The sequence below is a fragment of the Coregonus lavaretus genome (assembly GCF_964263955.1).
Source record: "Coregonus lavaretus genome assembly, contig: HAP1_SCAFFOLD_2134, whole genome shotgun sequence".
NCBI lineage: Eukaryota > Metazoa > Chordata > Actinopteri > Salmoniformes > Salmonidae > Coregonus > Coregonus lavaretus.
In genome coordinates this window covers 1-60,000 of record NW_028156168.1, presented here as the reverse complement: position 1 = coordinate 60,000, position 60,000 = coordinate 1, and the positions used below count along the sequence as shown (strand labels likewise).

Sequence of the window (60,000 nt, the reverse complement as noted above, 5' to 3'; positions counted from 1 at the left end):
TAGTGTGTTGGACATCCTATCTGCTGTAGTGTGTTGGACAGCCTATCTGCTGTAGTGTGTTGGACATCCTGCTGTAGTGTGTTGGACATCCTATCTGTTGTAGTGTGTTGGACATCCTATCTGTTGTAGTGTGTTGGACATCCTATCTGCTGTAGTGTGTTGGACATCCTATCTGCTGTAGTGTGTTGGACATCCTATCTGTTGTAGTGTGTTGGACATCCTATCTGTTGTAGTGTGTTGGACATCCTATCTGCTGTAGTGTGTTGGACAGCCTATCTGCTGTAGTGTGTTGGACAGCCTATCTGCTGTAGTGTGTTGGACATCCTGCTGTAGTGTGTTGGACATCCTATCTGCTGTAGTGTGTTGGACATCCTATCTGTTGTAGTGTGTTGGACATCCTATCTGCTGTAGTGTGTTGGACATCCTATCTGCTGTAGTGTGTTGGACATCCTATCTGTTGTAGTGTGTTGGACATCCTATCTGCTGTAGTGTGTTGGACATCCTATCTGCTGTAGTGTGTTGGACATCCTATCTGCTGTAGTGTGTTGGACATCCTATCTGCTGTAGCGTGTTGGACATCCTATCTGCTGTAGTGTGTTGGACATCCTATCTGCTGTAGTGTGTTGGACATCCTGCTGTAGTGTGTTGGACATCCTATCTGCTGTAGTGTGTTGGACATCCTATCTGCTGTAGTGTGTTGGACATCCTGTCTGCTGTAGTGTGTTGGACATCCTATCTGCTGTAGTGTGTTGGACATTCCTATCTGCTGTAGTGTGTTGGACATCCTGTCTGCTGTAGTGTGTTGGACATCCTATCTGCTGTAGTGTGTTGGACATCCTATCTGCTGTAGTGTGTTGGACATCCTATCTGCTGTAGTGTGTTGGACATCCTATCTGCTGTAGTGTGTTGGACATCCTATCTGCTGTAGTGTGTTGGACATCCTATCTGCTGTAGTGTGTTGGACATCCTATCTGCTGTAGTGTGTTGGACATCCTATCTGCTGTAGTGTGTTGGACATCCTATCTGCTGTAGTGTGCTGGACATCCTGTCTGCTGTAGTGTGCTGGACATCCTATCTGCTGTAGTGTGTTGGACATCCTATCTGCTGTAGTGTGTTGGACATCCTGTCTGCTGTAGTGTGTTGGACATCCTATCTGCTGTAGTGTGTTGGACCTCCTATCTGCTGTAGTGTGTTGGACATCCTATCTGCTGTAGTGTGTTGGACATCCTATCTGCTGTAGTGTGTTGGACCTCCTATCTGCTGTAGTGTGTTGGACATCCTATCTGCTGTAGTGTGTTGGACATCCTATCTGCTGTAGTGTGTTGGACATCCTATCTGCTGTAGTGTGTTGGACATCCTATCTGCTGTAGTGTGTTGGACATCCTATCTGCTGTAGTGTGTTGGACATCCTATCTGCTGTAGTGTGTTGGACATCCTGTCTGCTGTAGTGTGTTGGACATCCTGTCTGCTGTAGTGTGTTGGACATCCTGTCTGCTGTAGTGTGTTGGACATCCTGTCTGCTGTAGTGTGTTGGACATCCTATCTGCTGTAGTGTGTTGGACATCCTATCTGCTGTAGTGTGTTGGACATCCTATCTGCTGTAGTGTGTTGGTCATCCTATCTGCTGTAGTGTGTTGGCCATCCTATCTGCTGTAGTGTGTTGGACATCCTATCTGCTGTAGTGTGTTGGACATCCTATCTGCTGTAGTGTGCTGGACATCCTATCTGCTGTAGTGTGTTGGACATCCTATCTGCTGTAGTGTGTTGGACATCCTATCTGCTGTAGTGTGCTGGACATCCTATCTGCTGTAGTGTGTTGGACATCCTATCTGCTGTAGTGTGTTGGACATCCTATCTGTTGTAGTGTGTTGGACATCCTATCTGCTGTAGTGTGTTGGACATCCTATCTGCTGTAGTGTGTTGGACATCCTATCTGCTGTAGTGTGTTGGACATCCTATCTGCTGTAGTGTGTTGGACATCCTATCTGCTGTAGTGTGTTGGACATCCTATCTGTTGTAGTGTGTTGGACATCCTATCTGCTGTAGTGTGTTGGACATCCTATCTGCTGTAGCGTGTTGGACATCCTGTCTGCTGTAGCGTGTTGGACATCCTATCTGCTGTAGTGTGTTGGACATCCTATCTGCTGTAGTGTGTTGGACATCCTATCTGCTGTAGTGTGTTGGACATCCTATCTGCTGTAGTGTGCTGGACAGCCTATCTGCTGTAGTGTGTTGGACATCCTATCTGCTGTAGTGTGTTGGACATCCTATCTGCTGTAGTGTGTTGGACATCCTATCTGCTGTAGTGTGTTGGACATCCTATCTGCTGTAGTGTGTTGGACAGCCTATCTGCTGTAGTGTGTTGGACATCCTGTCTGCTGTAGTGTGTTGGACATCCTGTCTGCTGTAGTGTGTTGGACATCCTATCTGCTGTAGTGTGTTGGCCATCCTATCTGCTGTAGTGTGTTGGACATCCTATCTGCTGTAGTGTATTGGACATCCTATCTGCTGTAGTGTGTTGGACATCCTATCTGCTGTAGTGTGTTGGACATCCTATCTGTTGTAGTGTGTTGGACATCCTATCTGCTGTAGTGTGTTGGACATCCTATCTGCTGTAGTGTGTTGGACATCTTATCTGCTGTAGTGTGCTGGACATCCTATCTGCTGTAGTGTGTTGGACATCCTATCTGCTGTAGTGTATTGGACATCCTATCTGCTGTAGTGTGTTGGACATCCTATCTGCTGTAGTGTGTTGGACATCCTATCTGTTGTAGTGTGTTGGACATCCTATCTGCTGTAGTGTGTTGGACATCCTATCTGCTGTAGTGTGTTGGACATCTTATCTGCTGTAGTGTGTTGGACAGCCTATCTGCTGTAGTGTGTTGGACATCCTATCTGCTGTAGTGTGTTGGACATCCTATCTGCTGTAGTGTGTTGGACATCCTATCTGCTGTAGTGTGTTGGACATCCTATCTGCTGTAGTGTGTTGGACATCCTATCTGCTGTAGTGTGCTTGGCCATGCAGTCATGGGTAGGGCAGCAGGTAGCTTAGTGGTTAAGAGCGTTGTGCCAGTAACCGAAAGGTCGCTGGTTCTAATCCCCGAGCCGACTAGTTGAAAAATCTGTCGATGTGCCCTTGAGCAAGGCACTTAACCCTAATTGCTCCTGTAAGTCGCTCTGGATAAGAGCGTCTGCTAAATGACCAAAAAAAAATATATATATATATTTAAAAAAATTAAAAAAAATAAAAAAAAAATAATGGGTGAACAGGGAGTACAGGAGGGGGCTGAGCACGCACCCTTGAGGGGCCCCAGTGTTGAGGATCAGCGAAGTGGAGGCGTTGTTTCCTACCTTCACCACCTGGGGGCGGCCCATCAGGAAGTCCAGGACCCAGTTGCACAGGGCAGGGTTCAGACTCAGGGTCTCGAACTTAATGATACGCTTGGAGGGTACTATGGTGTTGAATGCTGAGCTATAGTCAATGAACAGCATTCTTACATAGGTATTCCTCTTGTCCAGATGGGATAGGGCAGTGTGATGGCGATTGCATCATCTGTGGATCTATTGGGGCGGTAAGCAAATTGAAGTGGGTCCAGGGTGACAGGTAAGGTAGAGGTGATATGACTATATTGACTAGTCTCTCAAAGCACTTCGTGATGACAGAGGTGAGTGCCATAGGGCGATAGTCATTTAGTTCAGTTACCTTTGCTTTCTTGGGTACAGGAACAATGGTGGCCATCTTGAAGCATGTGGGGACAGCAGACTGGGATAGGGAGAGATTGAATATGTCCGTAAACACACCAGCCAGCTGGTCTGCGCATGCTCTGAGGACGGGGCTAGGGATGCTGTCTGGGCCGGCAGCCTTGCAGGGGTTAACATGCTTAAATGTCTTACTCACATCGGCTACTGAGAAGGAGAGGCCACAGTCCTTGGTAGTGGGCCGCGTCGGTGGCACTGTGTTATCCTCAAAGCTGACGAAGAAGATGTTTAGCTTGTCTGGAAGCGAGACGTCGGTGTCGGCGACGTGGCTGGTTTTCTTTTTGTAGTCTGTGATTGTCTGTAGACCCTGCCACATACATCTCATGTCTGAGCCATTGAATTGCGACTCCACTTTGTCTCTATACTGATGTTTTGCCAGTTTAATTGCCTTGCGGAGTGAGTAGCTACACTGTTTGTATTCTGCCATATTCCCAGTCACCTTGCCATGGTTAAATACGGTGGTTCGCGCTTTCAGTTCTGCGCGAATGCTGCCATCTATCCACGGTTTCGGGTTGGGGTAGGTTTTAATAGTCACAGTGGAGACAACATTTTCTATACACTTCCGGATAAACTCAGTCACCGTTTCAGTGTATTCGTCTAAATTATTTTCGCAAGCTACCCAGAACATATCCCAGTCCGCGTGATCAAAACAATCTTGAAGCGTGGATTCCGATTGGTCTGACCAGCGTTGAATAGTCCTTAGCACGAGTACTTCCTGTTTGAGTTTCTGCCTATAGGAAGGGAGGAGCAAAATGGAGTCTTGTCAGATTTGCCGAAAGGAAGGCGGGGAGGGCCTTATAACCATCCCGGAAGTTCGAATAGCAATGGTCGAGAATTTTAGCAGCCCAAGTACAACAGTCGATATGTTGATAGAACTTCGGCAGCCTAGTCCTCAAATTTGCTTTGTTAAAATCCCCGGCAACAATAAATGCAGCATCAGGATATGTGGTTTCCAGTTTGCATAAGGTCCAGTGTAGTTCTTTGAGGGCCGTCGTGGTATCGGCTTGAGGGGGGATATACACGGCCGTGACTATAACCAAAGAGAATTCTCTTGGGAGATAATACGGTCGGCATTTGATTGTGAGGTATTCTAGGTCGGGTGAACAGAAGGACTCGAGTTCCTCTATGTTACTACAATTACACCAAGAGTCGTTAATCATGAAACACACACCTCCGCCCTTCTGCTTCCCGGAGAGATATTTATTCCTGTCTGCGCGATGAACTGAGAACCCATCTGGCTGGACCGATTTCGACATAAATATCCAGAGAGAGCCATGTTTCCGTGAAACAAAGTACGTTACAGGCCCTGATGTCTCTCTGGAAAGAAATCCTTGCCCTGAGCTCGTCGACCCTGTTATCTAAAGACTGAACATTAGCGAGTAATATATTTGGAAGCGGTGGGGGGTGTCGCGCCTCCTAAGTCGAACCAGCAGGCCGCTCCGAGTGCCTCTCCTCCGCCGGCGATGTTTTGGGTCAGCCGCTGGAATCAGTTCAATTGCCCTGGGGAGAGCAAACAAAGGATCTGCTTCGGGAAAGTCGTATTCCTGGTCGTAATGCTGGTAAGTTAACGCCGCTCTGATATCCAATAGTTTTTCCTGTCTGTATGTAATGATATAAAACACTTCGAGCTAATAATGTAAAAAATACATTTAAAAAAACATAATACCGCAAAGTTTCCTAAGAGCTAGTCACGAGGCCGCCATCTTCGTCGGCACCAGTTGTTTCTTCCCTATCTAGTGCACTATGCATTGGCACCCTATTCCATATATAGTGCACTACTTTTGAGGAGGGTCATTTGGGAATAGGGTGCCATTTGGGCCACAGTACAGAGAGGAGGGCAGACAGACAGGCCAAGGAGGAGGACGACCCAGGTCGTCTTGACGCTACGAGATTTACTGCACCAATTGGAGAGTAGAGTTGGGTGGTGAATATAACACATTTAGCTAAAGAGAGAAGGGAGACAACCCCTCTTATTACCACAAGACTTCCTGCTGATTACAGTCATTTACCAATCAACCAATCAGGATTACCAGGATAAGAGTTGGCTGAACTGAAGCAGTGTTTCACCAGGATAACATTAGGCTAGCCTAGCGCTGACTGACAAAAAGCGTTGCTTCATTCTGCCAGATAAACACGACACATAGTGGTGATTGAACACATAGGGCATTTTGACTAGCTAATAGCCTAACCACCAATCAAGCAACATTATGGACTAAATGTTCAAATCCTGTTGCTGCAGGATTATTTTGCTGCAACAATACAGGTCAAATTAAGATCCAACATCTGTAGGTAGATAGGTGGGTGGGGTAGAGTGTGATGGCGAAGGTAGGTAGGTGGGTGGGGTAGAGTGATGGTGGAGGTAGGTGGGTGGGGTAGAGTGTGATGGTGGAGGTAGGTGGGTAGGTGGGTGGGGTAGAGTGTGATGGTGAAGGTAGGTGGGTAGGTGGGTGGGGTAGAGTGTGATGGTGAAGGTAGGTGGGTAGGTGGGTGGGGTAGAGTGTGATGGTGAAGGTAGGTGGGTGAGGTAGAGTGTGATGGTGGAATAAGCTGGGTAGGTGGGTGGGGTAGAGTGTGATGGTGAAGGTAGGTGGGTGGGGTAGAGTGTGATGGTGGAGGTAGGTGGGTAGGTGGGTGGGGTAGAGTGTGATGGTGGAGGTAGGTGGGTGAGGTAGAGTGTGATGGTGGAGGTAGGTAGGTGGGGTAGAGTGTGATGGTGGAGGTAGGTGGGTGGGGTAGAGTGTGATGGTGGAGGTAGGTGGGTGGGGTAAAGTGGAGTGGAGTCATTGTGATTTAAGACAGCGAGCAACAGACAGCCTATTAATCAGAATGCAGGGCGGTCTGAGGCTGAGACCTGCCCTGTTTACACCATCTACTGCCTGCCTCCCTCCCTGCCTCCCCTCCCTCCCATTACAACCATAACATGACATTGACCTTAGCAGAGAGCTTCTAGACCAGGGAATTTACAACAGGTCGCTCAGAGCCATGCAGAGTAAACAGTTTCCCGGCCAAGTCTTTACACTGCAAGCCCCGCCATGCATGAAAACGACCTGAGAGTATTTCTGTGATGAAACATTCCCAGCTCCGCCAGCGCACAGACAGAACCCTTCAGAAGACAGAGGAGTTGGAAGGCCAGAACAGCCCAAAACGGACAACAGCTTCCGACAAGGGCAAACACATTCACTGTTCACAACATGGAGAATCTGGACTTGAGTGAATAGAGTTCAGTGGCCAGCTAACATGGGAAGAAGTCCTACTATTTAGCCATGTGATTGGTTATCTTTGAACATGGAGAGATGCAAAAGATTTAGCAGCAGAAGGGGTGGAGGAGAGAAAAGTACAAATGTTCCACACGAGGCTGCTGCTGGGGAACAAAGACGGCCTCTGTTAGAGAACACACATGCTCCCCGCCAGGCAGGGCCTGTATTAGGTTAGTGTTGCTTTAACCACACGTTTGGCTTTCAAGCCGGTCTGAAGACAGATGATCCCCTGACAGGAGAGGTTCATTATGGAATAGAACAGGCTGGTACAAGTGGAGGGAGTGGCAGCCCTCAACGCCTGTCTGTCTGTCTGCCTGCCTGCCTGCCTGTCTGCCTCCCCACCTGCCAGTCTCCCCGCCCAGCCAGTCTCCCCGTCCGCGTGCCGTCTCCCCGCCCAGCCAGTCTCCCCGTCCGCGTGCCCGTCTCCCCGCCCAGCCAGTTTCCCCGCCCAGCCAGTCTACCCCTGCAGCCGCAACCAGCAACATGAAAACTAAACCACATGTGAAAAAGCTCCAGGCTTTGAGAACTCAAAACACCATCCATCCTCCAACGTCCTGGGAAAGTAGGTTTCAGTGTTGCCTTATTGAAACCCAACCCCCGGGTAGCCTCAGCCTGCCTAGTGAGTACAGCCAGTTTCCAGCCTGCCGTTCAGGTGGTGTTCATTACTCTGAAATTCATAAGATTAACTTCCTTCCGAGACAGGATCTCCCATTCCACAGCACATGACACTATGTCTCTATACTGAAGCTGACTATCACCATGTCACTCCTACTGAAGCTGACTATCACCATGTCACTCCTACTGAAGCTGACTATCACCATGTCACTCCTACTGAAGCTGACTATCACCATGTCACTCCTACTGAAGCTGACTTTCACCATGTCACTCCTACTGAAGCTGACTATCGCCATGTCACTCCTACTGAAGCTGACTATCGCCATGTCACTCCTACTGAAGCTGACTATCACCATGTCACTCCTACTGAAGCTGACTATCACCATGTCTCTATACTGAAGCTGACTATCACCATGTCACTCCTACTGAAGCTGACTATCACCATGTCACTCCTACTGAAGCTGACTATCACCATGTCACTCCTACTGAAGCTGACTATCACCATGTCACTCCTACTGAAGCTGACTATCACCATGTCTCTATACTGAAGCTGACTATCACCATGTCACTCCTACTGAAGCTGACTATCCCCATGTCACTCCTACTGAAGCTGACTATCCCCATGTCACTCCTACTGAAGCTGACTATCACCATGTCACTCCTGGCACCACACGGCCAGGTCACTGACCTATAGGCTGTCTTGTCGTTGTCGGTGATCAGACCTACCACTGTTGTGTCGTCGGCAAACTTAATGATGGTGTTGAAGTCGTGCCTGGCCATGCAGTCATGGGTGAACAGGGAGTACAGGAGGGGACTGAGCACGCACCCCTGGGGGGCCCCCGTGTTGAGGATCAACATGGCAGATGTGTGGTTACCTACCCTTACCACCTTGGGGCGGCCCGTCAGGAAGTCCAGGATCCAGTTGCAGAGGGGGTGTTTAGTCTCAGGGTCCTTAGCTTAGTGATGAGCTTTGAGGGCACTATAGTGTTGAACGCTGAGCTGTAGTCAATGAATAGCATTGTGGGGGCGGTGCATCCTGTATAAACACAAATCTACCATGTTTGTTTGGTTACGGTCATTTCTGTTAATGCATTCAATATAGTATTATTCGTTCTCATTGTTGGAGTGGACATGTTGTTTGCAGAGCTCCTGTCTAGTAGTATCTGATGTCCATACTGTAGCTCCTGTCTAGTAGTATCTGATGTCCATACTGTAGCTCCTGTCTAGTAGTATCTGATGTCCATACTGTAGATCCTGTCTAGTAGTATCTGATGTCCATACTGTAGCTCCTGTCTAGTAGTATCTGATGTCCATACTGTAGCTCCTGTCTAGTAGTATCTGATGTCCATACTGTAGCTCCTGTCTAGTAGTATCTGATGTCCATACTGTAGCTCCTGTCTAGTAGTGTGATGTCCATACTGTAGCTCCTGTCTAGTAGTATCTGATGTCCATACTGTAGCTCCTGTCTAGTAGTATCTGATGTCCATACTGTAGCTCCTGTCTAGTAGTATCTGATGTCCATACTGTAGCTCCTGTCTAGTAGTATCTGATGTCCATACTGTAGCTCCTGTCTAGTAGTATCTGATGTCCATACTGTAGCTCCTGTCTAGTAGTATCTGATGTCCATACTGTAGCTCCTGTCTAGTAGTATCTGATGTCCATACTGTAGCTCCTGTCTAGTAGTATCTGATGTCCATACTGTAGCTCCTGTCTAGTAGTATCTGATGTCCATACTGTAGCTCCTGTCTAGTAGTATCTGATGTCCATACTGTAGCTCCTGTCTAGTAGTATCTGATGTCCATACTGTAGCTCCTGTCTAGTAGTATCTGATGTCCATACTGTAGCTCCTGTCTAGTAGTATCTGATGTCCATACTGTAGCTCCTGTCTAGTAGTATCTGATGTCCATACTGTAGCTCCTGTCTAGTAGTATCTGATGTCCATACTGTAGCTCCTGTCTAGTAGTATCTGATGTCCATACTGTAGCTCCTGTCTAGTAGTATCTGATGTCCATACTGTAGCTCCTGTCTAGTAGTATCTGATGTCCATACTGTAGCTCCTGTCTAGTAGTATCTGATGTCCATACTGTAGCTCCTGTCTAGTAGTATCTGATGTCCATACTGTAGCTCCTGTCTAGTAGTATCTGATGTCCATGTAGCTCCTGTCTAGTAGTATCTGAAGTCCACAGCACCACCACCTTTTTAGCCGTATTCACGTTTTTCCGATTCAAGACCAGAAGACATGATATTCTGTGTCCTTTACTTGGACCGTATGGTGGAGTGCCGTGCGTTAGCCTTTACTTGGACCGTATGGTGGAGTGCCGTGCGTTAGCGTTTCCCTTTTCTCTGAACCCCAGCTCCACTCATGGAGGGGTGGACTGAGTTAATGTCTTTCAGTTGCAGAGGAAAATGTGAACGCCTTGCCTGTCCTTATCACGCAATTCTCTCCTTAAACTCAGACTCAGTCGGTCTCACTCGCCTGGACAACGTGGCAGTGCTTTTAATCCTGTCCTGGATTTGCGAAGACTCAGTCTATGTTTAGTCAGAATAATGGAGACCACACACTTGTCAAACACTAGATAGCTATTCCATTGTTCAGGGGATAAGACAAGGTACTCAGACATGCAGCATACTCACCCAGCAAGCCAGGTAAATCTTGATGCAGGAAATTAGATTTCGGAAACAGGAACACACCCTGTAGATGTATTTTGGTTCACTTTAGGGTCAGTGTTACGTGTGACATGTTTTTCTTTCTCCCAATTGTCCTTTGTAGTGTGTGTGTGGTTCAGAGTGGTTGTTCTGTTGGTGTGTTCTGGTTATTTCAGGTGTTCTGAGTTGCGGCTGACGATGGTGGGGGGGGGGGGTGGTTATTGGTTGTTTTGATTTATCTTTGTTTGTGTTCCAGCCGGTCCTCCTGATGTATTCCACCCTACCTGGGTCCTGGAGAAGGGAAAGGTAGTTCTGCCCATGGGTGTACATTCCCACGTAGATAACCCACTGTTTTACACACTAGGTTAGCCGGGGGGGTGTCACCCCTGTATTTGTGGTAACAGGTAGGAAAGCGGGTTAAGGATTAGAGTGTGTTAGGAAGGATTAGGTGTGTAGAAGCGGAGGGACCTTTTGTTTATTTTCATTACTTGGACCCCGTTCCCAAACATTCCCTTCTCTTCCCTTCCCTGGTTTGGTTGATTGGTCGTTGTTGTATTACTGTTAAATGGGTGCTGTATATTCATGTTGTTTAGTACCTTACTAAACGTCCCCGAGGGCTAACATTGAGTTCTGGTTGTTGTCTGGTTATTTTAGCTCGTTACACCCCACATTTCTTCCCCATCCATCTAGTTTACACTGTGTGCCCAGGCACAGGCATTTACATCTCCTCCTCAGACGAGCTACACCCGAGGGGAGAACGGAACGGTCAGTGACTGCCTGACATCGTGGAAAACAGCCTTTTATGATTCAGGATCATTAGTGGCATTGGCTGAGGTACTATGACAAGGTCAAACAATGAAACATTCAGTAACACTTTGGTAGCGGTGAATAGTGTTCTTGATGCTGTCGCACGGAGTTGCTTCATACTTCACTACAAGCCATTTTGAGGATGGTGTGACAGAGTACAAATAAGAAAAACATAAATTCACACAAAATCTTGTTCAGCTACATTGGTTGTAGCATCTTGATGGATTGAACTTTCTTAAATCATTAAACTCATGTTAAATATAAGTTAATTGCATGTGTGTTTACAGCATAGGAACCTCAAACTATTTTGGTACACCAAATATGAGAACGTTTTATACAATTACAGGTCATGGGTTCTTCTTCTTCAAAGATAAATTTTAGGCTTTATCATAAATCTTAGCAGATGCATTTAAAGTTGGCATCCATGGTCTTTATGCTAAATGTGTGGGCCTAGTTTGTCAGTGAAAGTAAGCAGTGACTCAACATGATACTATGTGAAGGATAAACAAACAGTCTGTGTAAAGACTCGATGAGTGAAACAACGTTTTTGCCATGTCAGGAAAATCTCCCCTGACCCGCAGTAACCCTGTAGAGAATACCCGTTTGTTATCTAAAGCAGTCCCTAATAACTTTGTCAATTGCTAGCAGACATGTTACTCAATAAACAAGCCAACAGCAAGCCAAGATATTTGAGGAACTTCTAAGATATAAGCGTGTCTGGATGCCAAGACAAAAACACAGCAGGGGTTTTCAGGCTTGTTTTGTTTAGTTTCCAGCCGGGTTACACCAAACACAGAACTGCAGAACCAGGATGGAGGCTTCATTTGCATCCCAAATGGCACCCTATTCCTTATATGGCACTACTTTTGACCAGCGCCCATAGGGTAGTGCACTACATTTGACCAGTGTCCATAGGGTAGTGCACTACATTTGACCAGTGTCCATAGGGTAGTGCACTACATTTGACCAGTGTCCATAGGGTAGTGCACTACATTTGACCAGTGTCCATAGGGTAGTGCACTACATTTGACCAGTGTCCATAGGGTAGTGCACTACATTTGACCAGTGTCCATAGGGTAGTGCACTACATTTGACCAGTGTCCATAGGGTAGTGCACTACATTTGACCAGTGTCCATAGGGTAGTGCACTACATTTGACCAGTGTCCATAGGGTAGTGCACTACATTTGACCAGTGCCCATAGGGTAGTGCACTACATTTGACCAGTGTCCATAGGGTAGTGCACTACATTTGACCAGTGTCCATAGGGTAGTGCACTACATTTGACCAGTGTCCATAGGGTAGTGCACTACATTTGACCAGTGCTCATAGGGTAGTGCACTACATTTGACCAGTGTCCATAGGGTAGTGCACTACATTTGACCAGTGTCCATAGGGTAGTGCACTACATTTGACCAGTGTCCATAGGGTAGTGCACTACATTTGACCAGTGTCCATAGGGTAGTGCACTACATTTGACCAGTGTCCATAGGGTAGTGCACTACATTTGACCAGTGTCCATAGGGTAGTGCACTATTTAGGGAATAGTGTGCCATTTGGGACTCATTATTAATTTTTACTTCTCTGAGACAAACAAACAAAAGCCGATCAAGTGACATAAGATTCCCCCTAGAGACGTCTGCTGCCCAACAGATTCCCCCTAGAGACGCCTGCCCCCCAACAGATTCCCCCTAGAGACGTCTGCTGCCCAACAGATTCCCCCTAGAGACGCCTGCCGCCCAACAGATTCCCCCTAGAGACGTCTGCTGCCCAACAGATTCCCCCTAGAGACGCCTGCCCCCCAACAGATTCCCCCTAGAGACGTCTGCTGCCCAACAGATTCCCCCTAGAGACGCCTGCTGCCCAACAGATTCCCCCTAGAGACGCCTGCTGCCCAACAGATTCCCCCTAGAGACGTCTGCTGCCCAACAGATTCCCCCTAGAGACGCCTGCTGCCCAACAGATTCCCCCTAGAGACGCCTGCTGCCCAACAGATTCCCCCTAGAGACGCCTGCTGTCCAACAGATTCCCCCTAGAGACGCCTGCCGCCCAACAGATTCCCCCTAGAGACGCCTGCCCCCCAACAGATTCCCCCTAGAGACGCCTGCCCCCCAACAGATTCCCCCTAGAGACGCCTGCTGCCCAACAGATTCCCCCTAGAGACGCCTGCTGCCCAACAGATTCCCCCTAGAGACGTCTGCTGCCCAACAGATTCCCCCTAGAGACGCCTGCTGCCCAACAGATTCCCCCTAGAGACGCCTGCTGCCCAACAGATTCCCCCTAGAGACGCCTGCTGTCCAACAGATTCCCCCTAGAGACGCCTGCCGCCCAACAGATTCCCCCTAGAGACGCCTGCCCCCCAACAGATTCCCCCTAGAGACGCCTGCCCCCCAACAGATTCCCCCTAGAGACGCCTGCTGCCCAACAGATTCCCCCTAGAGACGTCTGCCGCCCAACAGATTCCCCCTAGAGACGCCTGCCCCCCAACAGATTCCCCCTAGAGACGCCTGCTGCCCAACAGATTCCCCCTAGAGACGTCTGCTGCCCAACAGATTCCCCCTAGAGATGCCTGCCCCCCAACAGATTCCCCCTAGAGACGCCTGCTGTCCAACAGATTCCCCCTAGAGACGCCTGCTGCCCAACAGATTCCCCCTAGAGACGTCTGCTGCCCAACAGATTCCCCCTAGAGACGCCTGCCGCCCAACAGATTCCCCCTAGAGACGCCTGCCCCCCAACAGATTCCCCCTAGAGACGCCTGCCCCCCAACAGATTCCCCCTAGAGACGCCTGCCCCCCAACAGATTCCCCCTAGAGACGCCTGCTGCCCAACAGATTCCCCCTAGAGACGCCTGCTGCCCAACAGATTCCCCCTAGAGACGTCTGCTGCCCAACAGATTCCCCCTAGAGACGCCTGCTGCCCAACAGATTCCCCCTAGAGATGCCTGCCCCCCAACAGATTCCCCCTAGAGACGCCTGCTGTCCAACAGATTCCCCCTAGAGACGCCTGCTGCCCAACAGATTCCCCCTAGAGACGTCTGCTGCCCAACAGATTCCCCCTAGAGACGCCTGCTGCCCAACAGATTCCCCCTAGAGACGTCTGCTGCCCAACAGATTCCCCCTAGAGACGCCTGCTGCCCAACAGATTCCCCCTAGAGACGCCTGCTGCCCAACAGATTCCCCCTAGAGACGTCTGCTGCCCAACAGATTCCCCCTAGAGACGCCTGCTGCCCAACAGATTCCCCCTAGAGACGCCTGCTGCCCAACAGATTCCCCCTAGAGACGCCTGCTGCCCAACAGATTCCCCCTAGAGACGTCTGCTGCCCAACAGATTCCCCCTAGAGACGTCTGCTGCCAGACTGTCTGAAATGGCACCCTATTCCCTATATAGTGCACTACTTTAGACCAGAGCCCTATGACACCCTATTCCCTATATAGTGCACTACTTTAGACCAGAGCCCTATAGGCCCTGGCCCAAAGTAGTGCACGATACAGGGGATAGGGTGCAATTTGGGACACAACCACAGACTTCTACAACCAAGACACTCACATACTGTACCTAACCCATTTTGAAGAGTACTGTGGTTTGTTTCCATCAAGCTATCTAGGCTAGAAGCTAACTCAGCTCATACAGCAGGATAGTTGGAGGTCATCTCCTACTGCACGTGTTTGCTTCATGTCATGGCCCGCTTGCTGTAGGGTGTGGACTTGAATTCTTATGGTTTCGAATTGCATGTTTCCTATCGCAGCGAGTTCACGTCTCCTCTTCTGCAGAAGATAATCCACTCAGCATTATATATTATATCTAAGCAAACAAGACACTACTTGTAAGCAAATACCTGTAAAATAGGAAACAAGTGGTGAATGAAAACCCCTACAGCCTGATGATGCAGTCCGGCAGGATGAGGGTCTAGCCTGATGATGCAGTCCTGCAGGATGAGGGTCTAGCCTGATGATGCAGTCCTGCAGGATGAGGGTCCTCTGATGTACGTATATTAGGCTGCTTCTCAAATGGCACCCTATTCCCTATATAGTACACTAACCGTATGGGCCCTGGGCAAAAGAAGTGCACTTTAAAAGGGAATGGGGTGCCATTTGGGACGCATCCCATTAGACATCATCTAGAGGTCAAACCACTCTGGGGAGTAGCAGAGAGAGACCAGTCCTGGCCTGGGTTTCTAGGGTAAACAATAGCCTGCAGTAATAAGCCCACAACCACAGCTCCAATGCCAATACTGTCTGCACCGTATAGGGGAAATGGAAGAGAGTGGGAGTAGGGATTCACTAAAACTGATTAGAGTTATGATCTGAATAGTGGTCAGTTCATCTCAGGACATTCACATTATTCAGTCAACTGTGAAACAGCAGAACCCTCTTATTCTCTCTGCAGTAGGGTTGAAACAGCAGAACCCTCTTATTCTCTCTGCAGCAGGGTTGAAACAGCAGAACCCTCTTATTCTCTCTGCAGCAGGGTTGAAACAGCAGAACCCTCTTATTCTCTCTGCAGTAGGGTTGAAACAGCAGAACCCTCTTATTCTCTCTGCAGCAGGGTTGAAACAGCAGAACCCTCTTATTCTCTCTGCAGCAGGGTTGAAACAGCAGAACCCTCTTATTCTCTCTGCAGTAGGGTTGAAACAGCAGAACCCTCTTATTCTCTCTGCAGCAGGGTTGAAACAGCAGAACCCTCTTATTCTCTCTGCAGCAGGGTTGAAACAGCAGAACCCTCTTATTCTCTCTGCAGCAGGGTTGAAACAGCAGAACCCTCTTATTCTCTCTGCAGCAGGGTTGAAACAGCAGAACCCTCTTATTCTCTCTGCAGCAGGGTTGAAACAGCAGAACCCTCTTATTCTCTCTGCAGCAGGGTTGAAACAGCAGAACCCTCTTATTCTCTCTGCAGCAGGGTTGAAACAGCAGAACCCTCTTATTCTCTCTGCAGCAATTCAATATTTCATTCAGGCCTTGAGGAGCTCTACAGGATAATTAGGAACAAAATGAAACAGAAATCCCATACTAAATGTACAATGGGGCAGGTTCCACCACAGCAGTGGATTACTCTTGCAGCCTGACCTATGAGAGTTCAGCAGGTCAGACTCAAAGGGAGGGAAAGAATTACACTCAGGAAGCTCTAAACACAGACCCCACAGTCACATTCTAGAGGAGGGGGGAGTGGGAGGGAGAGAGAGAGAGAAAGAAAGAACGATGGGAGAGAGAGAGAGAGGAAGAGACAGTCATTGACATTTTAGAGGAGGAGGACGGTGGGAGAAAGAAGAGGAGGAGGAGGAGGGAGAGACAGGAAAACATCCCTCATCCAGCCAGGAGAGCTAGATGAGAGGTGGGAAGAGAGTGGGTGGGTTGAAGAGGAGGCCCCTGGGAGCGGTGCTGAGCTTCAACCGGGCTGAGGCGGAGGCAACAGGGGCCCCATGCTGCTCACTGTGTGAACCCCACTACCTCCCTGCTCCCCTCCTCCCATCGCCCTCCCTCCTCCCATCGCCCTCCCTGCTCCCCTCCTCCCATCGCCCTCCCTCCTCCCACTACCTCCCTGCTCCCCTCCTCCCATCGCCCTCCCTCCTCCCACTACCTCCCTGCTCCCATCGCCCTCCCTCCTCCCACTACCTCCCTGCTCCCCTCCTCCCATCGCCCTCCCTCCTCCTACCTCTCCCCTCCTCCCATCGCCCTCCCTCCTCCCACTCCCTCCCTGCTCCCCTCCTCCCATCGCCCTCCCTCCTCCCACTACCTCCCTGCTCCCCTCCTCCCATCGCCCTCCCTCCTCCTACCTCTCCCCTCCTCCCATCGCCCTCCCTCCTTCCACTACCTCCCTGCTCCCCTCCTCCCATCGCCCTCCCTCCTTCCACTACCTCTCCCTGCTCAGCGAGCCTAAATTACAACCAGCCACTGGTCGGTCCCACGCATCCACACAAACAAACAAAAAACGACAAAACCCCACGGTTCCTTTTCCCAGAGTAATTGGGGTAGGGCCTCTAGTTCCAGTCTAGCTGGCTGTGGCTGGCTAGGCTACAGAGCTTCCTGAATACTGGTAGTGGTAGTGGTAGTGGTTCTCTGCTGCTAGCAACAGCAATATGGCTAATGAGAACAGCAGGACACTAGCTCCACAGCGTCCCAGAACCAGACCGCAACCTTTCAGTTGGTCACCCACGCACTGACACATGCCGCTCTGGCCAGGCCCCTGCTCCAGGCCCCTGCTCCAGGCCCCTGCTCCAGCCCCCTGCTCCAGGCCCCTGCTCCAGCCCCCTGCTCCAGCCCCCTGCTCCAGGCCCCTGGGAGAGAGGGAAGGAGGACTGGCTATTGCAAAAGCAAACCGAGTTCCAGATGAGCCTCTGAGAGGACGTGAGGCTGAGCCGGCAGAAATCCCCTTTCCCACTGCTGCTGCACCAGAAATAGCTGAGGGAAATACACTAACATTCATTAGTAGAATCTAATGCCGAAACATCTTCACCCACCACTACTTCAAAGGGATTAGTGTACAGTAGGAGTTTTTTTCTAGGGCAATGATGCAACCCCTGGGTTAGAGATTAAAGGAGAAAAGGGAGCTGATCATTCATGCTCGGATTGGGCTATAAATATGAGAAGGGCTGAATAATCTCTGATCCCAGGCCTATCCCATGTTCAACTGGAGGGAAACTAAAAGTGGGCCTAAACCATTTCTGTTCACACAAACAAACAGTGGGACTTGTCTCTTATATTCCCAGCAGAATACTAGTCATGTTGATAGCTACTACTGTCTGTCATGGTAGTGGACTATAGTACCCTACAGACAGCCCAGCCAAAACCTCCCAGCAGGGAGGGAGAATCTAAATGCATCCAGAGTCCAGAGTATTTCCCCGACCACTGACGCACGCACACAGCCCGGTCCCTTTCCTGCAGCCTCTCTCCCTCTCTCCCCCGAGCTGAGCTGAGCCCAGAGAACACAGGGCCCTCTCTGTTCCCTCCCAGGTCCCGCTCTCTTCACAGCAGCCATGACTGCTCTATTCTCCGTCCCATTAAGCCAGCCTTCAGGGACCTCCATACACATCCATTTTGACATCCTGCGCGGTCTGTTCCGCGATAACTCACAGCCTCAGCTGCCTGCCAGGCCTCCAAATATCATGTCATAACCAAGTCTGTTTGATTTCCTTGGTTCTTCTGCAAACAATCCTCCTACTAGATGCAGATGAAGTGTGGTGTAAAAGCAGGAGGGAATCTCAGCCTCCACTGAAGGTGGTATGTAGTCACGTGACGCTGAATAAACAGTGTGTCCTGTGAAGCTGGGATGTTATTACCATATGACTGTGGGACAGATCCAACCTTACCATGTGTTGATCAACACAATAGATATGGTACCTAAACGCTGTCAGTGAGTCAGGCAGCCCAGGAAATCATTCAGACGTCACTAAACTGTAAAGCTCTTTCCTGTTAACCAATAAGCTAGCCAGTAGCCATGCAAAGTCCAAGGACAATATGCAAAATAAGAAAATCACGACATTCTCTTTCAACAATTCCCTTGTGTGTCTCAGGACCACAGACATGGTGTAGTGAAGTCCATCTTCAGTTTGTGGAAGGTCAGATTTATTCAAAAATATAGAAAGACAACTGTTAGCCAAATCCCTTGGATTGTGTGATGCTAGGCATATCTGCTTATTCAGACATGGCCATAATACAGGCTACCATGTTGGAGGGAAATAATAATACAATAATAATATGCCATTTAGCAGACGCTTTTATCCAAAGCGACTTACAGTCATGCGTGCATAATTATTTTTTGTGTATGGGTGGTCCCGGGGATCGAACCCACTACCCTGGAGTTACAAGTGCCGTGCTCTACCAGCTGAGCTACAGAGGACCACCAATGAAGAGAAAACTGTTCAGTGTTTTACATGGTGGTTCTAGTTCCTTGTTCTAGAATGCAGCACCCTTTACTAGCACAAAAAACAGGGTCCTCCTCCATGGTAAATCTGCCTACAACGTGTGACATTCTACAGAGCAGTGTAACTATATGTTCAGTTGTTCTCTGACGTAGCTAGGATGATCTTACTGGTCACACAGCTCTGTGCTTCAGCCTCTAGTCATTCTCTTCTAAGAAACATATTATTATTCTGCTCATCTATAGCTTTCATTATGCTTCTATAGGATCTAGGCTTATAGCTTTTCCAATTATGACAATTCATGGTTTATTATTTCAGAGACGTAGAAATCTGGAAGTTATATAACGCTAGTCACACTCATCATTGAAATCTTTTGACAATAACAGAGCCGTATCTTTTGCTGTGTTGAAACAATAACAGAGCCGTATCTTTTGCTGTGTTGAAACAATAACAGAGCTGTATCTTTTGCTGTGTTGAAACAATAACAGAGCCGTATCTTTTGCTGTGTTGAAACAATAACAGAGCCGTATCTTTTGCTGTGTTGAAACAATAACAGAGCTGTATCTTTTGCTGTGTTGAAACAATAACAGAGCCGTATCTTTTGATGTGTTGAAACAATAAGAGAGCCGTATCTTTTGCTGTGTTGAAACAATAACAGAGCCGTATCTTTTGATATGTTGAAACAATAAGAGAGCCGTATATTTTGCTGTGTTGAAACAATAACAGAGCCGTATCTTTTGAAACAATAACAGAGCTGTATCTTTTGATGTGTTGAAACAATAACAGAGCTGTATCTTTTGATGTGTTGAAACAATAACAGACCCGTATCTTTTGATGTGTTGAAACAATAACAGACCCGTATCTTTTGATGTGTTGAAACAATAACAGACCCGTATCTTTTGATGTGTTGAAACAATAACAGAGCTGTATCTTTTGATGTGTTGAAACAATAACAGACCCGTATCTTTTGATGTGTTGAAACAATAACAGACCCGTATATTTTGCTGTGTTGAAACAATAACAGAGCTGTATCTTTTGATGTGTTGAAACAATAACAGAGCCGTATCTTTTGATGTGTTGAAACAATAACAGAGCTGTATCTTTTGATGTGTTGAAACAATAACAGACCCGTATATTTTGCTGTGTTGAAACAATAACAGACCCGTATCTTTTGATGTGTTGAAACAATAACAGAGCTGTATCTTTTGATGTGTTGAAACAATAACAGAGCTGTATCTTTTGATGTGTTGAAACAATAACAGACCCGTATATTTTGATGTGTTGAAACAATAACAGACCCGTATATTTTGCTGTGTTGAAACAATAACAGAGCTGTATCTTTTGATGTGTTGAAACAATAACAGACCCGTATATTTTGCTGTGTTGAAACAATAACAGAGCCGTATCTTTTGCTGTGTTGAAACAATAACAGAGCCGTATCTTTTGCTGTGTTGAAACAATAACAGAGCCGTATCTTTTGCTGTGTTGAAACAATAACAGAGCCGTATCTTTTGCTGTGTTGAAACAATAACAGAGCCGTATCTTTTGATGTGTTGAAACAATAACAGACCCGTATCTTTTGCTGTGTTGAAACAATAACAGAGCCGTATCTTTTGCTGTGTTGAAACAATAACAGAGCCGTATCTTTTGCTGTGTTGAAACAATAACAGAGCCGTATCTTTTGCTGTGTTGAAACAATAACAGAGCCGTATCTTTTCCCAGCAGAAACAAGCCTTTAATCACGTGCTGTGTTTGTTACGTCCTTCAATAGAGACCAGAAGCATCCCGTGGTCCTCTGTAGCTCAGCTGGTAGAGCACGGCGCTTGTAACGCTAAGGTAGTGGGTTCGATCCCCGGGACCACCCATACACAAAAAAATAAAAATAAAAAATGTATGTATGTATGCACGCATGACTAAGTCGCTTTGGATAAAAGCGTCTGCTAAATGGCATATTATTTATCTCCCTGGGACACGAGGCGGGCATCTCCTTTAATGAAGGAACCTTTCCTCCACACACACCATCAACTGCAAGCAGTACATTGTCAGGCAAACCCCACTGTAAGGGGATATTTGCAGGAGAATATCTGGGATGTGTTTCAGTAATAACCGTGTTTTTTTATATGGTGTTCCACCCCTCTGTTACAAGATGATTAAGCCCTATGCTCATTTGAATAGTCAATGATAAAACATTTAGCTGGGTCTTGTTTGGAGATATGATGTTAACTCACTGAGGAGACGAGCGTACGGATCGCCTCCCAAATGGCCCACTACTGCCTCTATAGTGCTCTACCGTTGACCAGGTTCCATAGGCCCACTATTGGGAATAGGGCTCTTCTCCTCAGTGAGTGATTGGCCATGACAAGGAGAAAGCTGTATGTTCCTGAGGTTGCAGATCACACTGCAGCTCCTTGGCTCAAACATCTGTTCACGGTCAACTTTCCTTCCACTGGTATGGAACCAATCAATGGAGCCCATAGAACACTCACAGCGTTGCAGAGTTCCAAACAAAGAATTCTGTTTCGCACCAGAGAAGAAAAAAAACCTTGCCCTAAATGTAAAAGACACTTGTGTTGCAGATCTATAGTCCAGGACCCCCAGGCTAGATAACCTTCAGGACACCACAGTAAATGTGTCTACAGATAGAAAATACAATAAATCCATTTTACTTTTCTAATTCTAATGATCTGTGTCTGAACTTTAACCTCGGCTTTGGCTGCACTCAGTATATACACCATACATCGGGTAATTTGGAAATAGCCACAGGATGGTTTTTCAATACCATCAAAACTATTTATTTAATTTTTTCAAGAAATGTTTATTTTTGTAGCTACTTTTTAAGTAAATACCTGCATTCAACTTGTGCAATACGTTAGGAGATAAAGCAGAACGCATTCTTCATTTCACCAGTCACGTTATCACCCAAACCTACTTTAAAGATCAGGAATGATTTATGTAGGCCTGTAAGACATTCATTTCATAAAGCAATAGGCCTTTATGGCAGTACATTGTACTACTGGTATTAGGTGAAATAACCAAGTGGTAGGTTTCCTTTAAGAATCCAACCTCACTGGCCTAAATCTATTGTAGAATGGCTGATGCAATGTCAACAACTACTTTGTACTAAACGCATCAATTGTTAATCCACAGCAAACTGTAGACGTCCCACAGCAGAGGCTGGGTAACCCCCAACTAATCCCCTAACTCAATATTTAGACACAGAGTTCCAAATAAAAACCCAGTGTGTTGGACCAACCCTAGTAGATTCACCGTTTGTTTTGACCTGAAAATACCTTTCTGCAAGTAGAAACAGGTACCTTGTCATCCAAGTGTTTGATGTGTCAGACCTGTAGTAAACCATACTACCGGCACAATCTCTCATAGTTAAAAGAGGAACCACCCCATTGGAAACAGATGGCTCCATCCACTACTGGATGCATGAATTCCTGTCTGCTTCTCTTTAACATGTGAAATCACAGCATGTAAATGTCCCTGCGTGCTTTTCAGTAAGCAGCGAGGTCATTGCACCACATGGCATGTGAAGGCCCTCCAGTCAGTGAAAGGAAGGTGTGCAGCTTTACTTTGTAGAAAATAGTGATGGGGGGGAGGGAGGTGGGGAATCGATACAGTTACATATCGTGATATAATTGACGATATTTTGTAATGACAATTTCACAATATTATTTTTGCGCTAGTTTGCTGTACCAGCACCAGAACAAGCGTATTTTTCCTTCATAGCTTGTTCTCCATCTTCTTTTTAAAATAGGGAGCCAATTTGTTTTCAGCACTTTTATTTCCATGCCCGATCAAAAAGTATTTTCTCATGGCTCTCTCTTGTCCCTCTGCAGCAGAGCAACATGTTTGGAATATCGAATCACAATACATATAGAATTATGAGAATCGCAATACATATGGTATCGGCACCTAACTACCGTGATATTATGGTATGGCGAGGTCCCTGGCAACACCCAGCCCAGTAGAAACCAGTTAGAGCCCCCAGGTATGTACACACCTCCCGTTTGTTAGTTGGGTTGGTCCCCCTCTATCAAAGTCTCTGAGACTATGGGCCCTGGTCTAAAGTAGTGCACTACACAGAGAATAGGGTGCCATTTGGGAGGCAGGAAGGGAAGCAGTGTACAGGACAGAGGCAGGACCCATCACATCACCTGGTCTGGTGGATCCTCAGGCTAGCTCATATTTCCAAACGGACAGATTGAGCAATACACAAGTGGGAGCAATAAAACAGGAAGGCAATTATTTTCAGTTCTGCTACAGCTAGATAATATTGCAGAACAATATGATATTGGTCATGCAGAAGGATGTCCTAGATTTACTGTGAAAACAAGGCCAAGTACATTTATAAAGTAACAAGAGTTAAATTGTTTAGGTCCTGGTTTATTTACTGGTGCATTTTAGCTCGTCAAATACCACAGAGAAAACGGCTCAAACACGCATAATGTGTTTCATACCAGCTGCCAAAACATTTTGAGTGGAGCCCTTAGACTAACATTCCATTTATTTGATTTGTGAAAGTATGCACTGAAAAACGAATATACAGTTGTCTAAACCAAAGCCATCTGGCCATATTGAACAAGAGCAGAGCAGAGAGAACAGGATCAGTACAGAGATGGGGTTGGAAGGTCTGAGCGGACTGGGCCGTCTCAGAGAGAACAGGATCAGTACAGAGATGGGGTTGGAAGGTCTGAGCGGACTGGGCCGTCTCAGAGAGAACAGGATCAGTACAGAGATGGGGTTGGAAGGTCTCAGCAGACTGGGCCGTCTCAGAGAGAACAGGATCAGTACAGAGATGGGGTTGGAAGGTCTGAGCGGACTGGGCCGTCTCAGAGAGAACAGGATCAGTACAGAGATGGGGTTGGAAGGTCTGAGCGGACTGGGCCGTCTCAGAGAGAACAGGATCAGTACAGAGATGGGGTTGGAAGGTCTGAGCGGACTGGGCCGTCTCAGAGAGAACAGGATCAGTACAGAGATGGGGTTGGAAGGTCTGAGCAGACTGGGCCGTCTCAGAGAGAACAGGATCAGTACAGAGATGGGGTTGGAAGGTCTGAGCGGACTGGGCCGTCTCAGAGAGAACAGGATCAGTACAGAGATGGGGTTGGAAGGTCTGAGCAGACTGGGCCGTCTCAGAGAGAACAGGATCAGTACAGAGATGGGGTTGGAAGGTCTGAGCGGACTGGGCCGTCTCAGAGAGAACAGGATCAGTACAGAGATGGGGTTGGAAGGTCTGAGCGGACTGGGCCGTCTCAGAGAGAACAGGATCAGTACAGAGATGGGGTTGGAAGGTCTGAGCAGACTGGGCCGTCTCAGAGAGAACAGGATCAGTACAGAGGAAAACATAGCCTACTATTTGGGCATAATGACGACAGGGTGATAAGCATGTATTTTCTGAGGAAAGGGAGGGAAAGCGACTGAAAAACAGAACTGTAAATGATGAAGGTTGGGCTTACATGATGTAGCCTGTCCTTTACATAATTCACCAGACAGACATGATATATTAATTGCTGGCATGTAGGCTAGCCTATATGGTCAAATGTACTGTCAATACTCTAGCTTGATGCTATACCTAACACTTGCCTTGTCCTTCCCATTCTGTTGTGCAGAACAGACAGAGACAGTCATGTATCCTGTGTTAAATAGGATCTGATTCTGATCTTGTCCTGATCTGGAGCCGAAAATGTTAAGCAGCGTGGAGATAACTAGAGCTGGTGAACTCAGAGGAACTGTCACTCACGTGGCTAAGCTGCTGTTGTTATGGGATACAGTCCAGCCATTGGTGAAAGAGAGTCTCTCTCTCTGGCCTGGTAAACCCACCCCTGCTGAGAGCTCTGCTCTGCTGTCTGAAATACCAAAGGACCAAGCCAGTGACAGGCTGCTACTGTAGAAACAAGGCCAATCGGCAGGCAGATTAATACACGTACAGGACAGTACAATGTCTATGGCAGTTTACCATTATGTCAATGAATACTGTGTGTTATTGTAATTGTACCAACAGTAAATAAGAAAATAGCAACATTCTAGAAAGCACTACCAGACAGCTGAAACAAGCAGTAGTGGTGTAAATAAGGCTGTATAGTCCTACCACATCAAAGGCATGTTTCCAGTTACTGTCCAACTCAACAGGACCAATGATCCCCAGATGTATCTGACTGGAAACCGGACGTGGGTCACCCCAGGTTACTGGGGCCAGATTCTGGGAAGACCGCCTGGCCTGTAGCCTACCAAGGACGTGGGTCACCCCAGGTTACTGGGGCCAGATTCTGGGAAGACCGCCTGGCCTGTAGCCTACCAAGGACGTGGGTCACCCCAGGTTACTGTGGCCAGATTCTGGGAAGACCGCCTGGCCTGTAGCCTACCAAGGACGTGGGTCACCCCAGGTTACTGTGGCCAGATTCTGGGAAGACCGCCTGGCCTGTCGCCTACCAAGGACGTGGGTCACCCCAGGTTACTGTGGCCAGATTCTGGGAAGACCGCCTGGCCTGTCGCCTACCAAGGACGTGGGTCACCCCAGGTTACTGTGGCCAGATTCTGGGAAGACCGCCTGGCCTGTAGCCTACCAAGGACGTGGGTCACTCCAGGTTACTGTGGCCAGATTCTGGGAAGACCGCCTGGCCTGTAGCCTACCAAGGACGTGGGTCACCCCAGGTTACTGTGGCCAGATTCTGGGAAGACCGCCTGGCCTGTCGCCTACCAAGGTAACTAAACAGGTTCTTTAGGAGGCAGTGTTAAAAAAGGTATTTATGGATTTACACAGAGTTAGGCCAGCTCACACAGTTATTGTTTACCCAAACAATCAATTCCTTCCCACTGTTCCACTAATTAAAATATTTACTGCAGAGGGTGGGGTTATGCAGACATTTGAAGATCCTATATTGTGCCAGACGTCTTGATGTTTATACTATACTTTGTTTTCAGTTCTCTATTTCTTTCTGTCTTTCAACTGTCTGAAACAATGTTACAATCTGGTGAAGAGAGACAGAGCCTTAATTATTGACTACCAGGGCTGTACTGGCGGTAATAGGAATCACGTCAACATATTTTCCCAACCCTATATTTACAATAATATTATTGACATGCCCTATCCTATTTTGGAAATTACAGATTCAATCTAGGAGAACTATGAGACCTACATTGGAAAGTAATTGTCTGGTAATCACCTGCTGTGGAAATGTAGTGCTAGCCTAACATTCTGAGATACAATACTACTTATGGAGTAGAAAACAAACACTACCGACCACATTGCCTCATAACAGGAGTCAGAAACTCTCTCTGCCTCATAAACAGGAGTCAGAAACTGTCTCTGCCTCATAACAGGAGTCAGAAACTGTCTCTGCCTCATAAACAGGAGTCAGAAACTGTCTCTGCCTCATAAACAGGAGTCAGAAACTGTCTCTGCCTCATAAACAGGAGTCAGAAACTGTCTCTGCCTCATAAACAGGAGTCAGAAACTGTCTCTGCCTCATAAACAGGAGTCAGAAACTGTCTCTGCCTCATAAACAGGAGTCAGAAACGGTCTCTGCCTCATAAACAGGAGTCAGAAACGGTCTCTGCCTCATAAACAGGAGTCAGAAACTGTCTCTGCCTCATAAACAGGAGTCAGAAACTGTCTCTGCCTCATAAACAGGAGTCAGAAACTGTCTCTGCCTCATAAACAGGAGTCAGAAACGGTCTCTGCCTCATAAACAGGAGTCAGAAACGGTCTCTGCCTCATAAACAGGAGTCAGAAACGGTCTCTGCCTCATAAACAGGAGTCAGAAACTGTCTCTGCCTCATAAACAGGAGTCAGAAACTGTCTCTGCCTCATAAACAGGAGTCCGAAACTGTCTCTGCCTCATAAACAGGAGTCCGAAACGGTCTCTGCCTCGTAAACAGGAGTCCGAAATGGTCTCTGCCTCGTAAACAGGAGTCAGAAACTGTCTCTGCCTCATAAACAGGAGTCAGAAACTGTCTCTGCCTCATAAACAGGAGTCAGAAACTCTCTCTGCCTCATAAACAGGAGTCAGAAACTGTCTTTGCACTCTGGAAACCAGAGACAGAGCCGACTGTCTTAGAATACAGACATGGCTGCCTTATGTTGTGGTAGTGGTGTGGTGGGGGAGGGGTGCTGCTGGCCAGCACCAGTCTCATGTTACATTCTGTCTCCTAGGACAACAAAATAACATGTTCATTTCAAGTAGCGTTATTATCAGAGTAAAATAATGTTGTTTTGTGTATTCTCTCTGAAACAGAAGTCATTGAAAGAACTAGCTGGCCTACATACAGTATTGTTTTAATGGTAATAAGAATGAATGAGTGTAGCCTAACATGTTTGGCTTTGGGTTCAGATCCTACTACTAAAAACATACTGTATGGCATGTTTATTCTCCCTCCACACACACAGTACTCTGAACCAAAGACCTATAGGTGCTATTGTTTGCACAACAGTGTGTCACAGCCTAGCTAGCTACACCTTTACAGATTCCCAACTCAGCAACACACAGCCAGGCAGGCCTCTCCTAACGGTGGAAAATTCTTCCCCAGCCCGGTCAGTTTGTGCTGATTAGCAGCCCTCTCTGCCTGCTCCAGTTGGTGACCTCAGGTCACATCCCTGAAAACAAACTAACATCATACTGTACAGTACACACTGAGAAATACAATGGGCTGCCTGCACCACGGCCCTACTCCATTCATCTCAATGGCCTGCCTGCACCACGGCCCTACCATTCATCTCAATGGCCTGCCTGCACCACGGCCCTACTCCATTCATCTCAATGGGCTGCCTGCACCACAGCCCTACTCCATTCATCTCAATGGCCTGCCTGCACCACTGCCCTACTCCATTCATCTCAATGGCCTGCCTGCACCACAGCCCTACTCCATTCATCTCAATGGCCTGCCTGCACCACTGCCCTACTCCATTCATCTCAATGGGCTGCCTGCACCACAGCCCTACTCCATTCATCTCAATGGCCTGCCTGCACCACGGCCCTACTCCATTCATCTCAATGGCCTGCCTGCACCACGGCCCTACTCCATTCATCTCAATGGCCTGCCTGCATCACGGCCCTACTCCATTCATCTCAATGGCCTGCCTGCACCACGGCCCTACACCATTCATCTCAATGGCCTGCCTGCACCACAGCCCTACTCCATTCATCTCAATGGCCTGCCTGCACCCCGGCCCTACTCCATTCATCTCAATGGGCTGCCTGCACCACAGCCCTACTCCATTCATCTCAATGGCCTGCCTGCACCACAGCCCTACTCCATTCATCTCAATGGGCTGCCTGCACCACAGCCCTACTCCATTCATCCCAATGGCCTGCCTGCACCACGGCCCTACTCCATTCATCTCAATGGGCTGCCTGCACCACAGCCCTACTCCATTCATCTCAATGGGCTGCCTGCACCATGGCCCTACTCCATTCATCTCAATGGCCTGCCTGCACCATGGCCCTACTCCATTCATCTCAATGGGCTGCCTGCACCATGGCCCTACTCCATTCATCTCAATGGCCTGCCTGCACCATGGCCCTACTCCATTCATCTCAATGGGCTGCCTGCACCATGGCCCTACTCCATTCAAATGAGGGCTGCATTGTTGATGCATGTAGAGAGAGCTATGCTGCCGCTGGGCTTTTAACTCCTAGCCTGCACTTCTATAGACACTGACTGACAACTACAATGCAGGACACTGGAATTTATTTCACTTAATGTATTCATGCTTGCCTTGCATATTAAAATTGAGCTCAATAATATGATTTAGCTCATTATTGATAGTCATCTTGGTGCCATAGTCAAATTATTTCTAAATGCTAGTGCATTTTTAGGTCATCCCAAATCAAATACAGATTATAGTCAGCGTGTCAACAATGTAGAGACCAGTAAAGGCAGTCAATTGTCACAGAAAATAGTGCATTTTGCCTACCTACATAAATTACATCATCAGCAGGCAAGCTTTTGTTGTGTAATTGTGTTGCTTTTCTAGCTACTGACACTAGTACAATGGCTGTTGTGTTTGACATGATGATCTAATCTTAAATCCTTGTGTTCACTCAGCTGTTCATTCCTGGCTAATAAAACAGGGCCATTGTAAATGCAACTATTCATTTAGCTGGCTAACTGTCAGACTGTATTCATGTAGGTTACATTAGCAACACCAGCTGTGCACTTACCATTAGTAATCTGGAGAGAAAAAACATGTAGATGTAGTGTTTTTTCCATGGGCATTGTGACTTTGGACAAATATGGAATAATTTACCTATTTAGCCAGCACATTCAAAATGTTTGTCCTGTATACAACTGGTGGGCATACCAGTAGTTAATATGCACTTTAGGTTCTAGCTAATTTAATTATTTAAGTCATGGAATTTCAGCCTTGATGTCTAAATCGTTGAAAGGGTAGGTAGAGCTGTGTCTGTAGCGGTCGACTCTTCGTTGGCTAGCTAGCTCATTTCCTCGCAGGTCAATGGTTCTAACGATTCATTGAGCGTTAAAATGATTTCGGGAAACCGGCCCCAGCTATGTTTGATAACTGGCTCGAGCTGATTTGTTCTTAGAATTCTGCCATAGCTGGCAAGCCCGCTCGCGACGCTACCCCCTACTAACGGCCAGAAAACGTTAACTTATAACTACCTCAGTTAGCTAGCTAGCTATAAAGATACAGAACTCATTTACCTCATACAAGATACATTAGCTATGTATCTGTTATAGCTATATGCCAATAGCGACTGAAAACCAGCTAGCTAACAATTAAACGTATTTAGCTAACGACGGTAAGCAGCTAACTTCAGTTTTGCGGAGCCAAAAACAACACCAAATGCCTCGTCGGTTTACCGTCGGGCAAACCATTAAAAATTATATAATTCCTTACCGTCAACTCTGAATTGTTGTTGTCTCGGTGAGTAACGGCTCGGATGACACCAGCTCGCCAGCCCCAGCGCCCGATATCCCCGAGATCCTGCGGCTCGTCTCCACTGACACACAGGAACCGCTTCCCAACCAGCTCCGGTCGCGCTTCCACCGCCATGGCCATTCACTGAGAGTGAAAAAACCCTAGAAAACTTTAACACCGACGCCCTATCGATCTGACATGTACTACATGAAACCTCACTAAATAATCCACTAAAGAAAAAAATAAAATAAAAATACTGTTATTTCGTTTTTAAAGTGTCGATCACAACCCGGGGGATTTAAATTTCTTGCAGTCTACACCCGCAAATAGTCAATCTTCAGCTCAGTGGAAATGAACACTGGAGCACATCGCTGCCATGGTAGAAAATGGTATCCCTCCGCTCCCCGAGGCAAACAACCGAGAAAAACCGCAGCAGCAGACTTCTCCATCCGCCAGACACAAATCCATTCCCTACCACTATTATAAAATTGTGCTCTACAAAAAATATTAGGAAAGGGAATATATACATGTGTCTAAAAAAATCTAATGATGTATTATTATATTGAATATTAGTGGTGTACGGCTATATTTTGATAATAACTTGACAGATATCAAATACAATGCATAAGACAATAGATCTTTCAAATGTCCTACCAATGTAGGAAATTATGTGGATGTTTTTTTTTTTTTTTTTTTTCATCTAAGCTTTATTTTCTCTTGTTGATGCAGCTCTACCACAGTTTGGGAAAAAATATATGATATGTTTTATGCTATTGTGTTTCTTCGTTTATCCCTTTCCAGCTCTCCCCCCTGAGGCTTGCCTTATGGCTGTGCTGTACTGCCTGTAATAGAAAGGAGAGGGTGCCTCGCTGTATGTAAAGCCTTTCCACTGGAGCCAATCAGCCTTGTGTTACCTTCAGGTCAGGGCAGTAGATGGAGAATATATATAGATCCCGCTGCTGATAGAATGACATATCACTGGGCTCCTGAGACGGCTGTTAAGCTGTGCTGCTTCGCCAAACGGCACCCTATTCCCTACATAGTGCACTACTCTATGGGCCATGGTCAAAAGTTGTGCACTATATAGGGAATAGGGTGCCTTTTGGGACTCAGATACACTCTCCTCCTGAAAACAGAGGAGTCCAACCAGCCGAGATGTACAGAAGCAGAGCAGGCAATTCCACCAGTGTAATTTTCAGCCACTTGAACACCAATGATTGCAGTCAGAAATGGCGTCGGACCCTTCAGTGGCATCATGCGTTCAGTCAGAAGCGATCACTAAAGTATTCCTGCAATTGCTTCTTCATGCATTAATCAAATCTTCACATGCACCTTATAGAGACAATGCATTTGTCTGACTTAGAGGAATTTCATTTAAGGCATAAATGTTTTTTTGTTTTTTTTCTAAAGATTCCACATTTTTAATGGCCTTGCAATGTTGAAATTGTGCAGCAACACCATCACTGGCAGTTCATGGAGAGTTTTAGCCTTTTCTCTTCAATGCACAAACGTAGTTGATCTGTGTTGAGTTTCGCTTCTGACAGTGAGACCAGGGATCCCGTGGGGAATCTCTCTAGCCTACTGCATGTTCATGAATAACATTCAAGATTATCTATGGATGGAGCTATGGATGGAGTCCACAGTTCAATTCACAGATTCTATCAGTTGCCAGATACATTATACATTATACATTATATGACATGAAGAAATAGTCAATTTACTGTGATGAACACCATGCCACTGAAAATCAGAGTTTAGTCTCCTGTCCTGCTAATGTTGCTATATCATCGTGGGCCATTAGACTGCCTACATTCTTGGACATAACCATTTACTAAATAGAAATACATCTATCTATAATTTAGGACAATGGGTTATCACTATATAAGTTAGCAGTCTACTACTGTATATTAGCAGTAAGGTATTGTGAGCTAATGTATAGCTCACTAAAGCCCTTGGAAGAAAACCCATTTGGGTTAATACAACGGTCTCTTATTGCATTGGTCCTCTGCAGTGCATTTGGAGAACATCCCCTGTAGCTGGGGTTGATTGGATTAGGTAATGTGCTGAGGTTTAATTCAATGTGGAGTGGAGTGGACATTTCTATTTTAATCTCTTTAAAATAGTAGAAATACACTGCAGGGCTTTCCCCTGTTCACAGACAAAATCGACTGCAACTGAATGGAAAGGGAGGCTACCGGTGTTGATGCACTACTTTACCTCTGATCCCCCATCTGTAGGCTACTGACCAGAACAGAATAGTATGGTTAATCATAAACCAGACACCTGTTTTTGTGATTGTAATAATCAACATTCACCATGTTAAATATTTATTCTTGATCTACTCTACTGCGTATATCATAATATTTTCAGAACCCTATGATACGGCTCAATACCTTGATTTTTTTTGGGGTTGTTGGACATTATACAGTGTTTTATAAGATAGAATACTGCATGGTACAACATGTACACGGCATGAAATGAATCGATATATACATATAATGTTTTCCCATAATTACAGATATAGGTTTCTGTCTGTGTTATGGGTCTTTATGTGCTCTCTCTGCAAATGAAAACTCAGTGATGTGCATTGATCCATCATAATTTGTCTATTTTTAAATCAATGCCTGCCAACCAATAAGGTCGTTATTTTACTGTACGTCCTTGCAACAACAGCGCATTGTAAAGCAACAAGACTATTCTCAACGTTTTGCACTATGATTGGTTTATACTCCCCACGCTTCGAATCTACACCAATCAGAGTTGAAAAAGCTGGGTATGATATTTAATCGCTGTCATTGGATTTAAAAGTCACATGGACCATCTTCACTAGCCAATAGTTATGCGGCATTGGTGTAATCAGGCAGTTCTGTCCAGTTAGATAAAGCAGGAGGAAGGTCTATTTTCTCTTACGTCAGCGCTGTTCTCCGTGCCAAGCACAGATATAGGAGAGGTGAAGGAGGTGGAATTGGGGAAGCTTTAATAAAGTCATTAAAACATAGCTAGCTAAGTCGGAACCTCTCGCTTTAGCCGATGGCTGCTTTACTTAGATTGTGAAACAGCACGTTTAATTTTTTTTCAAAGTCACGGACATGGTTGAGATGATAGCTCGTAGTTAACTTGTTAAATAGTCCCTGAAGTGTTTACGGTGGCGACCACCCCGGTGTAGTCGTTACCTCTCCAGCCCCTACCCTGGGCCCTCTCTCTTCCTCTCAGCAAAACTCCATCTGGAAAGATGGTGTCGTGGATGATCTCCAGAACCGTTGTGTAAGTTAGGGCGATTTTTATATTGTATCTTGCTGACATTATTATCAGATACCTTAAAAAAAAAAAAAAAAAAAAAACTTTTCGATAGCTAGCTGGATAGATAGCCAACGTTCCTACTTTAGCTAGCTAACCAATTAGCTAACGTTATCTAACACTAATTTTAGCGGAACACTTTAAATTACTTTTAGGCAAAGCAATTTCTCTTATTGTATGGTATTCATTTCGAAGTTGTATTTGAAAAAGTTATGTTAAAATATAAACTCATAATATTGTCAACATTGAGAACTATTACCTAACACCTAACGTTAGCTAGCACCGCGTTAGCTAGCAAGCTACCTAACGTTACCTAGCACCGCGTTAGCTAGCAAGCTACCTAACGTTACCTAGCACCGCGTTAGCTAGCAAGCTACCTAACGTTACCTAGCACCGCGTTAGCTAGCAAGCTACCTAACGTTACCTAGCACCGCGTTAGCTAGCAAGCTACCTAACGTTACCTAGCACCGCGTTAGCTAGCAAGCTACCTAACGTTAGCTTATTGTTGTTTACGTTTTTGGCCCTGTGAGAGTTGTACCAAAGGATGTAGTTAGCCAACTTTAGCCACGTCTTAACTAGCTAGAGGCAGGTCAGTAAGTCAAGTTATGCTATCTGGAAACTATTTAGCTAGTTATCTTTGGAACACAACATCGGGAGTCTCAGACTGTGTATGGGTTGGACTCCAAGTTGTGCATCGTTCTGGTGGCTAGCGACGGGAAATAACCCTACCACAATATAGAGAGAAATACAGGACTAATGGTCCAACTCCGCCATGGTTCGTTGGACAAAGCCTGTGGGGAAAATTAATGTTGTTTTTGGATAAACGAAAATAAGGTCTGTGGTAAACACAGGCTTGGGAGATCATATACGTTTTGTTCAATGAGATCAGCTAGCATCACTTATTGTGAATTTAAGGATTTATTTAATCAGAAAAAGCACTTGAATGCTTCATAATTCATAAAGGTCATGGTAACTGACTGATATTATCTCATAGAACAAAACGTATGAGATTTCCTAAGCCTGTGTTAACCTCAGACCTTGTTTTTGGTGTTTATCCCCAAACCCTATTCTTTCATTTACATTTACATTTTAGTCATTTAGCAGATGCTCTTATCCAGAGCGATTTACAGGAGCAATTAGGGTTAAGTGCCTTGCTCAAGGGCACATCAACAGATTTTTCACCTAGTCGGCTCGGGGATTAGAACCAGCGACCTTTCGGTTACTGGCACAACGCTCTTAACCACTAAGCTACCCTTTTTGCACAAACTTTTTTTGACGCATCACATACGCTGCTGCTATTGTTTACTATCTGTCACTTTATTCCTAGTTTTATGTACAGATCTACCTCAATAATCCCGTACCCCTGCACATCAGCTCGATACTGGTACCCTGTGTATGTAGCCATGTTATTACCTGGTACCCTGTGTATATAGCCATGTTATTACCTGGTACCCTGTGTATATAGCCATGTTATCGTTACACATTGTGTATCTATTATTACATGTTTTACTTTTCTAATATTTTTCTATTTTCTTTCTCTCTGTGTTGTTGGGAAGGGCCCCGTAAATCAGCATTTCACTGTTAGTCTACACCTGTTGTTTACAAAGCATGTGACGAATACAATTTTATTTGACGTTGAATAGCAATAAAGTTGGAGTATTCTGAACAGTTCAGATAGTGTTGTTGTTCCGCATAGGAATAGCTGAACGAACCAGAGGTAACTAATTTCCGGGTTTTAGGACTACAAGCTGGCGAACTCTATAGCTGGCTTCACCAAAAAATAAAAAAACCGGATCCAGTCAACAAAGGCATATCTATCTATCTCTAGGAACTCTACTTCCCAGATGTAAAGTGAGATTTGCCCCTGCTATCAAATAAACGTCTGTCCAAACTGCACTACATTCCTGCTGCGTGCACCGTGGTAGATTTCGTGGTAGGAAGTCTCTCGTGAAGTTTGTAGTCTAGTGGCATCCAGGAATATGGTGCGGTTCGGCCAAAAGTTGGATTCAGATGTTTATTTGATAGCGAAGGACACATTTCACTTTACGTCTTGTAAGTAGAGTTCCTAGCGAGCCTTTGTTGACAGGAAACTTATTTATTTTGTGTAAAGCCGGCTATATTGTGGTAGGGTTATTTTCCGTCGCCGTCCACCAGAATAATGTACCACTCGGGTAGCCTAACCAATAGACTCCCAATGTTTTGTCCCAAAACTACTAGTTAGCTTGCTGACCACAAGTATGTGAGGACAGAGGATGGATGAGTTTGTACATTTTAGAGAAAGAAAACGTCCCGAGTTCCCCTCACAACTCACAATCCAGTACAATTCCATAACAGAACTGTAGGCTACAGTCCATGGAAGGGGGAGACTGTGCTTCAGGTTGGATTGGGAGTAGAGACCGCACAGTATTTACAGTCTACTGTAGGCTACAGTCCATGGAAGGGGGAGACTGTGCTTCAGGTTGGATTGGGAGTAGAGATGGCACAGTATTTACAGTCTACTGTAGGGTACAGTCCATGGAAGGGGGAGACTGTGCTTCAGGTTGGATTGGGAGTAGAGACGGCACAGTATTTACAGTCTACTCGGTGTGCTTCAACTGTAGCCTACACTGGCCATGAGCCACTGGTAAAGGCATCCTGTCAATGCTTCAAAACAATCAGACAATTCATTTAAAAGTAATACGTCCCGTGTAGCTCAGTTGGTAGAGCATGGCGTTTGCAACGCCAGGGTTGTGGGTTCGATTCCCATGGGGGGCCAGTGTGATTTTATTTATTTATTATGCACTCACTAACTGTAAGTCGCTCTGGATAAGAGCGTCTGCTAAATGACTAAAATGTAAGTAAAAGCATTAGACAACACATGTTCTAGTCTACAGGGCTAGCTAGCAATATGCATTAGACAACACGTTCTAGACTACAGGGCTAGCTAACCGTTGTTGTTTTTAGCTGATGGGAGTGGAACCTGGTTTGTCGTCTGCTGCAAAAGCCTATCCGTGACAAGGACCGCTGAGTTGTGTGTGTTCCTGTGATGCCGTTCTGCACACCGCTGTTCTACTGCGCCGTTATGTTCCTGTTTGTGGCCCGCCTGTTAGCTTGCACCATTCTTGACCCGGACCCGTCTCTTCCTCTGGTTTCACCGAATCAAATTAACCTGCCCATGTGGCTGATCACATTATTTAATTCACCGACGATGACAAATAACTTTTCAAAGTACTGGGGCATGTATTGTACAGCCTTGTTTAAGTGGTTATTAGTTATTTAATCATGTTATGGTTTTAGTTGATGATCTTGCCTGCCAAGTCACAAGGTTCCATTCCTGACCTTAAGCATGTGTCAAACCAGTTTTTCCAGACGGCTGGGTGTTGGCTGGGTCCTTTTCAGACCTTTCCGTACGTATGTCGTTATAAGGTGTGTTCATGATTGATTTGTTTTGAGGCATCATGGAATAGGAATGCATAATGAGTCATGTGATATACAGTGGATTCTACTCTCTGTTTATGGATGATTACATTTGCTTACATCAACGGAAATGTTGGTGGGTCATTTTTTGTTTGTTTTTCTAACTACACTGATCAAAAATATAAACGCAACATGCAACAATTTCAAAGATTTTACTGCGTTACAGTTCATATAAGGAAATCAGTCAATTGAAATAAATTAATTAGGCCCTAATCTATGGATTTCACATGACTGGGAATACCGATTATGCATCTGGTCACAGATAGTGCCTTCGGAAAGTATTCAGACCCCTTGACTTTTTCAACATTTTGTTTCGTTACAGCCTTATTCTAAAATGGGTAATTGTTTTTTCCCCCTCAATCTACACACAATACCACATAATGACAAAGCAAAAACTGGGTGTAAGAAATGTTTGCTTATTATATATATATATATATATATATATATATATATATATATATATATATATATATATATATATATATATACAATTAAATGCAAATTAATTATTTAAAAATCATACAATGTGATTTTCTGGATTTTTGTTTTAGATTCCATCTCTCACAGTTGAAGTGTACCTATGATAAAAATTACAGACCTCTACATGCTTTGTAAGTAGGAAAACCTGCAAAATATGCAGTGCATCAAATACTTGTTATCCCCACTGTACTTACATACATACATACATACTATAACATTTACATAAGTATTCAGACCCTTTACTCAGTACTTTGTTGAAGCACCTTTGGCAGTGATTACAGCCTCGAGTCTTCTTTGGTATGACGCTACAAGCTTGGCACACCTGTATTTGGGGAGTTTCTCCCATTCTTCTCTGCAGATCCTCTCACGCTCTGTCAGGTTGGATGGGGAGCATCGCTGCACAGCTATTTTCAGGAGATGGTAGATCGGGTTCAAGTCCGGCCTCTGGCTGGGCCACTCAAGGACATTCAGAGACTTGTCCCAAAGCCACTCCTGTTTTTTATTGGCTGTGTGCTTTGGGTTGTTGTCCTGTTGGAAGGTGAACCTTCACCCCAGTCTGAGGTCATGAGCTCTCTGGAGCAGGTTTTCATAAAGGATCTCTCTGTACTTTGCTCCGTTCATCTTTCCTTCGATCCTGACTAGTCTCCCAGTCCCTGCCGCTGAAAAACATTCCCACAGCATGATGCTTCCACCACCATGCTACACTGTAGGGATGGTGCCAGGTTTCCTCCAGACGTGACGCTTGGCATTCAGACCAGAGAATCTTGTTTCTCATGGTCTGAGAGTCTTTAGGTGCCTTTTGGCAAACTCCAAGTGGGCTGTCGTGCCTTTTACTGAGGAGTGGCTTCCGTCTGGCCACTCTACCGTAAAGGCCTGATTGGTGGAGTGCTGCAGAGATGGTTGTCCTTCTGTGTCTAGAAGGACGACCGTTAAACCGATTCTTAGTCCCCTTCACCCTGGAATGCTTTCAGCAGTTTCTAACTCCTCCCCCTCTGTTAGTGGGTTGACACTACATTATAACTCTAACACCGTTCACACATTTATACTGTATTTGGGGTGAAATCCTTTAGATTAATTTGTATTTTAAGAATAATGACTATCATTCTGGGAAACCAGACCTGCTATTCATTGCTGCCTTTTGAAAAGGCTTTTGATAAAGTACGACTGGAGTTTATATGGTCTAAAACATGTGCCATGGAATCGGAATGTCAAAAATCTCTTCCCAACTATTTTGCAATCTAAATGTATATGGCACGTTTGGTCCATTAATGAAACTGGTATACTTTTATATTTATCACAGTTTTCTTTAACCAATTAGAATAGACATTTCCATATATTTTCGTTAGTTGCATGTGCGACATAACTCCAACAGTCCTACCTATGATATAATTTACGAAGATTATGCCTTTTTAAAAACATTTTTTAAATCATTTAGTGTATTTGAATTTAACCACTATTTGTTGCATTTTGTTCTGTAGTTTCTGGTGGATTAAATTGAAATTGCAACCAACTTTATATGGCTTGTTTTAGAAATAGTGAAATTTGGGAGGTTTCCTTTTCAAATAACTGAAAGTGGGAGGTTATAATCTGAATAAAGGGGAAAAGGCCATTCTTGAGCGCAGGGTGAGACATTCTTACTAATCTGCTAGAGAACCAGTTTGAATTTAAGTATACCTTTTGTATGACTGAAGCCTTTAGTGAGAGGTCTAATGCTTTAATATTTACTCATTTCTGCCCTCCGAATTAATATTCATTATATAATTAGGCCCGTTTTAATTTTGTGTGGCTTGCTGTTCCAAATAAAATGGAAAATATATATGTTTTTTAAACTGTTCGCTAGGTGTAGGCAAGACCATAAGCAAATAGGTAAACTGGAATAATACTAAAGAGTTAATCAGGGTGATTTTTCCACAAATAGACAGGTATTTACCTTTCCATGGTAGCAAGATCTTATCTATTTTTGTAAACTTTCTATTTAAAATTGATTGGAGTGAGAATTTATTTATTTCTGGATATTTATACAGAGTATATCCACATCACCATCAGACAATTTTATTGGTAAACTACACGGTAAGGTAAAAAGTTGTATTTTTTTAGTGATCCAATACGTATTATAGTACATTTATCATAATTTGGTTGTAATCCAGAGAGGTTAGAAAATGTGTCTAGATCCTTTCTCAGGCTGTGGTGGGATCCACATTTTGGATTTAAAAGAACATGAATCATCAGCGTACAATGACACCTTTGTCTTTAAACCCTGAATTTCTAATCCTTTGATATTATTGTTGGATCTGATTTTAATATATAATATTTCGATGCCCATAATAAATAGATATGCCGATAGTGGACAACCTTGTTTCACTCCTCTTGACAGTTTAAAACTTTCTGAGAAGTAGCCATTATTTACCATTTTACACCTAGGGTTACTATACATGATTTTAACCCAATTTATAAGAGATTCTCAAATTGAAATGTTCCATTTATATATAAACCCCAGTTGTACTTTATCAAATGCCTTTTCGAAGTCTGCTATGAATAGCAGGTCTGGTTTCCCATATTTTTCATAGTGTTCTATTATTTCCAATACTTGCCTTATATTATCTCCAATGTATCGTCCATGTAAAAAATCTGTTTGATTAGGATGAATAATGTCCGACAATACCTTTTTAATTCTATGCCCTATGCATTTTGTTGCGTCACAACACTGAATCCTTTCGAATGCACTTTAGACAGGTGTGTGCCTTTCCAAATCATGTCCAATCAGTTGAATTTATCACAGATGGACTCATCAATTTGTAGAAACATCAAGGATAATCAATGGAAATTCGAGCTCAATTTCATATCTCCCATCAGATAAAAACAACAACGGCTCCAATGGGCTCGCGATCGCCAACAATGGAAAAACATCGCCTGGTCCGGCCAGTCCCGGTTCCTGTTGCGCCATGCTGATGGCAGTCAGGATTTGGTGTAAGCAGCATGAGTCCATAGCCCCATACTGCCTGGTGTCAACGGTACAGGCTGGTGATGTATTAGTCTGGGGAATGTTTTCCTAGAACACGTTCGGTCCCTTGATACAAATTGAGCAAATTGATTCCCTGAAGAATTCACTGTTCTGGAGGCAAAGGGGGGGGTCCAACCCGGTACTTGGTGGGTGTACCTAATAAACTGAGCGTATAAGGGTGAAATTCTCTCCCTGTTCGTTTTCTGTTTTCATGGCCTCTGTCCAGGGATCTACCTCACTCGCCTCCACCATGACAGGCCGTTTATTTAGCCGTTGCCATAGAAACAGCAGAGGAGCTATACAGGGTCTCTAAGAATAGTCCTGGTTGGCTGTAGTCAGACATTCCTTTCTCCAGCCTTCCTCCAACAGGGACCTAAGGAAGGCTGTAACTGCTACTTGTTGTATTAATGGAGGTCTGCATCTAGCTCCACCCACAACACAGACAGCAGGCATCTAGCCCCACCCACAACACAGACAGCAGGCATCTAGCTCCACCCACAACACAGACAGCAGGCATCTAGCTCCACCCACAACACCGACAGCAGGCATCTAGCTCCACCCACAACACAGACAGCAGGCATCTAGCTCCACCCACAACACCGACAGCAGGCATCTAGCTCCACCCACAACACAGACAGAAGGTGTCTAGCTCCACCCACAACACAGACAGCAGGTGTCTAGCTCCACCCACAACACAGACAGCAGGTGTCTAGCTCCACCCACAACACAGACAGCAGGCATCTAGCTCCACCCACAACACAGACAGCAGGCATCTAGCTCCACCCACAGCACAGACAGCAGGCATCTAGCTCCACCCACAACACAGACAGAAGGTGTCTAGCTCCACCCACAACACAGACAGCAGGCATCTAGCTCCACCCACAACACCGACAGCAGGCATCTAGCTCCACCCACAACACAGACAGAAGGTGTCTAGCTCCACCCACAACACAGACAGCAGGTGTCTAGCTCCACCCACAACACAGACAGCAGGCATCTAGCTCCACCCACAGCACAGACAGCAGGCATCTAGCTCCACCCACAACACAGACAGCAGGCATCTAGCTCCACCCACAACACCGACAGCAGGCATCTAGCTCCACCCACAACACAGACAGAAGGTGTCTAGCTCCACCCACAACACAGACAGCAGGTGTCTAGCTCCACCCACAACACAGACAGCAGGTGTCTAGCTCCACCCACAACACAGACAGCAGGCAGGAGACACACCATACAAGTAGATATACACTGGGAAGAAAATACTAACATTCCTTCCTACTGGAGAGCAATGCTGGCAACGACTTAGTTCACCATTTAAAAAAAAAGTAAAGCTAATTTTATAAAGCATTCACCAAAATAAGCATTCATATTATTACACGTCACCAAGTGTTTTTCCCCTTTGAACAGAAGCTGCCGGTAGGATATCAATAGGATACCTACAGCATATTCAACTGTATTAGGTAGTGTAAGGAAAGGTCTGTTCAGAGTGCATTTAGTTTAGACCTCACTACCAGACCATCACACTCCATACCCCCAGGTGGCAGTAGGTTAGCTAGACTCTCAAGGATACTCTGAGGCAATTTCTTGTTTGGAATTGATCAAATCTATTTTTATTTGCCACATGCTTCGTAAACAACCGGTGTCGACTAACAGTGAAATGCTTACTTACGGCCCCTTCCCAACAACGCAGAGAGAAAGACAATCGAGATACAATAGACAAGTAAAATACGTAATAATAAATACACAATGAGAAACGATAACATGGCTATATACACAGGGAGTACCAGGTAATAACATGGCTATATACACAGGATACCAGGTAATAACATGGCTATATACACAGGGGACCAGGTAATAACATGGCTATATACACAGGGAGTACCAGGTAATAACATGGCTATATACACAGGATACCAGGTAATAACATGGCTATATACACAGGGTACCAGGTAATAACATGGCTATATACACAGGGTACCAGGTAATAACATGGCTATATACACAGGGTACCAGGTAATAACATGGCTATATACACAGGGGACCAGGTAATAACATGGCTATATACACCGGGTACCAGGTAATAACATGGCTATATACACAGGGTACCAGGTAATAACATGGCTATATACACAGGGGACCAGGTAATAACATGGCTATATACACAGGGGACCAGGTAATAACATGGCTATATACACCGGGTACCAGGTAATAACATGGCTATATACACAGGGTACCAGGTAATAACATGGCTATATACACAGGGACCAGGTAATAACATGGCTATATACACAGGGTACCAGGTAATAACATGGCTACATACACAGGGGACCAGGTAATAACATGGCTATATACACAGGGGACCAGGTAATACCATGGCTATATACACAGGGGACCAGGTAATAACATGGCTATATACACAGGATACCAGGTAATACCATGGCTATATACACAGGGGACCAGGTAATAACATGGCTATATACACAGGATACCAGGTAATAACATGGCTATATACACAGGGGACCAGGTAATAACATGGCTATATACACAGGGACCAGGTAATAACATGGCTATATACACAGGGTACCAGGTAATAACATGGCTATATACACAGGGTACCAGGTAATAACATGGCTATATACACAGGGGACCAGGTAATAACATGGCTATATACACAGGGGACCAGGTAATAACATGGCTATATACACAGGGGACCAGGTAATAACATGGCTATATACACGGGCTACCAGGTAATAACATGGCTATATACACGGGCTACCAGGTAATAACATGGCTATATACACAGGGACCAGGTAATAACATGGCTATATACAGGGAGTACCAGTACTGAGTGGATGTGCAGGGGTACCAGGTAATAACTTGGCTATATACAGGAAGTACCAGTACTGAGTGGATGTGCAGGGGTACCAGGTAATAACATGGCTATATACAAGGTACCAGTACTGAGTCCATGTGCAGGGGTACCAGGTAATAACATGGCTATATACAGGGAGTACCAGTACTGAGTCAATTACTTTATACTATTCCAGGAAACCCCACCTCTTTAAGGAATACAAGTGTCTCCGGAAGGTGGTCAGTGACTCCGCTGTCCTGGCGTCGTGAGGGAGCTTGATCCCCCATTGGGGTGCCAGAGCAGCGAATAGCTTTGACTGGGCTGAGCGGGGAACTGTGCTTCCGCAGAGGTAGGGGGGCCAGCAGGCCAGAGGTGGAAGAACGCAGTGCCCTCGTTTGGGTGTAGGGTCTGATCAGAGCCTGAAGGTAAGGAGGTGCCGTTCCCCTCACAGCTCTGTAGGCAAGCACCATGGTCTTGTAGGGTTGGAGCTAGTGTTAATAGATAGTAAGTTGAAATGCTACTGATAGTGGTCCTCTGTAGCTCAGCTGGTAGAGCACGCCGCTTGTAATAATAATAATAATATGCCATTTAGCAGACGCTTTTATCCAAAGCGACTTACAGTCGTGCGTGCATAAATTTTTGTGTATGGGTGGTCCCGGGGATCGAACCCACTACCTTGGCGTTACAAGCACCGTGCTCTACCAGCTGAGCTACAGAGGACCACTTGTAACGCCAGGGTAGTGGGTTCGATCCCCGGGACCACCCATACACAAAACATTTATGCACGCATGACTGTAAGTCGCTTTGGACAAAAGCGTCTGCTAAATGGCTTTATTATTATTATTATGATAGTCCATCTGTAGATGCTCTACAGACGATCCAAATAAAGCGTTACCAGTCATTGTTTACCTGGCCTGCAGAAATAGACCATTTCCCGCTCGGGCAGGCTGCAGTATTTTCACACTGGGGAGGAGGCATATTTCTCCATAAACCCTGAACATGAAGGAGATGGAGCCTGCAGAGAGGCTTCTTGAAACAATTTTGTGAAATGGGGCCTCACTAGCAGCACGCAGCTGATAAAATATACCCCCCCGCACACAAGCCTTGACATCCTGTTTCAGGTTAACTTTCCCAGTTTCCTGGTTTTAAAAAATAATAATTCTGACTGTACACAGCTCCTAGCATGCACAATGCCTGGGAGAGAGCCAGATGTAGAGTTACTGGGCTAGAGAGCTAGAGGGGAAGATTTTAAGATCCAGGCAGAGATCAACTCCAACATCTGGTTTCAGCTACAGGGTAAAGGGCTGATTTCTTTCCCCTGTGGAAATACAGATCTGTTGCTAAAGCACAATTTAGCAGTGTTCCTTTCAGCCATCTTTTATGGTTAAAATGACAAGACATTTAGATCCAGATCTGTCCTGGTCATTATCCTGACTCAAATTAAAATGTTTGCCTTGTTTCCAGTAGAAGTTAACTATATACTGAACAAAAATATAAGAACCGTAGCCTGATGTAGTACGTCTGGTATGGGTCATCCTCTCACTGGGACGCGCTGGGTTGTGTTCTGGGTCATCCTCTCACTGGGACGTGCTGGGTTGTGTTCTGGGTCATCCTCTCACTGGGACGTGCTGGGTTGTGTTCTGGTATGGGTCATCCTCTCACTGGGACGTGCTGGGTTGTGTTCTGGGTCATCCTCTCACTGGGACGTGCTGGGTTGTGTTCTGGGTCATCCTCTCACTGGGACGTGCTGGGTTGTGTTCTGGTATGGGTCATCCTCTCACTGGGACGTGCTGGGTTGGGTTCTGGTCTGGGTCATCCTCTCACTGGGACGTGCTGGGTTGTGTTCTGGTATGGGTCATCCTCTCACTGGGACGTGCTGGGTTGTGTTCTGGGTCATCCTCTCACTGGGACGTGCTGGGTTGTGTTCTGGGTCATCCTCTCACTGGGACGTGCTGGGTTGTGTTCTGGGTCATCCTCTCACTGGGACGCGCTGGGTTGTGTTCTGGTATGGGTCATCCTCTCACTGGGACGTGCTGGGTTGTGTTCTGGGCCATCCTCTCACTGGGACGTGCTGGGTTGTGTTCTGGGTCATCCTCTCACTGGGACGTGCTGGGTTGTGTTCTGGGTCATCCTCTCACTGGGACGTGCTGGGTTGTGTTCTGGGTCATCCTCTCACTGGGACGTGCTGGGTTGTGTTCTGGTATGGGTCATCCTCTCACTGGGACGTGCTGGGTTGTGTTCTGGGTCATCCTCTCACTGGGACGTGCTGGGTTGTGTTCTGGGTCATCCTCTCACTGGGACGTGCTGGGTTGTGTTCTCTCCCGGAGTCCCCACTGAACCCAATGCCCCCTCCCAGACAAGCTTGGGTCCCAGGATGTAAATGAAGAGCACATGTTGGATGAAATGTATATGTTGTGAGACCGGGTCAGCTTCCCCCATGTGTAGGGAGTGTTAGTTTATCCTCCTGCCACTAGGCTAGATGTGGGAGGCTGGTTCAACACAGCAACACGTTGCAGGCTGTGATATGGTGCGTCCAGTGGAGCTGGCTTGTTGCTTCTTTAGTTGAGCTGAAGTTGTCTCCTTTATGTGCTCTTGGTGGAAAACCCTTTGCCTTGACGCTGATAGTTTCATATTTCTCTGGTCTCTCCACACAGGCTCGTCTTCGGGACTCTGTATCCTGCATACTATTCCTACAAAGCAGTGAAAACCAAAAACGTCAAGGAATATGTAAGTACAAAAACCCTTATTTCCACATCATTGATTTCATCATACTAGTGTGTATTAAGGTGTCTGCAATAGAATACATGTGATAAACGGATGCATTTTCTAAAGCTTCCAAAAGATGTTTCCAATGGTGGGGGAGTGCCAAGATGGGGGCATGGGGACTTCAACACAGGGATCTAGTGTATTTATGATTCATTGGGTGAACCCCATGCCACTTACCGGTACTCCATGTCTGGTCTGAAGGTATTGAGAACAAGTCCAGGCATGTGAATGGGAGTTAACTGCCTATGACTGGATCAAACACAGTGACATGCTCGCTATCTATCTGTGGAGACTTGCAGCAGGACACTGTAAAGGCTGGGCTCCTGCCCTTACTAGAATGATCCCAGCAGGTGCCTTACAGGAATGCTAAATTGAGCATGTGGCCAACAGGTTTAGGAGAGATTAGTTTCGAGAATATCCTCAGTCTCCTCTCAGCCCTCTCTCCTCCTCCATCTCACCATGCTACTCTCCCTCTCTCCTCAGCCCTCTCTCCTCCTCCATCTCACCATGCTACTCTCCCTCTCTCCTCAGCCCTCTCTCCTCCTCCATCTCACCATGCTACTCTCCCTCTCTCCTCAGCCCTCTCTCTCCTCCTCCATCTCACCATGCTACTCTCCCGCTCTCCTCAGCCCTCTCTCTCCTCCTCCATCTCACCCTGCTACTCTCCCTCTCTCCTCAGCCCTCTCTCTCTCCTCCATCTCACCATGCTACTCTCCCGCTCTCCTCAGCCCTCTCTCTCCTCCTCCATCTCACCCTGCTACTCTCCCTCTCTCCTCAGCCCTCTCTCTCTCCTCCATCTCACCCTGCTACTCTCCCGCTCTCCTCAGCCCTCTCTCTCCTCCTCCATCTCACCCTGCTACTCTCCCGCTCTCCTCAGCCCTCTCTCTCCTCCTCCATCTCACCCTGCTACTCTCCCGCTCTCCTCAGCCCTCTCTCTCCTCCTCCATCTCACCCTGCTACTCTCCCTCTCTCCTCAGCCCTCTCTCTCTCCTCCATCTCACCATGCTACTCTCCCGCTCTCCTCAGCCCTCTCTCTCCTCCTCCATCTCACCCTGCTACTCTCCCTCTCTCCTCAGCCCTCTCTCTCTCCTCCATCTCACCATGCTACTCTCCCTCTCTCCTCAGCCCTCTCTCTCCTCCTCCATCTCACCATGCTACTCTCCCTCTCTCCTCAGCCCTCTCTCTCCTCCTCCATCTCACCCTGCTACTCTCCCGCTCTCCTCAGCCCTCTCTCTCCTCCTCCATCTCACCCTGCTACTCTCCCGCTCTCCTCAGCCCTCTCTCTCCTCCTCCATCTCACCATGCTACTCTCCCGCTCTCCTCAGCCCTCTCTCTCCTCCATCTCACCCATGAGGGTCACACTCTCAGTGTTAGGATGTTCTGTTATCATCAAGTCTTTCACTTTCTAGATACTAAATGTACAAGTAAAGAGTGTAGGGCCTACATAAGACTTGTCATTCCCGGAAGTAACTGGGCCATTTTCCTGGAATGATGAGTGTTCAGATTGAAAGTTAATTTCAGTAAACCCTCGAGTCAGACTTTAACTGGCTGGGTTGGTTGTAGAACACTGAGTACAGAGCATTTTACCACCAAGCCATTTCAGAACATGTCATTACTGTGGTTACGCTTGTCTTTTAAATGCACAGTGAACGGCAGACTGGTAATTGAGAAACCTCCCCTGAAAATAGCCTGGACAAATCACGCTTTGTTGTTGCTCTTTTTATAGTTGCTTGTTTGCTCTGAAGTAAATATGAAAAGTCTTTATACATCTGCTTATATCACTACATATAGGACTATAGTAGAGTGCTGAGCCCATGTAAAGTGACTATATCACTACATATAGGACTATAGTAGCCTGCTGAGCCCATGTAAAGTGACTATATCACTACATATAGGACTATAGTAGCCTGCTGAGCCCATGTAAAGTGACTATATCACTACATATAGGACTATAGTAGACTGCTGAGCCCATGTAAAGTGACTATATCACTACATATAGGACTATAGTAGCCTGCTGAGCCCATGTAAAGTGACTATATGACTACATATAGGACTATGTAAAGTGACTATATCACTACATATAGGACTATAGTAGCCTGCTGAGCCCATGTAAAGTGACTATATCACTACATATAGGACTATAGTAGACTGCTGAGCCCATGTAAAGTGACTATATCACTACATATAGGACTATAGTAGCCTGCTGAGCCCATGTAAAGTGACTATATCACTACATATAGGACTATAGTAGCCTGCTGAGCCCATGTAAAGTGACTATCACTACATATAGGACTATAGTAGACTGCTGAGCCCATGTAAAGTGACTATATCACTACATATAGGACTATGTAAAGTGACTATATCACTACATATAGGACTATAGTAGCCTGCTGAGCCCATGTAAAGTGACTATATCACTACATATAGGACTATAGTAGCCTGCTGAGCCCATGTAAAGTGACTATCACTACATATAGGACTATAGTAGACTGCTGAGCCCATGTAAAGTGACTATATCACTACATATAGGACTATAGTAGCCTGCTGAGCCCATGTAAAGTGACTATATCACTACATATAGGACTATAGTAGCCTGCTGAGCCCATGTAAAGTGACTATATCACTACATATAGGACTATAGTAGCCTGCTGAGCCCATGTAAAGTGACTATATCACTACATATAGGACTATAGTAGCCTGCTGAGCCCATGTAAAGTGACTATATCACTACATATAGGACTATAGTAGCCTGCTGAGCCCATGTAAAGTGACTATATCACTACATATACATACAGTGCCTTCGGAAAGTATTCAGACCCCTTGACTTTTTCCCAAAAAATTTTAGGTTACAGCCTTATTCTAAAATGTATTAAATTGTTTTTTTCCCCTCATCAATATACACACAATACCCCATCATGACAAAGAAAAAACAGGTTTCTAGAAATTTTAGCAAATGTATACAAATAAAAATAAACTACACAAGTATTCAGACCCTTTACGCAGTACTTTGTTGAAGCACCTTTGGCAGCGATTACAGCCTCGAGTCTTCTTGGGTATGACGCTACAAGCTTGGCACACCAGTATTTGGGGATTTTCTCCCATTCTTCTCTGCAGATCCTCTCAAGCTCTGTCAGGTTGGATGGGGAGCGTTGCTGCACAGCTATTTTCAGGTCTCTCCAGAGATGTTAGATCGGGTTCAAGTCCGGCCTCTGGCTGGGCCACTCAAGGACATTCAGAGACTTGTCCAGAAGCCACTCCTGTGTTGTCTTGGCTGTGTGCTTAGGGTAGTTGTCCTGTTGGAAGGTGAACCTTCAGCCCAGTCTGAGTTCTGGAGCAGGTTTTCATCAATAATCTCTCTGTACTTTGCTCCGTTCATCTTTCCCTCGATCCTGACTAGTGTCCCAGTCCCTGCTGCTGAAAAACATCCCCACAGCATGATGCTGCCACCACCATGCTTCACCGTAGGGATGGTGCCAGGTTTCCTCCAGACGTGACGCTTGGCATTCAGGCCAAAGAGTTCAATCTTGGTTTCATCAGACCAGAGAATCTTGTTTCTCATGGTCTGAGTCTTTAGGTGCCTTTTGGCAAACTCCAAGCGGGCTGTCATGTGCCTTTTACTGAAGAGTGGCTTCCATCTGGCCACTCTACAATAAATGCCTGATTGGTGGAGTGCTGCAGAGATGGTTGTCCTTCTGGAAGGTTCTCCCATCTCCACAGAGAAACTCTGGAGCTCTGTCAGAGTGACCATCAGGTTCACCTCCCTGACCAATATGGGATTCATCATTTTTGGTCATTCAGAGTGTATGTTACTGTTTCTCATATAGCTTTTCACACAGGGCACCTTTCCCTTTCGCCGGGCGGGTCGTTTTGGAAAATGTTTGGCAATTTGAGTATACCCACTTCTCTACACGACTGCACAAATCTGATTGGGTCACTTGTAACTTGCTGTTTGGACAGTCAGTATTCCAAAACAGATTTGAGCCTTATTCCTGCCGTGGGAACAAGGCTTTAGTTACAAATAAGGCATAATAGTTAGAACAAGTTAACATGTCATTCCTCAGAGCCCGCGGCTTGTTGGCATCTCCTCTCCCAGAGTCTAAGACTGAGGAATGCTTGCTTTGGACGGGAGCCTGTAGCCTGGACTGAGATGCTCACGCCTTCATGCAGGGTTCCCTAACTGGGGGGTCTGTTTGGACATTACAAGACTGTAAAACACCAGCAAATCAGCTCCAAGTGATTTTAATTTCGGGAAATCTGTTCCAAAGTATTCCCATGCATAATAGAGATTAACAGCAAGGTTTGAAATGATTTGTTTTTGTCAAATATGATATCTGTTTGGTCTTTTTGTGGTCAATTTGCAGTCTACCAATTCTTCCCATGTAGTTCTCTAGATTCTTCTTCAATCATCCAGTGGTTTACTAGGATATGAAGGTGAAGGCCGCCTGCACAGGGACTTACACATACAGGAGACAGAACGGACACATTGGAAATGCATTCAAGAGACTCCAGAAAGCGCTTCTTAAATGAGGTGGTGCACTATTCTATAGGGAGCCATTTGGGACACAGCCAAGTCACTCATACCACTACCAAAAAGGGGTCAGACTGCTACAGGACAGCTTAGCTCAGCCATGTTTTAATTTAAGATACGATCAGACTGATACAGTACAGCTTAGCTCAGCCATGTTTTAATTTAAGCTAGGATCAGACTGATACAGTACAGCTTAGCTCAGCCATGTTTTAATTTAAGCTAGGATCAGACTGATACAGTACAGCTTAGCTCAGCCATGTTTTAATTTAAGCTAGGATCAGACTGATACAGTACAGCTTAGCTCAGCCATGTTTTAATTTAAGCTAGGATCAGACTGATACAGTACAGCTTAGCTCAGCCATGTTTTAATTTAAGCTAGGATCAGACTGGTACAGTTTAGCTCAGCCATGTTTTAATTTAAGCTAGGATCAGACTGATACAGTACAGTTTAGCTCAGCCATGTTTTAATTTAAGCTAGGATCAGACTGATACAGTACAGCTTAGCTCAGCCATGTTTTAATTTAAGCTAGGATCAGACTGATACAGTACAGCTTAGCTCAGCCATGTTTTAATTTAATGCAGGTATTTGTTGGCCTGGCTGCTAGTAAAGGTTTTCCTCCCACAGTCTGAGGAATGTAAAATGTCCTCCATATATTTGTATCTGGGATCTGGTCAGCTCTTTGTCTGTCTGCTGTCTATAAGGAGGATGAGATGGACACCCAGTCATCATGGCCCAATACCCCTGAGTCTTTGTCTCTCCGGGTGCATCCCAAATGGCACCCTATTCCCTATATAGTGCACTACTAGGGCCCTGGTCAAAAGTAGTGCACTAATAAAAGGAATAGGGTACGAGTTGGGACGCAGCCTGTCTCTAGCCTGGAGCGTTGATCAGCCTCGGTCGGAACTCTCAGACAGGCACGGAGCTGCTGGGAGTTCAGCTGGAGGTCGCCATTCCACCGCTGCACACATTCATTTGACTTGGTTCACTGAGGCTGAAAATATCACCTAATACCTCCGAGAGCCACAGAGAGCCCTAACACAAGGCTTCCTCTCATCACATGACTGTCTGCGCTACCTTTTTGAGATTGAAATGCTAAGGAACCCTTGAAAGCCTGGTGGAGCTGGGCTCTAAGGCGTAGCCTAGCTCAGGGAGAGAGGGGGGAGATGGGCTCTAAGGCGTAGCCTAGCTCAGGGAGAGAGGGGGGAGATGGGCTCTAAGGCGTAGCCTAGCTCAGGGAGAGAGGGGGAGATGGGCTCTAAGGCGTAGCCTAGCTCAGGGAGAGAGGGGGGAGATGGGCTCTAAGGCGTAGCCTAGCTCAGGGAGAGAGGGGGGAGATGGGCTCTAAGGCGTAGCCTAGCTCAGGGAGAGAGGGGGGAGATGGGCTCTAAGGCGTAGCCTAGCTCAGGGAGAGAGGGGGGAGATGGGCTCTAAGGCGTAGCCTAGCTCAGGGAGAGAGGGGGGAGAGCAGCCCCTGTCTCTGTGTAGCCTCAGTCAGACAGTAATGATGCCTCCATCTCACACATTAATGACCTACTCTATGGTTTGTTAAATGAGTTATTCAGCAATACATAGTGAGCGTGTTTCAGTCCTATATACAGTCCTGTCACGTCTACTCAGGTAATGCTGTCTGGTCTGTCTGTCTGGTCTGTCTGGTCTGTCTGGTCTGTCTGGTCTGTCTGGTCTGTCTGGTCTGTCTGTCTGGTCTGTCTGTCTGGTCTGTCTGGTCTGTCTGGTCTGTCTGGTCTGTCTGGTCTGGTCTGGTCTGTCTGTCTGGTCTGTCTGTCTGGTCTGTCTGGTCTGGTCTGTCTGTCTGGTCTGGTCTGTCTGGTCTGTCTGTCTGGTCTGGTCTGGTCTGTCTGGTCTGTCTGGTCTTTCTGGTCTTTCTGGTCTGGTCTTTCTGGTCTGGTCTGTCTGGTCTGTCTGGTCTGTCTGTCTGTCTGTCTGTCTGTCTGGTCTGTCTGGTCTGTCTGGTCTGTCTGGTCTGGTCTGTCTGGTCTGTCTGTCTGGTCTGTCTGGTCTGTCTGGTCTGTCTGGTCTGTCTGGTCTGTCTGGTCTGTCTGGTCTGGTCTGTCTGTCTGGTCTGTCTGGTCTGGTCTGTCTGTCTGGTCTGTCTGGTCTGTCTGGTCTGTCTGGTCTGGTCTGTCTGTCTGGTCTGTCTGGTCTGGTCTGGTCTGTCTGGTCTGGTCTGGTCTGTCTGGTCTGTCTGGTCTGTCTGGTCTGGTCTGTCTGTCTGGTCTGTCTGGTCTGTCTGGTCTGTCTGGTCTGGTCTGTCTGTCTGGTCTGTCTGGTCTGGTCTGTCTGGTCTGGCTGGTCTGTCTGGTCTGGTCTGTCTGGTCTGGTCTGGTCTGGTCTGTCTGGTCTGTCTGGTCTGTCTGGTCTGGTCTGGTCTGTCTGGTCTGTCTGTCTGGTCTGTCTGGTCTGGTCTGTCTGGTCTGGCTGGTCTGTCTGGTCTGTCTGTCTGGTCTGTCTGGTCTGTCTGGTCTGGTCTGTCTGGTCTGGTCTGTCTGGTCTGGTCTGGTCTGTCTGTCTGTCTGGTCTGGTCTGTCTGGTCTGTCTGGTCTGTCTGGTCTGGTCTGTCTGGTCTGTCTGGTCTGTCTGGTCTGTCTGGTCTGTCTGTCTGGTCTGGTCTGTCTGGTCTGTCTGGTCTGTCTGTCTGGTCTGGTCTGGTCTGTCTGTCTGGTCTGGTCTGGTCTGTCTGGTCTTTCTGGTCTGGTCTGTCTGGTCTGTCTGGTCTGTCTGGTCTGTCTGGTCTGTCTGGTCTGGTCTGTCTGGTCTGTCTGGTCTGGTCTGTCTGGTCTGTCTGGTCTGTCTGGTCTGGTCTGTCTGGTCTGTCTGGTCTGTCTGGTCTGTCTGGTCTGGTCTGTCTGGTCTGTCTGGTCTGGTCTGTCTGTCTGGTCTGTCTGGTCTGGCTGGTCTGTCTGGTCTGGTCTGTCTGGTCTGTCTGGTCTGGTCTGGTCTGGTCTGTCTGGTCTGTCTGGTCTGTCTGGTCTGGTCTGGTCTGTCTGGTCTGTCTGTCTGGTCTGTCTGGTCTGGTCTGGCTGGTCTGTCTGGTCTGTCTGTCTGGTCTGTCTGGTCTGTCTGGTCTGGTCTGTCTGGTCTGGTCTGTCTGGTCTGGTCTGTCTGTCTGGTCTGTCTGGTCTGTCTGTCTGGTCTGTCTGGTCTGTCTGTCTGGTCTGTCTGGTCTGTCTGGTCTGGTCTGTCTGGTCTGGTCTGTCTGGTCTGGTCTGGTCTGTCTGTCTGTCTGGTCTGGTCTGTCTGGTCTGTCTGGTCTGTCTGGTCTGGTCTGTCTGGTCTGTCTGGTCTGTCTGGTCTGTCTGGTCTGTCTGTCTGGTCTGGTCTGTCTGGTCTGTCTGGTCTGTCTGTCTGGTCTGGTCTGGTCTGTCTGTCTGGTCTGGTCTGGTCTGTCTGGTCTTTCTGGTCTGGTCTGTCTGGTCTGTCTGGTCTGTCTGGTCTGTCTGGTCTGTCTGGTCTGGTCTGTCTGGTCTGTCTGGTCTGGTCTGTCTGGTCTGTCTGGTCTGTCTGGTCTGGTCTGTCTGGTCTGTCTGGTCTGTCTGGTCTGTCTGGTCTGGTCTGTCTGGTCTGTCTGGTCTGGTCTGTCTGGTCTGGTCTGTCTGGTCTGGTCTGTCTGGTCTGGTCTGGTCTGTCTGGTCTGGTCTGGTCTGTCTGGTCTGGTCTGTCTGGTCTGGTCTGTCTGGTCTGGTCGGTCTGGTCTGTCTGGTCTGTCTGGTCTGGTCTGTCTGGTCTGGTCTGTCTGTCTGTCTGGTCTGTCTGTCTGTCTGGTCTGTCTGTCTGGTCTGTCTGTCTGTCTGGTCTGTCTGTCTGTCTGGTCTGTCTGTCTGGTCTGTCTGTCTGTCTGGTCTGTCTGGTCTGTCTGGTCTGGTCTGTCTGGTCTGGTCTGGTCTGTCTGTCTGTCTGGTCTGGTCTGTCTGGTCTGTCTGGTCTGGTCTGGTTTGTCTGGTCTGTCTGGTCTGGCTGGTCTGTCTGGTCTGTCTGGTCTGTCTGGTCTGTCTGGTCTGGTCTGTCTGGTCTGGTCTGTCTGGTCTGTCTGGTCGGTCTGGTCTGTCTGGTCTGTCTGGTCTGGTCTGTCTGGTCTGTCTGGTCTGGTCTGGTCTGTCTGTCTGGTCTGTCTGGTCTGGTCTGTCTGGTCTGTCTGGTCTGTCTGGTCTGGTCTGTCTGGTCTGGTCTGTCTGGTCTGGTCTGTCTGGTCTGGTCTGTCTGGTCTGGTCTGTCTGGTCTGTCTGGTCTGTCTGGTCTGTCTGGTCTGGTCTGTCTGTCTGGTCTGTCTGGTCTGTCTGTCTGGTCTGTCTGGTCTGGTCTGTCTGGTCTGTCTGGTCTGGTCTGTCTGGTCTGTCTGTCTGTCTGGTCTGTCTGTCTGTCTGGTCTGTCTGTCTGTCTGTCTGGTCTGTCTGTCTGGTCTGTCTGTCTGTCTGGTCTGTCTGGTCTGGTCTGTCTGGTCTGGTCTGTCTGGTCTGGTCTGTCTGGTCTGTCTGGTCTGTCTGGTCTGTCTGGTCTGTCTGGTCTGGTCTGTCTGTCTGGTCTGTCTGGTCTGGTCTGGTCTGTCTGGTCTGTCTGGTCTGGTCTGTCTGGTCTGTCTGTCTGTCTGGTCTGTCTGGTCTGTCTGTCTGGTCTGTCTGTCTGTCTGTCTGGTCTGTCTGGTCTGGTCTGTCTGGTCTGGTCTGTCTGGTCTGGTCTGTCTGTCTGTCTGTCTGTCTGGTCTGTCTGTCTGGTCTGTCTGGTCTGGTCTGTTGTTTGGTCTGTCTGTCTGGTCTGTCTGGTCTGTCTGGTCTGGTCTGTCTGGTCTGGTCTGTCTGGTCTGGTCTGTCTGGTCTGTCTGGTCTGGTCTGTCTGGTCTGGTCTGTCTGGTCTGGTCTGTCTGGTCTGTCTGGTCTGGTCTGTCTGGTCTGTCTGGTCTGTCTGTCTGGTCTGGTCTGTCTGTCTGGTCTGTCTGGTCTGTCTGTCTGGTCTGTCTGTCTGGTCTGGTCTGTCTGGTCTGTCTGGTCTGGTCTGTCTGGTCTGTCTGGTCTGTCTGTCTGGTCTGTCTGGTCTGTCTGGTCTGTCTGGTCTGGTCTGGTCTGGTCTGGTCTGGTCTGTCTGGTCTGTCTGGTCTGGTCTGTCTGGTCTGGTCTGTCTGGTCTGTCTGTCTGGTCTGGTCTGGTCTGTCTGTCTGGTCTGGTCTGTCTGGTCTGTCTGGTCTGGTCTGGTCTGTCTGGTCTGTCTGGTCTGGTCTGTCTGGTCTGGTCTGTCTGTCTGGTCTGTCTGGTCTGGTCTGTCTGGTCTGTCTGGTCTGGTCTGTCTGGTCTGTCTGGTCTGGTCTGTCTGGTCTGTCTGTCTGGTCGGTCTGGTCTGTCTGGTCTGTCTGGTCTGGTCTGTCTGGTCTGTCTGGTCTGGTCTGTCTGGTCTGTCTGGTCTGTCTGTCTGGTCTGGTCTGTCTGGTCTGTCTGTCTGGTCTGTCTGGTCTGGTCTGGTCTGGTCTGGTCTGGTCTGGTCTGTCTGGTCTGTCTGGTCTGTCTGGTCTGGTCTGTCTGGTCTGTCTGTCTGGTCTGGTCTGTCTGGTCTGGTCTGGTCTGGTCTGTCTGGTCTGTCTGGTCTGTCTGGTCTGGTCTGTCTGGTCTGTCTGGTCTGGTCTGTCTGGTCTGGTCTGTCTGGTCTGTCTGGTCTGGTCTGGTCTGTCTGGTCTGGTCTGGTCTGTCTGGTCTGTCTGTCTGGTCTGTCTGGTCTGGTCTGTCTGGTCTGGTCTGTCTGGTCTGTCTGGTCTGGTCTGTCTGGTCTGTCTGGTCTGTCTGGTCTGTCTGGTCTGTCTGTCTGTCTTGTAAGGTGCCTAACTAGCTGGCTGGCTGGCTGGCTGGCTGGGTGGCTCCCAGCTGACACCCTATTCCCTTTCTAGTGCACTACTAATGACCCAGAGCCCTTTCTAGTGCACTACTAATGACCCATTGCCCTTTCTAGTGCACTACTAATGGCCATGGGCCTTTCTAGTGCACTACTAATGACCAGAGCCCTTTCTAGTGCACTACTAATGACCAGAGCCCTTTCTAGTGCACTACTAATGACCAGAGCCCTTTCTAGTGCACTACTAATGACCAGAGCCCTTTCTAGTGCACTACTAATGACCAGAGCCCTTTCTAGTGCACTACTAATGACCAGAGCCCTTTCTAGTGCACTACTAATGACCAGAGCCCTTTCTAGTGCACTACTAATGACCAGAGCCCAATAGGGGGCACTATATAGGGAATAGGGTGGCATTTGGGATGCAGACCAAGACCTACTAGTGGTGATCAGCAGCTACATCTCTCATGGTATCTATATGGGGTATGACATCTAGCATACTGTTCCATGGTATCTATATGGGGTATGACATCTAGCATACTGTTCCATGGTATCTATATGGGGTATGACATCTAGCATACTGTTCCATGGTATCTATATGGGGTATGACATCTAGCATACTGTTCCATGGTATCTATATGGGGTATGGCATCTAGCATACTGTTCCATGGTATCTATATGGGGTATGACATCTAGCATACTGTTCCATGGTATCTATATGGGGTATGGCATCTAGCATACTGGTCCATGGTATCTATATGGGGTATGACATCTAGCATACTGTTCCATGGTATCTATATGGGGTATGGCATCTAGCATACTGTTCCATGGTATCTATATGGGGTATGACATCTAGCATACTGTTCCATGGTATCTATATGGGGTATGACATCTAGCATACTGTTCCATGGTATCTATATGGGGTATGACATCTAGCATACTGTTCCATGGTATCTATATGGGGTATGACATCTAGCATACTGTTCCATGGTATCTATATGGGGTATGACATCTAGCATACTGTTCCATGGTATCTATATGGGGTATGACATCTAGCATACTGTTCCATGGTATCTATATGGGGTATGACATCTAGCATACTGTTCCATGGTATCTATATGGGGTATGACATCTAGCATACTGTTCCATGGTATCTATATGGGGTATGACATCTAGCATACTGTTCCATGTAGAAAGTGTTGACTATCCTGTCTCTGTGTTCCAACAGGTCCGCTGGATGATGTACTGGATTGTGTTTGCTCTCTACACTGTCGTGGAGACCATCACAGACCTCACTGTTGCCTGGTAAGACTTAATGCAGACCTCCCTGTAGCCTGGTGAGACTTAATACAGACCCCCCTGTAGCCTGGTGAGACTTAATGCAGACCTCACTGTAGCCTGGTGAGACTTAATACAGACCTCCCTGTAGCCTGGTGAGACTTAATACAGACCTCCCTGTAGCCTGGTGAGACTTAATACAGACCTCCCTGTAGCCTGGTGAGACTTAATACAGACCTCCCTGTAGCCTGGTGAGACTTAATACAGACCTCCCTGTAGCCTGGTGAGACTTAATACAGACCTCCCTGTAGCCTGGTGAGACTTAATACAGACCTCCCTGTAGCCTGGTAAGACTTAATACAGACCTCCCTGTAGCCTGGTGAGACTTAATACAGACCTCCCTGTAGCCTGGTGAGACGTAATACAGACCTCCCTGTAGCCTGGTGAGACTTAATACAGACCTCCCTGTAGCCTGGTGAGACTTAATACAGACCTCCCTGTAGCCTGGTGAGACTTAATACAGACCTCCCTGTTGCCTGGTGAGACTTAATACAGACCTCCCTGTAGCCTGGTGAGACTTAATACAGACCTCCCTGTAGCCTGGTGAGACTTAATACAGACCTCCCTGTAGCCTGGTGAGACTTAATACAGACCTCCCTGTAGCCTGGTGTCTAGTAGGACTGACAGAGGCATTAATTGGAACTATTAACATGACTTTATGCTAATTCTTCATTTGGTTTATTGGCCTTGAATGTGTTAACCCAAACAAACCAATCCCATTTAATTATCCATGTTGTCTTTGATCATCACGCTATGCCGAAAACAATTGAGGCTTATTGAAATTACGTTGCCCTTTTTTAATTGAGATTGTCTTATAAATTAATTTGTTATACAGATTTAATGAGAAGCATCATGTTGGCTGATTAATAGGATTTAAGCAGTGTATATTTCACTGGCAGAAAATGATTAGCGGTGGATGGCGATATGCTAACCCAATGCCTTTCCCTAATCCTAACGCTTACCTGAACCTCAGTGAAACTATACCTAACCTTAATCTAACCCTCGCTCCTTAACCCTTACCTCAGTGAAACTATACTTAACCTAACCTTAACCCAAAACCTAACTTTAATCTAAACCTTAACCCTGAACCTTAACCCTAACCTTCATGTGTTGTCATTCAGACGGAAATGAGCTGTTTGCTAAATCTGGTACAATTCATATTTTCTCCAGTGTACTTACAGTATGTTTGGTTCTACGTTGTCCCTGTTCAAATAAACATCATCTCCTCTCTCTAGGTTCCCCCTGTACTAGGAGCTGGTCTATGGGTCCGGGTTAATACTGTGTTAAAATGTGTTGTCTCTCTAGGTTCCCCCTGTACTATGAGCTGGTCTATGGGTCAGGGTTAATACTGTGTTAAAATGTGTTGTCTCTCTCTAGGTTCCCCCTGTACTATGAGCTGGTCTATGGGTCAGGGTTAATACTGTGTTAAAATGTGTTGTCTCTCTCTAGGTTCCCCCTGTACTATGAGCTGGTCTATGGGTCAGGGTTAATACTGTGTTAAAATGTGTTGTCTCTCTAGGTTCCCCCTGTACTATGAGCTGGTCTATGGGTCCGGGTTAATACTGTGTTAAAATGTGTTGTCTCTCTAGGTTCCCCCTGTACTATGAGCTGGTCTATGGGTCAGGGTTAATACTGTGTTAAAATGTGTTGTCTCTCTCTAGGTTCCCCCTGTACTATGAGCTGGTCTATGGGTCAGGGTTAATACTGTGTTAAAATGTGTTGTCTCTCTCTAGGTTCCCCCTGTACTATGAGCTGGTCTATGGGTCAGGGTTAATACTGTGTTAAAATGTGTTGTCTCTCTCTAGGTTCCCCCTGTACTATGAGCTGGTCTATGGGTCAGGGTTAATACTGTGTTAAAATGTGTTGTCTCTCTCTAGGTTCCCCCTGTACTATGAGCTGGTCTATGGGTCAGGGTTAATACTGTGTTAAAATGTGTTGTCTCTCTAGGTTCCCCCTGTACTATGAGCTGGTCTATGGGTCCGGGTTAATACTGTGTTAAAATGTGTTGTCTCTCTCTAGGTTCCCCCTGTACTATGAGCTGGTCTATGGGTCAGGGTTAATACTGTGTTAAAATGTGTTGTCTCTCTCTAGGTTCCCCCTGTACTATGAGCTGGTCTATGGGTCAGGGTTAATACGGTGTTAAAATGTGTTGTCTCTCTCTAGGTTCCCCCTGTACTATGAGCTGGTCTATGGGTCAGGGTTAATACTGTGTTAAAATGTGTTGTCTCTCTCTAGGTTCCCCCTGTACTATGAGATTAAGATAGCGTTTGTTATCTGGCTGCTGTCTCCCTACACCAGAGGAGCTGGTCTCATCTACAGGAAATGTCTTCATCCTCTGCTGTCTTCCAGAGAGAGGGTGAGACTGACTGACGAGTACCGAGCTCTTTGTTAACTGTGTATTGAATAGTGTGGTTTCATTATGACGCCTAGCTAGGGAATAGACGAACATGTTTGAATCCTGTATCTGTGTTTTATCCTTCTACTGAACAAGCTGCCATACACTTAAAATGATCTGTTGTCATTTGATGACAAACCTTTAGAAGATAGTTAGCTTTTGTGTTGTGTCGTGGGTGGACATGTTGATGCATACTGTAGTTGGTATTCTGTAAACTGACTCTCTCTCTGTCTCTCTC

At 46.5% G+C, this 60,000-nt stretch overlaps 2 protein-coding genes across 3 annotated transcripts in view; one reads left to right on the top strand and one right to left on the bottom strand.

Moving 5' to 3' along the window:
• Window positions 1-30,131, bottom strand: part of LOC311126719 (putative JmjC domain-containing histone demethylation protein 2C) — a gene marked incomplete at its 3' end in the record, with an annotated part of 52,269 nt that extends 22,138 nt beyond the window's left edge. Inside the window, exon 1 of the mRNA XM_084200710.1 lies at window positions 29,803-30,131. Within this exon, the coding sequence (XP_084056836.1) occupies window positions 29,803-29,964 (162 nt within the window). The remainder of the gene's footprint in view (window positions 1-29,802) is intronic.
• Window positions 30,132-32,759: 2,628 nt separating this feature from the next.
• On the top strand, window positions 32,760-59,774 carry LOC311126720 (receptor expression-enhancing protein 3-like). 2 transcript variants are annotated; one of them, XM_084200711.1, is made up of 4 exons: window positions 32,760-33,087; window positions 45,563-45,635; window positions 57,258-57,334; window positions 59,603-59,774. In XM_084200711.1, exons 1-4 carry the CDS (start codon window positions 33,056-33,058, stop codon window positions 59,757-59,759), a joined length of 339 nt encoding a protein of 112 aa, XP_084056837.1. In that variant the 5' UTR covers window positions 32,760-33,055; the 3' UTR covers window positions 59,760-59,774. The 2 variants fall into 2 exon arrangements, with proteins under 2 accessions (XP_084056837.1, XP_084056838.1); XM_084200712.1 differs by lacking the exon at window positions 59,603-59,774 and adding an exon at window positions 58,673-58,891.
• The last annotated feature ends 226 nt before the right edge of the window (window positions 59,775-60,000 follow it).

Excerpts from the sequence above, each read along its gene's own strand:
- LOC311126720 (XM_084200711.1), top strand. The coding sequence starts at position 33,056 with ATGGTGTCGTGGATGATCTCCAGAACCGTTGT. Across the intron at positions 45,636-57,257 it reads CCAAAAACGTCAAGGAATAT|GTCCGCTGGATGATGTACTG; the intron begins GTAAGTACAAAA and ends GTGTTCCAACAG. Across the intron at positions 57,335-59,602 it reads ACAGACCTCACTGTTGCCTG|GTTCCCCCTGTACTATGAGA; the intron begins GTAAGACTTAAT and ends GTCTCTCTCTAG.